General features: G+C 32.1%; 2 protein-coding genes across 4 annotated transcripts in view; both read left to right on the forward strand.

Moving 5' to 3' along the window:
* Positions 1-5,981, forward strand: part of LOC133182721 (uncharacterized) — a 9,283-nt gene extending 3,302 nt beyond the window's left edge. The window contains exons 4-6 of the mRNA XM_061317569.1: positions 462-613; positions 4,447-5,358; positions 5,861-5,981. Coding sequence (XP_061173553.1) covers positions 462-613; positions 4,447-5,358; positions 5,861-5,981 — 1,185 coding nt within the window. The remainder of the gene's footprint in view (positions 1-461; positions 614-4,446; positions 5,359-5,860) is intronic.
* Positions 5,982-15,761: 9,780 nt separating this feature from the next.
* Positions 15,762-49,066, forward strand: LOC133182374 (ankyrin repeat and death domain-containing protein 1A-like). Of its 3 annotated transcripts, none has more exons than XM_061317199.1 (16): positions 15,762-15,846; positions 19,622-19,694; positions 32,265-32,371; positions 33,679-33,777; positions 34,008-34,106; positions 34,536-34,640; positions 39,290-39,388; positions 40,016-40,114; positions 40,761-40,859; positions 43,152-43,250; positions 43,716-43,814; positions 44,513-44,611; positions 44,712-44,807; positions 45,416-45,614; positions 48,615-48,743; positions 48,929-49,066. In XM_061317199.1, exons 1-16 carry the CDS (start codon positions 15,823-15,825, stop codon positions 48,997-48,999), a joined length of 1,596 nt encoding a protein of 531 aa, XP_061173183.1. In that variant the 5' UTR covers positions 15,762-15,822; the 3' UTR covers positions 49,000-49,066. The 3 variants fall into 3 exon arrangements, with proteins under 3 accessions (XP_061173183.1, XP_061173184.1, XP_061173185.1); XM_061317200.1 differs by lacking the exon at positions 15,762-15,846 and adding an exon at positions 30,930-30,975 and having other exon boundaries at positions 19,627-19,693; XM_061317201.1 differs by lacking the exon at positions 15,762-15,846 and adding an exon at positions 30,937-30,975 and having other exon boundaries at positions 19,641-19,694.
* Positions 49,067-72,089: the final 23,023 nt, after the last annotated feature.

Consider the following 72,089-nt stretch of genomic DNA (forward strand, 5'->3'; position numbering starts at 1 on the left):
GCAAAGTAAATCCATATGAATGTTTATCTGTCTTCAGACAACGTTAGTAAATTTCATGTTTTCATTTTTACATAAAATGTGCTTTATCTAGAATGTATTAGTCTGTTACCCTTTTTGTCGTTAAAGAATCCTCGGTTATCTATAAAGATATGTTCTATGTGTGCCTTTATAAATTTAAAAGTGGATTTAATTTATTTGGTTGATCTTGACGCACGGTTTTTTTTTTCACGTCAGCATCCAATAATTGGGAAAAAATACTGGACAATGCAAATGCAATATTTATAAATTATAACAAATTTGTTCAACTTAAAACGTTCAATTTTATCAAAATTTTAAAAAAGTTTGTGACGAAAGTTTAAGAGCCATAGCTTATTTACAACCATATTGTCTCATAATGGTAATTCTATGGCGATGAAATTTTTTTCAGTGTTTTTTAAAAGCATTAACTTCTCGTTTTAAAGGGGGAAGTAGAAATTGTTGTCAATATATACGACATGGAAAGAAAAAACAGAAGTTTGGTGGATATATTTAACTTCACATTTAAATATGGAAAACCAGAATTGAATTACAAGAATGAGACTATATATGGGATTAGACCACAAAACGAGACACTGTGAGTATCATTTATTTATTTACTGATAGTTGATACATGTAATAAGTCAAAATCAACCTCGAAAATTATGCTATTTAAAATTTTCTCAGTAGAAGAGAAACGTGGAAGAGGATCAGTTCTATTTTGAAACACTTGGAATGTACATTAATATTGTATCTAAATTTTACATACCGACATACAGGCGGATGATAAACAAAGTTTCAAAAAATGTTTCACTAGCTAATTAGATAAAAATAATAAGAAAATTGAAAAGGCTCTGTTTACGTTATAATGAGATAACATTAAACCTACTGAATATTTTCTCATTCTATTTAGAACCGGTTTTTAAACAACCTGTTGTAAAAGATTTCTTAAGAAATAGGCTCTTCAATCAATGTAACTTATTATGGACCAAAAATACAATAATTTACGCACCCCATCCACTTTATACAAATAATTTATACAGATAGCTTTGTTTCTTAATGCAGGGATGAAGGTTGCAATCATTGCTGAAAAAAAAAATTGATAAAGCTCGCGTACACGGGTTATGTATTTCTTATGCAATGTCGTCACCGTTATCCACGCATTAACAAGAACAGAGAAAGTATTCATTTTGTAAATATAAGAATTGCTACATGTGTAAATTAAGTGACATCAGGAACTTGTGGAAAATGAAACGGTTATTGTCCCTAATGGCCAAATAACGACAATCTGATAACGGAGTGACTTCCTGCCAGAGAATCTGGTGCTTGTTGAATTTATAGGTCTGTTTATCCGTGCACTAATTTATTGTTCAAGAATTAGGTAGACTGACCACAAATCCCTGATAAGATATTTACATAAACAAACTCCTCGAATGAAATCAAACTACAAAAGCCTCTAACAGAGACAATTTCCGAAACAAAAGGACAGAAAATAAATTAATCAAACAGAGCACAACATACAGAAATTGTGCCATAAAGTAAATTATCTTTTCCACGGATAATGGATTTTGTGTTATATTTGAAAAAAAAATTGTTATGTATATATGAAATCTTATTATTTTTACACTTGAATTCGAAAACTTGTGATTCGTATTCGAAAAACTTGTGGGTCATATTCGAAAAGTTGATTTTCCAATTTGAAAGCTCGTTATTTATAAACACTAGAGTGTTCCAAGGAATGCTTGTGTCGCCTGCTTTATAGCATCATTAAAGATGCAAATAAATCTCAAAGTGGTCAGCTATTTACTTGTTATTAGCACTATACATATGTATTTCATGCATCATTTGCCTGAAGAAAAAAAAATCCACGGATAATAAGACTATGATAGAACTTGAAATATAATATGAACCCCCACCTTCAAAGCTAAAATGAATAATGAAATTGAAACCATCAGAAATTTATTTTTAATCAAAAGAGATATCAGTCTGTCTCGGTCAACCAGACATTTGGCTATCTTCGTAAACTCCGACAAGCACAGAGACTCTCTGCTGGTCGGAGTTTACGGCCGAGCGTCTATTTGTCAGTCTACAACCATCCATTTTGGTATATCGATCCCGATTTATTTTCACAATATTTAAGTTCAAACTCACAGTTTCAAAAGTGCAATGTCATAAAATAATAAACGTGTGATACGAATGCTAATCATCAAAACCCTGCCTTGAAAAATTCAAAACAAGTAAGTTTAATTAACCGTCCAGAATATTTTTGCAAAGTAGGTCAGAGGTCTAGTTCAAAAAATCTGTAACGCTGGCATTTTTCAGAATATTTTATGACAATATGTGCACATGCTAAATAGCATAATCTAACCTCTAAAATGTTAAAAATTTGATTTGATTTTCAAATTTGAAAGTTCGATATAAACAATTGAGTGTTCCAAGGAATGCTTGTGTCGCCTGCTTTATAGAGACAGGATTTTAATAATTAGCATTTATATGTTTATGAGCTCATGTTACTGTACTTTGAAACTGTATGATATTCAGTTACCACACAAACTTATATTCAAATACTTTGAAAATACATCGGGATCGATATATTCCAGAAGGGATCGTTTTGACTGACAATTGCAGTAAAGACAGACTGAAATCTCTTTTGGAGGATTGTTGGAAACACGTTGAGTTCATGATACAGTCCTTTGAAGCTGTATGATATTCAGTCACAACACAAACTTCATTTAAATACTATGAAAATACATCGGGGTCGATATGCCACAATGGATCGTATAGACAACCAATTGCAGTAATCTATTTTGGAGGATTGTTGGAAACGCGTATTATAGTTATTTCTAATAATTTCAATTTTATTATTCATATGAGGGTTAGGGAACCATCTATCCATGGATGCCATTATTTCTTTGCAAATGCATCCCGAAGTATTTTCAAAGTATTTAAATATAAGTTTGTGTGGTAACTGAATATCATACAGTTTCAAAGTAATGCTAAAAGTCAATAAGAAGCTGACCACTCTTAGATTTATTTATATCTTTAATGAAGCAACAAAGCAGGCGACACATGCGTTCCTTGGAACACTCTAGTTATAATTAAAGTACCACACCTATTTAACTCATCGGTGATTTCAAACACAATACTTCGCAATATGGGTTTAAAAGGTTACGGATAAAGTATCCGATTCAAGTTAGGAAATAACTTTTAATTTTTTGTGTGTGCAAAATATAGAATTTTACAGCGCAAAAAAAAGATATTTTAAGCTTGTATCGCGTTACATTTTTAAGCAGGGATCGCGCATTTTTCTTGGAAAGCGCGACTGTTCAAAAGTGAAATTACAGTTCTCATTTTTCTCACAAAACAAGAGCAATCAATGTGGTTTGTGAATTCGTTAACAATTTTGCATTCGATGATGGCAAGAAAATTAAGAAAGCGATATTTTTTACGAAAAAAGAATTTGTAACGCAAATAATTAAAAACATGCATATTCATATAAACATTTAATTTACTCAATTATAAGAAAATTTAAATAAAACAAATAATATCAAAATAATGTGCTTTACTTATCGATTGAAATATTTCTTTAAGATAGTTATCAAATTGCAAGATTTGTAGCGAATAGATGGATTATAAGTTCTGACAACTAAAATGTCCAGAGTTTAAAATGACGTTAAAAAATCCAGCCGATTTTCAAGGGGTTAAATTCATGGGTTTTTTTATCGATTACAAAATTAAGTATATTTTCATAATGTGATTATCCAAAATGAATGTCCGATTGATAAATTTACTCAATTAATATTTTACGCAACATTTAGGAGGTTCAACGTATTTGTCCAGTGCATGTTCTTGACGCGCTATTCATTTTGCTTTAACGTAATGCACAAAAATGCGTTCAAGACCGGTTTGAGTAATTGACAAACTTTATCATACATAAATCAAAAGCACTATTTTGTTCATTTGTTTAATTACAAGCAGTCTGTGATTTTTTGTACTCATGTTTTAAGTGCAAAGAGATAGAGATAGGGCACCAGTCACGCTACTAGCACTATACTTCGAAATAACGCTATTGAAGCGTAACGTTAAACATCACCTACGTAACATTAATATAAATCACAACTTTACAAGTAATATGACTGACAATTTTTCGAATATAAATCACTTTTTTGAATATCAATCACGAGATTTTTTTTTAATAATGCAAAGTTTTACCACAACAGTATACGTTTTCGTGTGTGTTTGCAAGAATAGTATCCAGACGATAAATTTTTAGACATCTGAGTTTTTTCTTTTTTTCCTAGATGTACTTTTTTAGATAGCTATGTAATTAAAGAAAATGATACCCACTAAGGTCATTGAGATTTAACCCCCCCCCCCTCTAAATCGCATAAAATAACTTAAAAAGCAATGTGATTTAAATGCTTTTTTTAGATTACGATTAATACTGCGATACAACTGTGACATTTTCTACTTTGAAAAAGAAGATTGCAGTCGATTCTGTCTTCTTGGCAATTATCCATGTTTAACTAGTCAAACAGGAACTACCAATCGTGTAACAGACTATGTTCTTTCACTTTCTACCGCCAAGCCAAGTAACGGAAGACTATGTCCAACGATTCACCCTGTTTCAGGAATAACACAGCAATCACATACAAACGAATCTGCTGAAAATTGTACAAATAATTTCAACGAGAAATCCACATCGAACACAGTGGACACTACATCTTCAACGGAAGATCCTATTACAATTTCTGATATGAAAACATCAGCAGGAATCAATCTATTTACTACTGCTTCAGAAACTATAGATTTGCTGTCTACAGAAATAAGTACAGATAAAGTGACTGTATCCTCCACAGAAAGTGCATTTATGTCATCACTTGCAAGTCAATGGAAGTCAAGGGAGGAAACAACCACCGAAACTTTGGTTTCCTCCTCATTTAAACCAGAAGCACAAATAAGTGTTACATCAAGTCGAAAGACGACAAAAAGTAACCCTCCAACAAATAGAGTAGCGGTCATAACCACTTCAACAAAACCAACTACCTTGAAACCAGCAACTCAACAGAGTACAGTATCTATTCTAAAAATCATCGAGAAACATCCTCTAACAAAAGTCACAGTGGATACACCAACAACAGATCCACCCTTATCTTCATCAACAAACTCCTTCGAATTCTCTAAATCATCAACCCATCAAGTATCACCGAATATTCCAGATGGTGGTCCAAAAACCATTGATGATGACGTCATGCATTACTGGCCAGCCATTGTTGGGGGCGTTTTAGGGATCCTTGCTGTAATAGCAGTGCTTGGAGTCTTTGTATACGTAAGGAAATTAAGGTTAGTGGTGTAGAATACAAAGTTTGTTTTGAAACCATTACATGATGTTACATTAATGAAAAGAATACATTTGTAACCGTAGATAAACATGAATATCCACTGGCTGTGAGTGGGAAGCTTTTTTATCAATCCTGCAACAAAAACTATTTCCAAGGGTTGCTGTCAAAGATTTGACGAAAAAGGGTACATGCCAGTCACAGACAGTGGATATGAGTTTTATAATACTAATGTATATACATGCATTTTGTCTGTGAAAAAATATTTATTTTACTTCCTAAATTTTATATAGGAAACATTTTATCACAGCTAAATAAAGTTTTAGGTCTTAAATATAAATGGAAAAAACTATATACATGTATAGATGTAGACTTTGAGAATATTAGTCTTCAATTACATATTTTTTTCATTTATTCACTGCATACTGAATGTAATTTACTAAAATATAGTTTTGCAAAACTAAATTAAATTTGATCATCATTCAATGAGATTAATTTATTTCCAGAGCTCAACAAAAAAAGAGAGAAGATATCTATAATGTTAATCCACAAACATGGATACTAGAAACAAATGAAAATGGAACTTCTGGTATGTCCGAAATAGCTCTAGAAACGGAAGAAGTATGACGTCATCGAAACTATGTGCAAATTTTGCCATAAATTCTCCGCCAATAATTTGAAGTGAAAAGAACTTATTTTTGATTGTTGGGAAAAGTACAAGCGTGTAGGAGGGTTTTACACTTCTTAGGGTGTGTATTCAACGTGATACGCAGAGTTCAAGGGAAGAACATTTGTGTTCTATGACATGAATTTGCGTTCGTTAATCCCTTTATTGGGTAGATTAGTCATTTTATAACGGGTATTTCTTTACCATTTTATCATGACATCTTCACTAAATTCATTTCTAGCTAGAAAATACTTGTACTTCCTTATTTCTGAAATCAAATCCACATTTAAGTACAAAAATGAGGATCATATTTGGAAAAAGGATTAAAGGTTATTTTCATTCCTGAAATTTGCGGCCAGGGTATTTTCACCTTAAACAAGGAGGGGAAGTGTTAATTGTTTTTTAATCGCTGTTATTTTATTACACTACATCTAAGATTTATGATTAACATATGTTCCATGACGTTACAGACTTTGAAACCAATCATATTGATTGTTATATTATTTCTGTATTCTTCATACTGTAAACTGTATTACTAATAATTACTAGGTGATTGTTTATTGGTTACTACTTCCGTAATCTGACAACCAATTATATTGATTATAACTCTGATCCAAAATGTAAGACCTTTATGTTGTGATATATTTTTACGATTTTTTTTCTCCTTACAGCATCATAAGGCTTTTTTGTTTTGTTTTTGAATCGGATAAAAAAAAATGTCAAATTCTACCTTGAAGCAAGGAAAAGAAACAAAGATGAAATCATTTAACCAAAGCTTACTAGTAAATGGTACAGAACTGCTATAATTTATTGTTCTGTGTTGGGCTACTTGATTCAAAATCTACATGTTAGAATATTTGGATTTCAAATCAGCAAGTTGAACAGGCGTAAAAAAAAAAGAAGATAAACCTGTCCTCATGACAACTGAAGTACAATGGTTGGGTAAAAGTAAAATGTGTTTGTTCTTCTAAATTGAACCGAAAATCTCCTCACAAGGAAACTTATGACAGGCTGAGAGAAAAAAAAAACAAGAAAAAAGCCCTCCATATTCTGGCCTTTAAGTGTTTCTTCTGAAACTGAACAGTGAATAGTATGTACTACGTATATGTAAAATTACTAAAATATATGATTTTTCTCTCTCGATATTCTCTGCATTACGCTGAGCTATGGGCGTTTTAATTTGCACAATATTTGAATTTATTTAGAAACTGGCAAATTATATACTAACGTGATCCTAATTATTTTAAAAACGAAATCTGAGAGTATCTTGTGTAAGTACATCTATAGCTGAAAAAAAGTTTTCACAACGAAGTAATCGTTTTATTTTTAGGTGGGTTTTTTTTATCTTAATTCAGGATGCCAAAAAAATCACACAGGTGTAGACACAATTATAATAAATCGTTTTTGCATTAGCATACCCGTATTTGTGAGAGTCGTGGCGTGAAATGTTGCAAAAAAAATTACATTTACATTTATAGTCTTTTGCGTCTGAATTAATATATTATCATATTTGTAAATTTATTACAATTTATCACTATGAGGTTCCATTGACATTTGAAATGCAAGCATTGTAGTTTCATATAGAAGTTACCTTTTAGGTCATATGATACTCAAAAATCCGGAGAAAGTGGGGGTATTTATCGGTATTTATCAAAGCTTCTTGTATTTCGTTGTTTTTAGATTCAGATTAACAAGGTAAAATTGTAAAATTAGACTAAATTATATTTTTGATGACAGATTTCATTTTCCATATTCTTGCATTGAGTTTCAGTATAGATATCGGAATAAATATGTGTTTTAGCATTAATCAAGCCTATGCAACGTTTCTTAGTATCATATGTCCTTAAAATTGACTAACGCAACTTAATTTCTATACCAACATTGTGTAAATAGTTTAGTAAAATACGTTTCTATTTTTTCTTTAATTTGTCTCAGAAAGTTTTTAGATTGTTCATTATTTTAATTGTTTAATTTTTTTCAATTAATTAAAATTTTCCTTATAAATTGTGTACACTTTTCTGTCGTATTGTATTTTATTCCAGTATTTGAATTCATCCATTCTTATCTGACTGTTACCATATCTTGCCATAAATTTGTAATCGCCATTTTCACAGTATTTGTGTTTTTTCATATTCACTTATGTTATAATGCACTCTGCATCAAAATATATGATTAAACCCTTAACAATTATGACCAAATTATGACAAAATGGTACCCCTAACAAGTTAAATGATATATAACACTCCCATGTTCTAGACAATAAAAATATTAAAGATTGAATACCTAAAATATGGGGTATATTTTGCGTTATGCTGTTGCAGCTGAAAAATGGCTTTGTTTTCCAGTTTTTGTTTCAGGAGATTTACAATAGAAACTCTTAGTTATAGATGTCAAATCATTGTGAAATTATCCCTCTTTTATATGCAATTTACTGTATGTAAATCAACAAAATATTAGCGAAATAATGTTTAAATATGTGAAAATGCAGATACGTTATGAAATTTAATAAAATTCTACTATTTGAACTTGCAGTTTAAAAAAATATATGTTAGTGCATTACTCTTACTTTAGGTTCATTTTAAAATTAGAGTTAAATGATAAATGAAACAATAAAGAAAAGTTTGAGTGGATTCTTCGAAACTTTAGAAAATGACACATTTTCTTCTTACTGGCATAAAAATGTCCCAAAATTCTGTAGTGTCCGCAACATGTGCTTATTCTGGAATGCATTATGAATTATATTTCTTTTATTTTACATGTAAGAGGCCAGTACAGCTACTAATCTATCTACCAAAAAATATCAGACTTTAGCTCAGTGTTGCTTGGAATTCTGGCAAATATATTGTGTTTTGTAGAGTCCGCAACGCTGTAGAGTCCGCAACAGCTTTTTAAATTCACAGTTTCTTCAAAGAAATGTAACATGATTTCAATTGATCATCACTATAATTGTCCAAATATTCAATACAAATATGTAAGGTTACAAAACTTAGTGGAACTATAACCTCATACTTTGAATAACACCCATAACGACTTGTTTATACATAATATTCAAAATCTTTCAATTGTCAGTCTTATGTTATATATTGAAAGTTAATTTTCATGTGGTATTTAAAACTGAAGAAGTGGAAACTAAAGAATATATCAAGATGTTAATTGTTAATTAATAAGTCTAGTTCTAATTAATACAGTTGTGTTGCGGACACTACAGTAATAACTATATACCACATTCATTTATTATTTTCACTTTTTATTTCATTAAATATTTTTGAAATGTAAAACACTTCTCTGATATTTTGCTCCTTTGATAATACAATAAGTTAACTGGATTAAGATAACAAATGGTGATTTTTGTACAAGATAACACTTCAAACTTACTGGTATATATATGGGTTTTAATTTCCAGGCCGGATAGCCATTTTTGACTAGCCTTTTTTATTTCCCTATAATATAACACCATTTACTGTACATATAGAACTAGTTAGAGATTAAGATTTTCAGTTTACTCCATTAAAACCAAATATGGTGTCATATAGCAATATTTCAATATATTGTAGTGTCCGCAACAATTTCAATACTGAAAAAAAATTATGGATGCCTCAGTAAATTCTTTAATTCATTGAATTTATCTATAAAACTATTTGTTATAACTTCTTTAATTGTATTAAAATAAGTAAAATCATAGACATTTTTTAAAACTGCAAAACAATTATACATCAAGAAATAATTAATGCTCCTTGTTATGTGGTTATTTTCATCTCAATAAACCACATTCTGCATCTTTTTATATGGTACATTTTCAAGAGTTGATCCTGTGGTATATAATTCAGCCTAGACATGAACATTTATCAACAATTATTTTTATAAAAATGACAGAAGATTATTCTTATGGTTACTTGTAGTGTCCGCAACAAAAATGCTATGCATTTTCAAAGCTAGACAAGATACAAACGAAGATATCCAGGGTGTTATGACAAATGTATTTGAAATTTAGAAGTATTCAATTTAATTTTCACATGATAATTATATAGGTCTTATGTGTGATTGTAAAGGTAGATAAACTTAAGGAAGGGAGATAAATTAGGCAAAAAAATTAGCAAGTCATTAATGTGAATAAAATTTTTGTTTTCAAAGAGAACCATAAGATTTTTCTTTTATTTCACTGCAATTAGGTACATAATCGAAACCTGCAAGAAGTTTGGAATAAATAAATGTCTTTAATATTTTATTTTAGACATAACAGGTGTAATGTAGTGTCCGCAACACAAGGTCTCGCCCAAAATTTGACTTCGCATAACTTTTTTCGTAAGAATGCTTATATTAAAAAAATTTGGGACTCATTTGCATAGGTATTGTACTTTCTAGAAAACATGTCAATAATGTGCTGTTTGACTTTTTATTTTTTGGTCCAAGTGCAACACAATTAGCACAAATACTGTGAAAATGGCGAATGTATAATGTTTATTTGTAATAATGTTAAATTGTGTATTCTATTATATATCTTTTTAATGTACACATTTTTTCTGGATATTTATTGTTCGTCCATGCTAATTTCAAGTGTACTTTTCTGATCAAAGTTTATCATGCTGTAAATTTTGCATTAACCCCCCCCCCCCCTTAGTAAATTCAAAATTTACAACATGATACAGCTGTTCTTCTTTCCGAGATAAAAGTCATTTTTAGAAACTCAATTGGCTCCGAGGGCGAAAATGTAAAGTTTAAAACGTTATTGCACATCTACATGATATCATTTATCATATCCAAAAGATGAATTGTGCTACTTCTATCAAAATCAAAATTTTAAAACCTTTTTCCACAACTTCAGGAAAAGACCCATAAAATTTTAAAAGACCTATTGGCAACTGCTTTAAGTGTCAGAGTAGTTTAAAGATTTAGTAGAAAAACATTTTTCGACATCCCCTCCCCTTCCTCGAGCAAGGATAGCCAAATCGACCTTTGGAATTTGATTGATGTGTCCTGTATAGATTTGCTATAAGGTATCTTAATTTTCATTTTTATCCTGCAGCCATAAGGGGTCGAAAACTAAGGAATTTTCCTACAAAAACTTAGTTCCCAGAATTCCCTCACATTTTACGCAGTAGCCATATTATCTTTTGGAATGTGATTGTTGTTGTCCTGAAGAGGTGCAATAAGGTTTCAGATTTATATTTTCATCCTGAAGCCAATTTCGAGCTGAGAAACGATGATTTTCTACAAAAAACATGTTCCCCGATCCCTTTTCACATTTTAAGCAGTAGCTAAGTTATATATTGGAATATGATTTGTGGTGTCATGCTGATGTGCTATAAATGTGAAAGATTAATACTGTTTTGGCTAGATCCTCCTACATTATCTGTTTGCACATACAAAATTGATGATGGCGAACACTTTTAAACAATTTGAAATTGAGACTTCACAGTTTAAACACTATTTATCAAGTCAACGTCAACAAAAAGTTAAATGCATGTCAAATGTACGTTTGTCTGCATAGAATAGCTGGATCGGAGGCTTTGTGTTCCCAAAGTCTGTTCATAACATTTATCTTTTTTCTTGCAATAAACAATATTTATCATGATTCTTTGACATGCGTCAGTATGATTTTTATCAACTGCCCAGAATTCCACAAGTAAGCTATCTGCATACAAGGAATGTTGAGTATTTTTACGACGTGCTCTTCTTACAAAATTTGCTTTAAACATGTTCTTTACAATATCGTTTAAAGTTGTGTAACATACATAACACGCTAGATTTCCACGATGTGTACAATGTATTTGTCAATCGAACGAGTTTGCAGTCATTCATCTTAATATATTCATACATGTACATGTGCAAATTGTGTAGGCCTACCCCTCGCAAAGATAACATTCCAAAACTCTTACGAATCATGTCGGACCAGGTTGTGTAAGTGGGAAAAACTACTGGAAGCTTCAATTGTTTTACCATTATTTAATTGTTGAGAACGATTTGAGTAATTACATGGTTATTTATTGTGTATGAACCGTGGAAATGTTGCAATCGAATTATACCTTCCCGGAGGCAACAAGTTGACGGAATGACAGTAACGTCGTTTCAAGTATTAAGACCAAAGAGCGATATTATTCATTAAAGGCTAGCTGAACCAAGATTTTCTCGAAGGGAGGAAACACTGTTTTTAGTTATAGATGTCTGTCTGTCCGTCACATATTCGTGTCCCCGATATAGTGGTATGTCCGAAAAGTGTATCAGCACAATGACTCAAGGCCATATTCAAAAGACTATGTTCTCGATCAATTTTGGATAGGGGATAGACTTTTGAAAAGCATCAAAAAAAAAGGGGGGGACACGAGAAATGAATTGTTAGTTTATATTTCGCAAATTCTATGGTCGATGAAACGACCTTTGCTGCAAATACAATCTCTCGTTAAGTCGTTTGTTGACTGACGTCTTTCGTACAAATTGTTAGGCCATTATTTTCACACTAAATCGTCTTAGGACCCCTTTGAAAATGGTAAGGAGAGTCGACGTCACAATTTGAAGGAAATTAACTTAGGAATGTGTGATACTTCTGTAAAGAATAGGCCATAAAATTGGGCTTATTCTCCCATTTTCCCATACAGACCATATAATACAGTATTCGTACATCTAATTATATCTACATATTCACATAAATCCAATGTATGTTGGTAATTAATATCCGTCCCTTGTACAAATTCACAGTCGACAAATTATTGAAATTCCATTATCACACTCGTCTGGGATTTGCCCTGAGGAAGAAATGTCATACATAACTAATGTGAGATATTGAGAAAAAGCTGGTAAAAATCGAAGCATGAAAGAAGTTATCGAGTATCTGGTCGCTTGAGCCGTTGTTCCGAGCGAATTGGTAAATAGATTGAATATTGATCTCTACGAATACATTATATGTGAGCATTAAATTGATAAATATCTCGTCAATTGATGTGGACTGCGTTCATTTTAAGTCTGACATGCATTCTAAAACTTTGTAAAGCTTACATATCCTTGATGCACTCGCTTATTCTTTTAGACTTCTAGAAAATCGTCTATTCTTAATGAAGATGGAGGATCAATAATTTGTTTTCTCAGACATTGAAGGTTCTTTGATGTGTCTGCAATATTGTCAAATTATTCCATTCCCAAAACTATCATGAGCTCCACGGACGAACAATGCGATCTACTTACAGAGGTGAGTTTTATCACAAAAATGTTGGATAACACCTGTCGATTACACTTTCTTCATTGTTAACAATGACGTCAATATGGATGGATGGATGTTTATTATATCATCTCCTTCATTAGGGGTTCGTTTAACATGTGTCATTATATTGTTGCTAATTTGTTTTATTGTTGAAGCTGACCAGCGATTCGACACTCTTATAAAGAGTCACAACAAAATCGATTTAGCTGTGGACTTACTCGCCCAACTGATAATAAAGTACTGTGCAATATTTTAAGCTATCAAGTGTTGACATGTGGATTGTCTGTGGGTGAAGTGTACTACGTGCATTTCTTGACAATTTTTTGCATTAATGAATAGTTGCCATTCATTGTACATGTGAAATCAAATAGAAAGAAACACATTTACAACTCTCCCTCATATTATGCTATAATGGTCATCATTGCCCGAATTTGATGCAATGGGCTTAATGTACTGAATTCCAGTAGTTTTTGTAATCAATCCCAACCCCAACTCCAAAGTAAATAGTTTCTTTTTCAATAAAAATACGCAATCCAAGCACAAATTAATCAAACAACAGAATTCTAAATATTTGCGACCCAAACTTTGTTTTATACGACCTTCGATACGTCATTCAGTTCAGAATTCAACTAGCAGCTCTCAGCTATTCAAAGAATAGCTTAGGAATAGATTTAAGGCATCATCTGACAAAATTAACTTTTCATTTATTTTTCTGTACCGGGAAATGAGCGAAACACACCGGCTGAATAGTACATAATACTACAAGGAAAGGTAGACACATAAACAATGTTCACGATGCACTAAATTGCCTCCATTGATTTTAATGCTGAATTTAATCTTGATTAGTAATTTGCATTAAGAAATAAGCGGGGGAAGAAGCCTATCATTAATTTTAAAAGTTCGAATCAATTTTCTCCACGAAGTTTGGCATACTCTTAATACCAAGATTTTTGTCGATGTTGCATCTAGTCATGACATCCATAGTGAAGGCATAAAGTACAGCAGCACTGCAATAATACGTGTGATTGCTAAGAAAGGATGCTTTCTTTATGAAATATTTTTACATTCACATTTCTGCTTGATAATTTATAGGTATTATGCAAACATCTGATTTTTGTCCTTTTTCAGTGAGTTGTTTCTGCCTTTTTTCTGTTTGATTTTATTCAGATAAAAAGAACCACATGTAAGTGTCATGAAAGAACATTCAGTAGAATGCGTGACAATATACATGTAAATATTAAAATCACTACGTACGTTAAATGTTAAAATATGCCCGTAACAAGAATATAGATTATGAAAATACAAATGATTGATTAGAAAAAAAATATTTAAAAAATATAGAGAGATATGGAACTAGCTTTTAAATAAACATAGAATATTGAAGATTGGTTTAACATAGTTATAAATGGAACTCTTAAAACATCTCGGATCATTTTTCATTTTGCTGCAATTTTAATTTTGATATTAGTGAACAACCTAGGAAATAAGGGCTTGTAGGTTTACAGAAAGTTTATATTTCAGCATTTAATTACTCTTTGCAGCAGTTTATATTTCAATGCGTATTTGTAAATAAACAATTGATAGCACAAAGTTTTGAAATGGAGTATCTTTAATTTTGCAATTGAGTCTGTTGATTTTATTTTAGGCTGTTTGATTTTTACTTCAGTAGGTTTTTGCAAATTAATTATTTATTGTTCATGAACGCCGCCCCCTTTTTCTGAGTATAGTATTTTGCTATATTAAACTTTCCTTTAGATGCTGGTTGGTCCTTCCACTTTTTGATGTTGTAAGGTCGAGCACTGGCAAAGATTTGGACCGTAAATTAGCTTTTTGTTTGTTTGTTTGTTTTTTTTTTTTTTCTTCTTGTCAGATAATTTTGGGAAGTTGCCCCCCCCTTTTTTTTTTGAAATCGTTGCTACGGGCCTGTGTCTTATATGTACTTTCAGCGCAAATGGTCTCCATTTTGCACAAGGACTGAGATTTCACAATTTTACAGTCACCGAGGTTTTTGGTCTTAGTCGTAAGTTCTTTTTTATAACGGGTCTTGTCCTAGTACTTATGACCCACTGTAAATTAGAGTTTTTTTAAATTCATTTTTATTATTGCAAATACTTTTCAGTTCCAGAAATCAACAATTATTGGAAACACTTGACGTTAAGTTCCCATTTATTTTACAATAACAAATGACGATCGAACAAGAACCTCGCTTATACCATTTGCTACATTACAGCGTTCAACATCTTTGTTTACTTGGATTGAAATTTCCATCGTTAAGGGGATAAGCTTGAACTTGACGCATATTAATGCACTGTGTCCAGCAATGGTTTTAGGAAATAGGGCCAATGGGATCTGAAATAATACGTACACTATAGTCTTAGGGGTGATCAAGAAGAGTTGTCAACAGCCTTCTGTGGTGTGTAGTAGCCATCGATTTGTTTTTGAAATCCTATCAATAAATCATTCTCTAAACATCACGGAAATAATTATCAGGAATGTTATTTGAGAAGCATTTCATGGATAAGAATTTGGAGGATCCAGTCTTGATGGATGCCAGTATTACAGTTTACAAATAAATCAGGTGACACATTTTTATTCGTGACGTCAGCGGAATGGATATTATGCGCCAGCCCAGGGTAAAGTGCATTATAAATTCATTGTATCTTCAAAAATTGTGTAATTAGGTCATATTGACATATTTTCCTAATCTATCCTTCAGAGATATATTAAGAAATCTCTTGTTATAAAAATTTCTCGATATCTTGCGGCCAGAACGATAGCAAAGATCGAACATAATTCCAAAACAGTATTGAATGAAGAGTGTTGTAGACATGCCATGCAATAAGTATTTGCATAACAACTTAGTTTTGTCTCATAGATACTCTAAATCTTTTATCTAGTAGAAAGCCTTAGACGACCAATGTATCATTTATGCAATTATATCTTTAAACAAATTGACTGGATAATTTATATTCATATTGTCACTGTTTATTTTTCTTATGAAAATTGATTTTTAAAAGGTATCACGCCTCCCTCAATCTGAGGAGCTTCAATCTGCATTCACTGCCTTAAGGTGAAAAAAAAATAAATTCTGTTCTTATGTGGCGTTACTACGACGTATGTATCTGTGTAAAATAGAAAATATTATTAATCGATTATACACACTATGAGTATTGATTAAACTCTACTCGCTGGTCTCTAATGATCTCACTCGTCGAAAGGGGACATGCGTTCTAACGTATATATTTCAATACTCGATGTACACAACAAATCACACATTCTTTATTGAGTTACTGAGTCCAGCGAATTAAATGCTTGAATTCTGTAAGAACCCTTCAATTAATCGATTTAAAATATTACATTCTCCATTTCTGAAATATACACCTGTAAATATATGTTTAATTGCATATGCTTGTAACTTACTGAGACTGTGATGTCCAAATTTCATATCTTGAGGATGTATGGAATACGATAGGGCCAAGTAGTTCACTTCTGCAAACAATCGAGGCTTTGGTCGATGGTGCGATAATGCGATGAATGGCGTTATGGTACGATAGCGAGACGACTATGATAAGTTGGCAATGGTACGATGACGGTGAGGCGATGTTAGCTATTGTATTATCGCATCATCGTCATCGAAGCATCGTGTCATCGTACGTTCCACCGTATCATCGCGCCATGTACCCAAAAGTTGATGTGCGATGGTGCGATAGTGAATTATGTTGCTCTTTCCGGATTTTAAAGGACGAGGTGTTTTCACTAGTTTCTAATTTTATAAATGAATTTTAAGTTTTATTTAAAAGTAGGCTTTATTACATGTCAAGTGAATTCTGTGATTTATTTGTGAATAAAAGTGATATTCTTTCACAGTGTGAAAGGATACTAAAATGATATTCTATCACAGTGTGAAAAAATATCAAAGTAAGTAGAAATGATTTCTGGCCTGTCATAAGAGAGGTATAATAACTAAACCATCTTGACAGAGACTAAAACTGTAAATTTCCTCCCAAATATATTGCTAAAATTAATGTTACAATGTTATGACGTCTCAACCGCTCAACTATGACGTCACAGCCTATAACTCTGTGTTTAGAAAACACAGATGCAAAGAGAAATCAAAGAAAATGTAATAATTAAACCGAAATTCATTGTCATATGAGGTTTATATCTTTCAGTTGATTCGATACGCAAGAGCATGCTCTATGTATGAACAATTTCTAAAACGAGGTAAGTTATTGATAAACAAGTTGATGAAACAAGAATATCAACAGTCTCGTTTAAAGTCATCATTTCGTAAGTTCTATGGTCGATACAATAACCTTGTCAGCAAATACAATCTATCATTAAGTCAAATGCTGACTGGCGTTTTTCATACTAATTGTTAGGCCATTATTTATCCCCTGAATTGTCAATGGATTTTTCCGTTATTTCCCCGATCATGACAAGGAGCACATGGCGGGTGTGACCGATCGGCAGGGGATGCTCACTCATCCTTGGCACCTTATTCTACCTCTGATGTTTTAGAGGTCCGTGTTTGCTATGCTCCTGATTTGTATTGTTTGAATGGACTTTGAGCTTAAATACAGTTCGTTATCTCCATATATTTAATTTGTAGTTTGATATAGAATTTATTTCACTCGTGAGACAGGATTTTTTGATATTTTCACTCGTGGTTTCGAAAATATAAAAAAAAAATCCTGTCCCACTCGTGAAATGAATTCCATATCCAACAACAAAACATTGAATATCCTCTATATATTCTACTGCCGATGCGACCTCATATTGTGGGCTTTTTAATGATGATGGTCTCCATTCAGTTATAAAATCTCATGACTTTCAGTCAGTCTAATTTACCTTGCCCTCATCATTGTTTTCTTTTTCGTGACGCGTCTTCTTCACTTTAAAACCTATTACCCTGCTAAGTGCCCGTTGTGTCTGTAAAATCGATAAAGCTTGCGGTGATTTTTATCTTTTTAGCATTGTGTTTTGTGATACCCTCAATAATGGAGCAGCTGGTTTTTCACAAAATCCTGTGTATTTTAACCCATGGGATTTTAAGTTTGCTCGTCTGAAATGAGGGAAATCATGCGAACTCGTCATTTTTAAGGCACCTTCGTTGCAATGGATGCAATGTTCATTGCTTCGTTTTCTAACACCTATTTTATTCTTTTTATTAGTTTCTTGGGGTATTAATAATTCTTGATCAAGAATAACAAATTGAATAACAGTTTGAACAACTTTATGCTTTTGTGTTGCTTATGGGAGACACATAGGAATGACTTTCTTTGGTATCTATCCTTGATCTAGGAAGGGGTAACACTTTGAAGAAATGGTCAGTGCTTACTCATTACATCAACCAAATTGTGTAATTAGGCCATATTGAAAACTAATCGGTTATCATTACCGAATTTAATTTTCTTTCGTTTCCGAAAGAATATCAGACATTCAAATTTAGATGTCAGTTGAGGTTCACAGGTGAGGCAGAAGAAGTTTGCTACTGTTTCCATAAATACAGTGACTATATGTCGGAGAGTTTTCAGCATTATATTCCACTTTATACTACAAGTACTTATTCTCTGAAGCAACTGATTAATGAATTTTCATGCTGAAGATTATCAATGCTTTATTACAGTTTTAAATTGACTGTAAAATATCTATCTTTTAAAAAAGTGCAGATTACTGTATAAATTAAATTCATTAAAACTGCCCTGCTCAAAATCTTATTTCATCTCCCCGTAACGGGAGGCAACAAAGAAGGATTAAAGAGAGAGAAAAAAAATAAAATTATAAACTTTTGAAATGCTATACATTGTTTCGGAAATTAACATAAAGTTTTTAGTAAATGTGTATAAATATTTCGATATTCATAAGAATTTTCGGTAATGCAAAAATGCGATATAGAGTCTAATGGACGCAATGTTTCTTGTATAACTGTGTATATAAATATACTTGGTATTGGTATACAATTGCTTAACGACAATTCATGAATAATAAGAGAAATGATGTGCAACTTAGTTGTTTATTTTGTAAAACATAGCAATGAAACAGAGATAAATGCTCTATGATTCACCAGAATTTCATGATCCGCCACTGACAAGTGCTCAAGGTATGGTTATAGGGTATTTGATTAAAAGGCTCTTTTGTTCATTAAGGTAGTTATTTTATACGATATACATCTTTGTCTCCTATTCAGATCTTGTAAACAGCTATAGCACATTGACGTGTACCTCAGTCAGTGCACAACAGCGGTTAGAAGTAACAAAATAGAACACTATAATTTCTTGTTCATGGCTGAGCAAGTCTGATGAAACGAAGGGCAATGATACCAGTTAGGTACAATTTCATATAAAGGTAGACGTTTTTCGATGTGTCATGGCGGTTATAATGTAAAAATTTATGTTGCTTTCGTAGGTAGACGAGGAACTGCGCCAGACATTGAAGGAAAATGATTGCGCAATGTCCACTATTTTGGAACCTTCCTCCAGTAAGTATGCGTCTAATTACGATCTATATGCTATCATTTATTTCCCTACTGTAGATGTGCATCATGTTATAACTGAATGTTGTGCAGTACTGGTAGTCAAAATGGAAGAAACATAATTGCTAGACTGAAATGTCATGTTGTAAATTTTGAATTTACCAGGTGGCAGTAAATACAAAATTTACAACATGACAACTGTGTCATGTCGTAAATTTTGTATTTACTGCCACCCAGTAAATTCAAAATTTACCACATGACAGAAAATATAGATTTGTATCAAACATGTTAAAGATACACCTGAAAACGGTGCTGTATTAACATCATGTACAGAATTTCATTGAAGATAGAAACTTCTGCATTCGTCTAATTAATAAGTATCTTTGAGAGCCAGGGGTTCGAATAAGCATTCGATAAGTTTCTCACGAGTATTGTATTTTTTCTGGTATCCTTTTTTCACTAATATTTCACACTATCCCCATCAGGGCCCGAAGTGACTCGAAGATTAAACACACTCAACTCGATGGATGAATATTTTAATAACAACTGCTGAAGATTCTTCCGCCACACACACACTCACACACAATACGCGTGTTCAGATTGATATTAAGTAGTTAAACTTAAGGAATTTTCTTTTTAGATTTATGTGATTTACTGGTGTGTAAATCACACAGACTTTTCACGTAGGCATATTTCATGAAGCGCGCTAGGGCATCATGAAAAATATGCCTATGTGCAAGTCTGTGTGGTTTATACACCAACAGCTCACACAAAACTTAATTTAAAAAAAATATATAATGACATATTACAAGTTTAAAAGCAGCAAAAATAGACTAAGGTTTGAACTTATCGCTGCCCTGTATCGTTTTATTTTCAAGAACGTCTATGTAGCTGCATTGTGACGTCATTTTAGCACGAGTTTCTCCATGTATATATACACAAAAATGCCACTCAAATGAATTTCATAGTTGGATTAGTTAAAAGACAAGCAAATGTAAATATAATACATAATATATACATTTATGGTACCTCTCTGTAATATAAACATTCAGAGAGCAAATAACTTCACCTCTGTAGTTTTCCAAAAGTCATACAGGTGGTCTAATCACAAGGCGCAATAATATCTCCATGTATTAAATGATAGTACTTTCATCAGTGCATTTCAATATGCGTCCTGTAGGCTACATGTATATAACAATGTTTTTGAGTTATTAAATCAAATATGATTTTAAAATATGCATGTCATGCAGGTTTATGGAGTCATTTAATTACCTTTTAAACATGTAAACAACTGCGTTTTGTAAACTTGATATTTTATGTCAGCTGCATAGAACAGTGTGTTTCCTTTTTTTTCCCTATAGGCGTATCTAAGTTCTCTTCAAACTAAACTTTGAAAGATATTCGGTATTTTTTATGCCGTCATTTTGTAAACATATGACCAAGCCTATCGACGAGACCATGGCGTCACAAGGTAAACAGTTGCCACGGTTTCTCATGAGGATTACGCCTAACTGAAATCATGTATTTAAATATTTTTCAGTTAGATTCAATAATTTTAAATATTTATAATCTTCATTGTTAAAGTTAACTGGTGTCCCCATACCTTTTCTGACCATGGCAAAGGCCCAACGCGAATTAAGGAAAACCCATGATGTATACATAGATGAAACGGTATGTAGGGAGCTACAGAAAACAGCAGGTGTTTCTGGTCGTACATAAAGAACAAACGCTAGGACGCTCAAGAAGTCTCTCCCCTTTGAAAGTCCAATTGACTCCTCTACAATGACACAGAATCAAAGGCAGAGATACTGAATCAGCAATTCCACTTAGTGTATACGAGGAAGGACAAAACAAAAATTCCAGACAAAAGCCCAGTCCATTCCTTGATATGCCTCCGATTCTGTCAGTACCACTGGAGTCCAGAAGCTCTGAGGAATATTAACCTCCATAAGGCTACGGGTCCAGATGGTATACATGGCAAGTGTTTTACAAGCGTATGTAGACCTCAAAGCACCAACTCTAACCAAGATATTTCAGTTTTCTTAGATACCAGACGACTGGCAGTCAGCCTGAATCGTCCCATTTTTTCAAGAATGGTGACAAACATCAGGCCTCGAATTACCTTCCAGCTTTCATAACATCAATCTTTTGAAATATGTTAGAATATATCATCCATAGCTAGATAGCGGATCATTTCAACCGCCTTACAATACTCAATGACAGTCAACATGGCTTCAGATTGGAACGCTCCTGCGTGACCCAGCAGGCCATCACCATAGACACCATAGCTCGCACCTGGAGCGTGTGAAGACAGGCACGAGGGTTGATCGAAAAGTAATGTCACAACAACAAAAAATTGCATACCAGTTCCCCTATCTATTTTAATTTTTATGCAGTACTTTTTTAAATATATTAAATATATTATTAAAATAATCACAACGTCGGGCCTGTCTATCGCCGCACGACAAGAATGTTACCGACGTCCATTTGACGTTATTTTTCGGCACTTATTTTGTTATAAATTGTTTTGTTTTGAGTTGTTGTATTGAAATTATTTGAACATTGTCCAAACGTTATTTTTAAAATTCATTCTTTTAGCGTAGATCTCAGTTGCAGTTGAACTTAAAATGAGTGCCGAAGAGAAACTTCATAACGACGCCGAGAACATCTTTGCCGTGCGGCGATTGACGAGACCCGACGTTGCGTTTATTTTAATATTTTAAAAAGTACTACATATATCTGAATTTGTTGATACCATTCGATTGTTAAAAATTTTAAAGCAGTGTGTGATATTACTTTTGGATCAACCCACGTAGATATAGTTCTACTTGACATCTCTAAAAAATTTGACAAGGTCCCCCTCAGAGACTCTGTGAGTCTCACAGAGATCGAGTCTGTGAGGTTTTTATCCTGACCACCACATGGAGTAAAACGCTCAATACCATTAGTGCAGTCGCCCTCGTGGCGCAGTGGTTAGAGCGTCTGCTCTAGAGTCGCGGAGTATGGAAGTGATCCTTGCGTCGCGGGCTCGAATCCACTGCGGGACGTGGAGACCGGTCCTTCGGAAGAGAACGTATAAATCGAGGTCCTGTTGGCAGGAAAAAGATCCCTCACTGCTCAATGGCCCTGAGTGCCGAGTATAGGTCAAAATTTGCAACCCTTCACCGGCAAGTGGTGGCGTCTCCATATGAGTGAAAAATTCCCCTTGGAACTCTGAATTTCATCTAATCTTATAAAATTCCTTTTTTACTCTCGTACATGTGTATTTATTGCCTGTTAATCATGCTGGAATAATTCACAGAATGTTAGTAAATGTAAAACTATCATTAACGTAAAAAAAGGAATTTGATAAGATTAGATGAAATGCAGAGTTCCAAAGGGAAATATTTACAATATCGTAAGATATGAAAAAAATATTACATTGATTCTAGCGCCGAATACCTTCTCATAAAAGCTTGATATTACATTTTCATAACATATACGTTATTTCTTGCGTTTGAAACTGTATAATAACCAGGGAACATGTTGGCAAGTTATACAAATCATGGATTCTGTAAGTAAATTAGGGAATTGCTCACGATTTCAATATTTTTAATATACTTGTTTTGCAATTTTTGTATTTGTTTGGCATTTTTTTATGTAAGAAAAAAAAGGAAGCAAGGAATTATTCGTGAAGCTTGATGATATGATTTATATACTTGGAATTAAGAGGGGTTATGATTATTTTCCTATCGAATATTTTGGAACCATTTTCAGTTTAACTAAATTGCTGTATCATCAGTGTGACGTCACTGGCACATTGTCGATGCATTGCATAGTAAGATTTTTATTGGGGACATATTTAGAGGGTCTCATTACATTGATAACAAAAATGGGGATCATCAGAGTAATTATGGACTATTTTCCCCACGTATCTGCATGAAACATTTATGACCTGTAATTTTTTAAATGCCCCCTTTATCATTTGAATTGATAGTCAACACCCAAGGTTATGAGCTAGTTGTCATATAAATAGAATTTTATTAATTATCAAGTTTCCGCCTAATTACCCATAATTGGCTTGGATTTGTAATGTAATATAATCCGATTTTATTATTTTGTGTTAAATATGGGTCAGCGTATCATCCGCATTTAAAGTACAGACTATATACACGAATATGGAACAGTAACGGACTCATTTTTGTTGGTCATATCTCCACACCAATTTTGTTACATCATAAAGATCTTGTTCGGGTACAATCACACATACGAAGGTTGATTTAAAGGTTATGTCACAACTGCTATAAAATCTTCAATAATCGAATGTTATCAACAAAATTTTACATTCTAATACCTCTATTTATTTTGAATTTTGTCATAAAATTTCATTCAGTTATATGAATACTTTTTAAAATATTAAGATAAAGACAATGTGGGGGTTTTTTTTCGCCGCACGGCAAAAATGTTACCGACGTCGTTTTGACGTTATTTTTCGGAACTCATTTACAGTTCAACCGCTTTTCTTTTTGACGTCTCACGTGCTCCTTCTTGATAATCTTTACTGCCATTTTGCTATAAAGCGTCTTGTTTTGAGTTGTAGTATTAAAGTTATTTGAACTTGTCAAAATGTTATTTCTAAATTCATTCCTTTTGCCAAGGTCTTATGTATCATCAGATTCAGTAGTGATCGAGCGACGATAAATGTTGACTGATCGTCCACTTATTTTCTTCTTCTCAGTTAAAATTTGAAACTTGATATAATCTTACCTAACGACATCCGAAACATTTGCTACTAATAAGGAAAATACATGTATTATTATAGAAATACAAAAGTTGCATAACGTACCAATGTAAATGGAAGTCCAATGATGGGCATATGTTAGGAAGAAGATAGTGCGGGGAGGATGAGTCTTTCACGTTACTTCCTTTTAAATCCGACGCTAATTAAGCTAGATCTACATGTATGCACAGCGAAATGAATTTGCAATGTAGAAATTAAAATATTTTTTATGAAATAGCTTAAAACTAGACGCTCTAGCACAAGTTCGGAGTGTACATATAATAAAACGCACATATAAGAGATTCAATAGATTTATTGATGAAATGAAAATGATTGCTAGAGAGAAACGTCACAAGAACTTTGGTAACATTCTTGCCGTGCGGAGATAGAGGAGTCCTAACACTGTTTTAATATTTAAAAAAAAGTATGGCATATAACTGAATGAAATTTTAATACAAAAGTTAAAATAGATAGAGATATAAGTATATTAAAAATTGCTGATAACTTTCCATTATTAAAGATTTTATAACAGTTGTTACTTTTGGATCAACCTTCGAATATCCTGTATCTTTCTTAATAACCGTATATAGCTGCATTAATGTTGCTGTAATGATGTGAATGAAGACAAGTTTCTAGCACCAGGGGATGTAGTTATTTGATCGCCATATTATTTTGAATAGAACTCTGAGCAAAGGTATAGATGCTGTATTTACTGGTATTGGTACAGACACTAATATTTTCAACAATGGTATAAATCATTTTTAATCATGTATTAAGTATGTTCAACTTGATCTCAAAGGTCTTGAATTTTAAATTCATGAAAGAACGCTAATTTCCATTATCATTATGCAAAGCGCCTGTTCGTTCAGGAGAAAAACGATAGCAATAAGTAATCTAAAGGACCGAGGAAACCTACAAAGTTACATGTCGAAGTTGTACTTTTTTTTATATATATAAAAACTGAATATGTAATAATACTACTCGAGCTACATACCTTGTAACAGTTGACAAAGTATATTTTGGCCAGATCGCTTTCAAAGTATCTATATTTCAAGATATTTTATCCCTTCATTGACCGATTTTTAAATTTGCTTAAATTGAGTTTGAAGCAAAATCTTTTAAAAGTATATTATTTTTGAATGGTAGTATCCGAGAGTGATATAGCAGAGTGCAGTATCATTTACAGAATGAAGAATATGCATTTGAGTATCGATTGATTTAAAAATCTTAATACCACAATTTAAAAAATGAGCATTTGATCTTCATTGTATTGTAGTTTTTAAGACTATAAATTGAGTATATTAGAAAACCTTTTTTCCTGAATTCATGAGATCTACGGTCATTTCTTATTTGGATGCATTGAAATCATTTAATTTCTGGAAAATAGTGGACCCTAGATTCACTTGAAATCCTCTAACCATTTCACACTTTAAGTGCGATCCAAATTCACTGTAAATAGACTGTAATTTGCAAATATCAACTCGAATGTTCGGTAGCTATAAATTCACTTTGATCACGACGATATCTATTATGTTGCATTTAAACCAGTATCTGACATTTGTATATTGGAATTCTTTATTTTTAGGACACCTGAGTCACTCAGGCAACCTATAGCTGTCCGTTTTCGTCGTGCGTTAACATTTGAACATTTTCAGCTTCTTGTCTGAAACCGCTGAACCAATTTCAACCAATTTTAACATACGTATAGGATCTTTGGGTGAAGGGGAACAAAAATTGTGAATTTCATGGTCCCTGTCCCCCTGGCGCCTGAGGGGTGGGGCTAAAACCATCAAAATTAAAAAGCTTCTTCTTTACTCCTGGACATCAGACAGCAAACTTTTGGCATTATTATAATAAGCATTGAGCCCTCTACTAAAATTGTGAATTTCATGGCCACAAAGTCAGGGGTTCTGGTGTTAGGGCGGGACTCAGTTGATTATGTAGTGAAAATGCATTAATTCTTTTAAAATATTCTCTTCTCCTGGGTATTATATAAACAAACTAAGTGCATGGTTATAATGAGCAAGGACGCTTCTTCCAAAATTGTGAATTTCATGGCCCTTTGGTCAGGGGCTCTGGTGTTAGGGCGGGGCTGTATTGATTATACAGTGAAAATTCATTTATTCAATTCTTTTCTGCTCCTGGGTATTATGTAAACAAACTAAGTGCATGGTTATGATGAACAAGGGTGCCTCTTCCAAAATTGTGACTGTCATGGCCCCTGGGTCAGATGTTCTGGTGTAAGGATGGGGCTCTATTGATAGTATAGTAAAAATGCATCAATTCTTTTCAATAATCTTGTCAGCTCCTTTGTATTAGCAGATAAATAAAGTGCATAGATATGATGAGCAAGGGTGCTTCTTACAAAATTTTTCAAACTTGTTGTCCCAGGGACATGGCTTCTGGTATTGGGGGAGGGGGGGGGGTCTACCGATAACATAGTAAAATGTGTTAATTTTTTTATTTTTTAAAAATCTTCAACCAAATGCATAGTTATGATGAGCGAGAATGTCTCTTCCAAATTTGTAAATTTCATGACCCTTGGTCATAGGTTCTACCGTTAGGGTAGGGCTGTATTGAATCCACACTGAAAATGAATTATTTCTTCTTTGAAAAACTTCCCTACTCTTCGGCATCTCGGAGGCAAACAGAGTAAATGTTTTAAAAAGCAAGGGTATTTTTACCAGATTTTTGAAATTTTGGACCTTAGGGAAAGTATTCTGATGCTGGCAAGGGCTCTATTAATTTGTATTCTACTGAAAGAATTTTTTCCCCTTTGCCTTTCACCTTTGATAATTAATCACCGTAAATAATGCATATGAAAGATTGATAGAAAAAGAGATTTTGGGTGAATTAAAAAAAAATGACCACCAAACTGAAATTTTTTGGAAAAATTCAACTACTTATAACGTATTTTTCACTTATATCATCACATTGCACATGCATTCTGTTTAAAATCCCGAAGTTACAATAGAATATACAATTGAATTAAAAAGTTTCAGAATTTTTATTAGTAAAATTTCTTTTGAAAAAAAGAGAAAATATCATTACACCTTAAAAGACTTTCTAAAATACATAATCACAAGAAATTATAGTTTTTTATGCTTCAAAATGGTAATAGGGTATAAATGATTAAATCTAGACCTTGATTGAGTATCTTCTCTTGTATATATATGTGACAAAAAATTGGCTTTTTGATTGTTTATTTATTTTTTCTGGTTTGAAAAGTTTTAATATGAAAAAAATTTGAAGCAATAAAATTCCCAAAAATTCACTTTTTTGTCCGTTCAAGTCAATTCTTTTAATCTAAGCCAAAAAAGAATTTTTATATACAAGTTCTCTTACAAAAAATAATAGATTTTTGAAGTGACCCTATGTTACATTATTGTGTTGCACTCCTGACATCTGATATGTATTTTATTTAACATTGTTTTAAAAATTATAACACACAATAACCCATTCTTACTTTTAAATCAATTTGTCGTTTTGATATTTTTTCATCGTTTGCGGCAGGTTTTTCATATTTTGAAGACCTTAAAACATGATTATTTACAAAGTGTAGAATACATAAATTGTGTTTAAAAATATACGTGAAATGATGAAAACTATTCCCTGAATTGACTGTAAAATTTCAGTAATTTGTTGATAGACATAGTGTTTTGAACATCAAATACTATCAAACATTTTTTATCAACTTATTTTTTAGTAAAGATAGTTAAAAAGCATTGGTAATTATGAAACAATTTTGTTGCACTCCTGACTGCAGTAAAATTTAAAATTAAAACCACAGAACACAAAAATTCATAGAGTGTTGGCAACATCAAGTGGTGATGAAATTGTGCAATATTTATAGTCCAATACTTCATAATTAAAACAGATGAATGTATTTAAAATTCACATTTTATCTGGAATTATTCCCTATTTATGCCAAAAACAAAACTAGTTTAAATGTATATTTAGAAGATAAAATATATTTTATAGCATATTTTCCTTTAGAGGACAAGCACAGTAACCCACCAGAAAAATTCTACTCATCATTTTTCTTATTTTTATTCTTATTAGATGATTTATAATTCTTACATATATGTTGCACTCCTGACCAAAAGCATTGGGGCCTTTAAAGTAGAATTGTGAAATGAAAACTGCATAAGAACTTGTTCTGTTGTTTCAGTGAAGTTGGGGAGGAATTACTTGAATTTTATGACAATTTTTTAGGGTGTTTATTTTAACATTCATTAAAAAAATCACAAAAAGTATAAAAACACATCTGAATTGATAAAATTGAGAAAGGAAGGATATTAATAATAAAACTGTCCATAATTTAGTATTAAATTATACAAAAAGATCATTATTAATTAATGAATACTTCTAAGCATGAATAGAAGTGTTTTCGTCACACAACTTGAATCTTTAAAAAAATGTGTTGCACTCCTGACCATAGAAAAATAGATCTGAAGCACAGACAGATCCTGTAATTGATAAATCTGTTTGGTAAAAATGTTCTTTGTTTCTTTATTTTCCAAAATAAAAATCAGAAAATCATATAATGATAATAGTTTTTTCATGCTTGGGAGCAAAACATCAAATGTTGCACTCCTGACATTATTGGGTATGCACATATACTTGACTCTCATTAATGCTGCTTGTGATTTATATAACATTTTTAAGTTTTAAAATGTATATCAGTTATTTTTTCACACTTTGAAAATCCTTTTTTGTCTTAATTTTCTTTCAGAATTTTACAATTGATATTTTTTTTGGTAACACTACATTTTTTCTGTTGCACTCCTGACATGGTATAACATTTTTTTAAACATCAGCCATAACCACAACTTGATTAAACAAAAGTTACTATATTCCACATTTAAAGCTCAATACTTTGAATATTATCAGGAAATTCATTATTTTCAACATAAAGCATTATTACTTATTTCACAGATCTCCAAAAAATATTGAAATTTCAAAATGTCACAAAAAGGTGTTGCACTCTTGACATTTTTAGCATCATTTTTGGGCATAGCTTTTTTGTTAATTGAGATATCAACGAGATATTTGGCAGGTATTTAGACACTATCTAAAGACATATGCTGAGACATAGAAATCTATTTTCATTGCCTGTATTTTTAGTGTGGGTTGATAAATATGCGTTTGGTCATTTTTTTTTAATTCACCCTTATGCAAGAATTTTTGTTGTATCATACAAAAAAGCATTTCAGAGTTTTTCAGATCAGGTAGATATGTAAATAATAGATAAATAAAGATAAGATAAAAATAACTTATCTTAATAAATGCTTTTCAAAGACCAAGAGAGACCAATGTGAGAGGTTATTATATGGGTTTAAAATAGTACAGAAGTACTATTATTACGTTAAGGATATACGCAACCTAGTTTGAACTTTATTGTCTTTTTCCCTGGAGTTGAAGAGTTCCAATACTTAAAAATAATAGGAACTGTGTGCTACATTTTAATGTCTATATATGCTGTTGTACACTTCTTCTTAAACAAGTTTGGATAAACAAAACATCTAAAATATTTGTTTAGTAATTTTTGAATATTTTTATTTGAATTATACAAGAATTTTCATCAATTGACATCTTTTCAAAACCCCTGAAAATGCATACTGATTTTTTTTGTCTACGAACATCTGATGGCACTATAATCTTAAATTAAGAATATCTTGAAAAAATTATCAGCAGGTAAGGTACGTTGCGTATGTCCTAAATAGTCGGTATGGTTATAGTGATAAATGGGGGCAAGTAGAGCTTTTTTTATGAGTTGTTACCGAGTACTAGACTTAGTCTTATATTATTGTTGATCCTCATCATCCTTTTTTTCTGGCTTTGGGGAAACAAAGCTTCATCTATCAGTATATTTTATACTTCAATGGATCCTCTAAGTTATTGTATTATACTCAGGTGATCGTTAAGGCCCTTGGACCTCTTGTTAAAAGTTGAAACTCGACATTTGCAACACTGACACTTCGTTTCTTGTTTTGATGCAATCTCAAACGATTATTTGAGGCCCGAATGCTCTACATTTGAAGGCATTATAGTATGACATATTTACATGTCTAAAACCGGAGACTATGACATCCATCAAGAGAATAATCAATACCTTTCATATATCGGGTCAGATTCCTCCACAAACCAGTAGTGTCGTCTGCTCCAGACACCTTCTGCAACATTTCCCTCAAAATCGACAAAGTAACAAAATTCCAGCACCTGATCCATAATTAATGACCTCTACGAACCTTTCTAAAAAATAATGCTACTCTCTACTTCCAGATTCTGAAGCTGATATTGGTATTTTGGATCAAAAAATCTCCCCACTGTGACCTTAGCTTAATTTGGGTACTTTATGCTTATTGATTAGTATTAAATGTATATTGTTACATGTGCGTAGTAAACAAAAGCATGTATGATATGGATTGTGTTTTGCATCACGTTATAAGTTCTGGATGAATTATTCGATTGGTTTGACGATTTCAGATGATATAACAGGATGATCATCAAAGATGGAGGTTATAAGTAAGTAATGAATAGTATCTAATGAAGGCGATTGGTTGGAGATGTATTTATTAACCATTTGCACTGCTTTGACTAAAGATATACGTGTTTTTCAGTACAGCTAAATAAGATACCTCAATGAATATAGCTTCTCTACGCTCAAAAATGAATTGAGGAAAACCTATATTGTCTAAAAAGCTATTAAAATCACGGATTGCCTTCATATTTAACTTGAATGCAAGTGTCTTATTCATTTTGCTGTTAATTATTATTTAGGCATACAGTGGGTATTTTTTAGACTGTTGTGTAACTAATTGCTTTGGGTTTCAAAGATAGATACTTCTAACAAAAATTGGTCACAGAATAATTTGCCCTTACAGCACTTGATGATTTCCACATTGCAATTATTTCCTAAATTCAGTGCAATTTGAATTTTAAAACTTCTCTCTCGGATGTCATTTAAAAATATCTTCATCTATATGCCCTTTTGTAACATTAAATAATACCAAGCATGATCGCCAGAAAATTGTGTTTGTTTAGCATGTCATTCTCTTCCTATTCAGACTTTCATATTGTACAGACGATATTTTCTGTGCACTTAATTTTTACTTAAGAATATCTTGTTCTCAAGTTTCAATATTCCCCGCCAAAATTCTTTCAACATTTCAAGAAGGCGATGTGATCTAGAAGAAAAAAGTACAATGATGATATTTTTCCACTCTAAAATAAGCAGTATTTGCATCATTTAAAAATTTTCTTAGCTGTTCTTAGAAAAGATGTCTTACCATATTCCTAGAACTTGCAGCGTAGAATGCCATTTGATAGGAACTTTTATATCTTTTATGATCCGTTGGTATGCTTCTCTCCTTGAAAGATTGTAACCTTTTCCTCGAAACCTCACCTTTTAAGGGAAGTATTTAATTCTTTATTACAAATCTAGGTTAGGTTATATCATCGATACCTGTGAAATAAGGGCAGAAATCTATCAGAATTGAGAGAAAAGAGATTTTTTAAATAGATTTTTCAAGGTGTTGCAATGATTGAAACAGAAACAAATTTGATATGGAGATGTTGGAAAGTTATGAACATAATGCACCAACCTGCTTATTAGAATGCATACTAATATGTAAATCAAACTTAACCAGAATCATATAAATTATAATTATAAACTCGTTTAATGTTTGCCTTATGAATTATCATTTTATGTCAATTATTATCTGACTCTACGATGACTTACAATTGTAGTAGAATTAATCATAAAAATTGTTATTAAGTTGTATAATGAAAAAAGTATATGACTTTTTTTGCAGTGACAAAAGGTGAAATCAATTTCCACAAAGCTGCCAGAGAAAATGATCTCGAATCTGTCCGAAAATTATTGTCCGAACATCGTATTAACGTCAACTGTAAAAACAATGTAAGTGATAAAGTTGTTTTGAAATATCATACGTAGAGAATTGAAAATCGTTTTATTTTTAGTCACCTTCGAAAGAGAAGACAGGAAAACAGAATATAGTGTAAAGCTTTAAAACGTAAATAATGGAATGAATAGGAAATGGAGAGTTGGGGAAAGAATTTAAGAAGTTGTAAAGATGAAATGAATAAACAAAACAAACAAATAATGGGATGAATAAGAAATAAACGGGGAAGGGGGGGGGGGGGGGCTCTACACCACCGAAAGTTTCCATTGTAGGGTCACAGAAGATAGATATTGTCTGCTGAGACACAATAGTGACTCAACGTTTTTGAATTGCAAATACACAAGAAAAAAGTATGTATAAAAGAATCTGAAATACAGAGCATTTAAATGTAAGCCTATTTTTAATTAAGTGCATATATAGTAAGCTACATGGCAGGTATAGTACTATAATAAGAGATTAAATGTTTACGTGGAGTATCTCAAAAAAATATATTTAAAAATCATCTTGCTTAACATTTTTGGCTACATATTTGTCTATACAAGCTTCTATTGTATATTTAAATTTTATTTGTCAACTAAGGGACCGTTGGGCAGGAATTGTGTTTAAATAGTGTTTCACACTAAAATTACGTTTGTCAAAATTTCTAAACGATAACCATACCACTAAAATCCAAGGTTAAATGTTCATGACCTCATGACATCTCGTGTGACCCTTGTACTTTTCTCTATGTCATTATTTGGATTTCATTACGTCAGGAGTGAATGATGTTCATTTAATTGAGTAGTGGCTATGCTATGTATACGGATGATAACCGACCTGGAAGCACATGTCTGTCCTTATTTTGCGAATTTTAAGGTTCCTCCCAATATGGTTATCATATCATATACCCACAAAGCCATAATTCTTTAATTAAAATGGAATATTAAGGGGGAACATCTTTCACAAATATCAAGATAAAATCTAGAGTATTGTTTGACGCTGCATCTACGAGTAGTACATATTTGTGGACCCTGGGAATGAGGGTTTCACCAAAAAATCTATTCGGAATATTTTTTCTTCTATTTTTTTTTTTCTCTTCAAAAACAGTATGGTTACAATTTGACAAATTAGTATGCAAGCATTCGTTTGCAGTATACATGAACATTCAACGTCGTTTAAATTCTTATCCGTTAAAGCCTGCATTGATACACAATATACATGAAGGGTTTAAGAGTATTTCAGAGGATGTAACATAACTGATTTTGATTAGATTATTACGAACATTTCAGTGTTAACCAAATAACATCTTTTTCCCTATTTATAGTTGGATCGAACAGCTTTACACTGGGCAGCTGCTAACGGCAACATAGAAGTCATAGAGAAACTCATGGAAGACGGTGCCGACCTGGAATCGAAGGACAAGGTTTATCTTTACATTAATGATACACATTAATATAACCTGGTCATTTCCTTATTTTAGTTTAGTTTTCTGATGTACCAAATTGGAAATAAATACCGCAAAATTAGCATTTTTACAATATGGTTATCTCATTTGATTATGGAGATGTTTGGCCTTCTAGAAAAAGACGCACAAATGTTCCTTTATTCACAAGTATTAAGAAAGGTCAACCATACAATATATATATTTTGTAGTATGGAATGCGTCCAGTTCTTTGGGCGGCCTGGCTTGGACATTTAGATGCTATTAAGGTGCTAATTACCGGAGGAGCTACTCCACTCTGCACAAATAAGGTAATTATTCTTGCACAATGATTATACGATCTTTATATTTATTAATAAGACTACAAAAATAATAATGAAAACTGAATTCTTCTTTGTGTTTGTTTCTTCATACAAGCAAGTACCCTTAGAGTATAGCAATTAATTTTTTATAATGATCAGAATTTTTTAAGCAAATATTAATCAAATGCTGCATTCTATTTTTTTAACCATGCACTGCTGAAAGTCGAAATATAATATTTTATTTCTCAAGGGAAAAATTGGATAACTTTAAAAGCAACATTTTAATCCAAACAAACTTAATAAGTTTAAAATAAGCGGTTTTTCAGCTCTTGTTGGATAGAATATTTCTTCTTTCTTAATTATAATGATTTACTATGATTTATAAAGATTGTGTATATAAATGTTTTCTTAGCTATTGAATACAATTTGTATTTCCAGCAAGGAATGGGTATTCTTCACTGTGCTGCACAAAACAATCATGTGGATGTGATGAACTTTATATTTGAATCACTGGAAAACATCAATGTCAATGAAGAAGAAATGGTACATTTTGTTTTATTCACGAGAGAAAATGGTAGATGCTGATACTATAAATTCATAATCTACCATTCTATCCTTTTATTCATCTACATATTCATTGTAAACATTGACCAAAAGAGAGTATCCCAGATATCTTTAATTAAATTAAATAGATGTGTTGATGAATGTAAGAAAATTTAAATCTGAAGAAAATTCTCAATAGTTTTGATATACACATTGAAATATCATGCCTGACTGGCGCATGCTGGTAAATATTTCATGAATATTTATCATTGAGTGACTAAGGCATGCTGGTAAATACTTCATGAATATTTATTATCGTTTGACTAAGGTAACCATTCCGACAAATAACGTGACTTGTTGATCGCCCACATTTTGTACATGTCGCATGAAAGCTGTTTTAAATTCTATGCATATCGAAATTATTTTTTATTCATTCACAGACAATATATACTCTTACGTAGATAATGAATGACTCTAGCTTTTCCATCACCAACTTTCTTTATTAATGTAGTAATATTCCGCTTTTGCCTGCATGTCGTGTTCATTTCTCTCAACTTATTCGATACTCAAGAGCAAGCTCGCAGTATGATCAATTTTTAAACCGAGACAGGATACTGACAAATAAGTTAATGTTACACGAGATTTCAACTACCTCAGTTAAAATTCAGCAATTTGGTAAATTCTAGGATCATTATAATGACCTGTCAGTAGGTCGTATTTTGAATGGCATATTTTATGCCAATTGTTAGGCCTTTTTAAATACCTAATTCGTCTATGGAATATTCTGTCTACCTGTTCAATTCATAGGGCTTACGGGCGGGTGTGTCCGATCAACAGGGGATGCTTACTACTAGGGATGTAGGGTTTTTCTTTAGTTCGACCACTGTTCATTGTCTTCACCATTTTTACAATGCGTTAATCTAGAATTTTCGAGATTGCCGAACAGTATTTTACTGATATTTACTTAACGTTACTGTTTCCCAAAAGATATGGGTTTGTAATTTTTGTAATCATCAGTATCACTTAAAATTTGGCTAAAAAGAATAAATGCCTCTAAAAAGTAAATTGTGCACCTTAACAGTTATAGCATTTTTCATGTTCTGATACAAAATACTTCTGAGTTCTCTTCTAATACCTGCTAATTAAATAAAAAAAAAATAAATGAATAAACAATTGGTATGAAATGCCTATACACTCTGTAGCTTATAAGTGGGGCATTCTATATTTATAAACAAAACTATAGTGTTGCCTTACTAACCTGCCTACCCCTCAATTTAATGTACGGAACCTAAGGTCTTTAATCAGTGGTGAACACGATCTAATAGGGACACTGTTGTAGAAGGAAAAAAATGTCGCAAACACTCTGCCCTGTGGCAAAGTACTGAATAATTAATCGAAACGACGACAAGGGATTATCGTATATACCATGCCAGTGAAAAATCATAGAACAAGAATAGAATTGTCAAGCATTATCGACTTCTTAATCACAGAAAAGTGGGTCCATGATGCTGCAGTGTTGATTATTTTTATCTAAAATGTTCTCACATGTATTATCATGGATTAAACTGTCATATATAGCCATTGCTCTACGGAGGTAGACAATTATTATTGTTCATTAGCTTTAAATTCGCCAATTACCTTCTAGTCAACCCTGACTTTACAAGGCCGTGAATTTCTCTTCAGAGATCCATTTTCAGTGTACTTTTACTGGTTTAAATGAAACCTTGACCTCGTCTTTCTAAATGAAAATTATAGTTTTTATATAAATCCCCCTGACGTAGAAAAATAAGACGATTCTTTTATTGTTTAGCGGTTGAAAAAGCTATTTTTTCTTAACATTGTTCAAATGATAGTAAACTAGATATCCTTACGTGGTAGTTTTGATTTCTGTTAATATTTGTTAGAAAACATTTAGCTGAAGCTTTCATTAAAGCTAAAATTTTAATTTTAATTTTAATATACATGTATTCCGTTATTTTGGATATATTTGACTTTTTAAATCGAGGTGAAAATATGGTTGACGAGTGAGAGGAAATGTATCGGGAAAAAATTAAACGATTCATTTATTGTTAGATGAAAAATAAATGTATATTTTATGGATTACGAATTATTCATGCTATATTTCGTAATATATACATTTGTGGTATCTCTCTATTATATAAACATATAGAGAGAAAATATCTTCATACCTCTATGAAGTTTTTCGAAGGTCATAGGTCATTACGTGCCTAATCACACAGCGCAGTAATATCTACATAAAAAGACTTACTCTGCTTAGCAATATAGCATGTTTTTCATGCATAAAAATGTACAAAATACCCCACAGGTGCTCGAGGACAGGACCCCCCCCCCCCCCCATATAGACCCCGGGCCTGTTCGACTTTTTTCTCATGAATTATGTATGGATGACTCATTTGTGATATAATCTCTATATAATCAATTCGGAAAATTGACTTAAACAAACATTTTATAAAAATTACTACCCTACCCTATATATATAAATTAACAAGGTTGCCAACTTCGTCTGCAAACCGAGAGGCACTGCCGAGGAATTTTTGTTGAATTGCCTCATAAATCTACACATAGCCCTAAAATCAAAAACTCATGTCATAGGTTAAAAGTTTAGACACTTCAACAGTCGTTTCGGCCAATTTTCCACAAGGATGTTAGCGTTTTTAAACTGATCAAAGCTTATTCAACGGAAGTGATGAGGATACGACTTTCTACCCAAATACACAGTTCTGCAGAAAGTCTGAAACACTGTTTTGAAAAATTTGGTTGAGATACACTCTAAAAATATATTTCAAATGTATTGGAAGCATAGAGTTCTAAACCACTAATGTAAATGAAATGTTTCTAATTATTATTCAACTACCTGATTTGCAGGTTTCGTTTTGACAGTTATGCCCCTTTTAAAAATGCAATTTATTTAAATACCTTCTTTTCTCTAGATATTTCGCATAAAATCTAGAAAATGTTAGAAAAAAATATTTATTTGATTAAAAATTCGTACAAAAAAACAAGAATGTGTCCAGTGTTTATACCTTGCACTCATATTTGGTTATATGGAAGAAATGGGTAATAGTCCTCTCCTCATTACTTCCGTTGAATAAGCTTTTACGAAGTTGGCAACCTTGTTGATATATATATATAGAGAGAGTGGGGTAGATTTTATAAAATGTTTGTTTGGGGGGTCTATATCGGGGGAGGGGGGGGGGTCCTGTCCTCAAGCACCTGTGAAATACCCAAGTAAAATAATAATCATTTTATTTACAATGTAAACGAGTAATTAATACAGTTCTTGATCGATTTTACATAGAGAATAGAAAACTACGTGTTATAAATTTCATGTCTGAGCTGCATAGTCTCAACGTTTACCCTTATTTTTCTTGTAGACCTCTGAATGCTTTTTTTTTTCATTAAACTTTACTCACAATAAATTTGAAAATCTGTTGGAAAATATCAATGTAATGCAATCACGCCACAAACAGCTGACAAACACTGCACTTCGGAAGTTCGGTAGGCACACTCCATCATCGAGATCGTTGTCTTAACAATGTAAGCTGTCGCCTGTGTCTCCGTATCAACATCATAATAAATATGCATTATTGAAATCGTAGATTTTATGTTTCTGATCAAATTTTAAACTTGATTCCAAATTAACTGGTCCGGACAAGTGTCTCCATCCATCCCTTTCCGACCGAAATTCCTCCAACTTTTTATTATCAAACATCGGACGTGTTTCTTGTGGGGTTTTTTTAACATCGAACATGGGTTCTCACGAATACAAAAATTCTCAGACACCAATATGCTCACTATAATTGATCACAAGTAGCCTTTTACAGAATATTCCCTTCAAAACAGAATCCTTTGCCAGATGAATTTGAAGCGTAACCGCTTTTCAAGCCAATTTACACCTTGCGTAATTTGTCAAAATCTACGACGAACAGTTAGTGCAATATTTATATTCGATTATATTCGATTGTCCGTCTCAAATGTATATATAAGTAATAAATAACAAGTATAAAAGCTTCACTGGGAAATGAAGTGGGTCGGTACGTGATCAGGATTTGATCACGTGACCGACCCACTTCATTTCCCAGAGAAGTTTTTAAACTTGTTATTTATTTCTTAAATGTTTTAAGGCTTCAGCAAAAATGGCATCGATGCAATAGCATTTCGATAGTAAAGATAGTTTGTACTTGTACCAGTGTTAAAAAAGTAGAATCATTTTGGTTATCGTTACTAATTCGTTATGAATATTAATAACAGATCTAAAATCGGAAATACCCGATCCGTTTAATTAAGTGACGAAAACATGATGTCACTTACAAAGTCATGTTAACTGAGGATGCAAACGAAAATTTGTGACAGGAAATTGCGTCCATGTTCGTAATTTTTCGCTATGCCTAAGCCACCATGTTGGTATGCACCGCAAATGATTATTGGGAGTTTAGAATTTATTACACGTGGCCTGATAAAAATTTCTTTTAACAATATGCAGATTTCAACCTACATTTACTTATTTTTAATTAAAATCTGTTTTTTAAAGACTGGATGGGCTCCCCTTCATCTGGCAGCGAAATCTTTTAAGAATATGCAGATTTCAACCTAAATTTACTTATTTAATTAAAGTCTGTTTTTTAAAGACTGGGCGGACTCCCCTTCATCTGGCAGCAGAAGCAGGTCATATAGAAGCGGTGATGCGACTGATCGACATGCGCTGTGATGCAAACAGAAGGGATAAGGTTGTTTTTCATTGTTTAAAAATTTGATCTTAAGAGTTAATAAAAATCCATTTTATAATGTTTTACTAATTACGTTTTACATCTGCTTTTCAAATGATTCCAACGTTTTCGGGGAAATATATTTATATATTTACATTTGCAAATGTTTTCTTTTATATAACACTATTAAAAGCAACGCGTATCTATATCCGTATAAACACAGATTCCTCGCGTCATAAACGTTCGACGTAATTTCTCAGTGACGTCATAAAGGATCGACGCGCAATCAATAGATCAAACTCGTGCCGTTGAGTTTGAAAAAATAAAACATTTCACGCGTTAAAGTTATAATCAGGCTAATATATAATATGAAGAAGTCACAAATGTAAATATAAGTAATAAGGTATCATTTTAAAACATCTATCGGGATATAAATACGGGTTGGTACGAGATCAAATTTACCATAAAGCCCTTCGGGCTTTATGGAATTTGATCTCGTGACCAACCCGTATTTATATCCCGATAGATGTTTAAAAATGATACCTTATTTCTTAAGTAATATCCACCAAAGATCTTTTTTATTTCTATGCCCACTGCTGTATTTGCAATGGATGCTTTCAAATTATTTGTTTACAACGTTTATTACAGGAGGGTAAAACATCATTGCATTTAGCCGCAGAAGCTGGAAAGAGTGACGTCATCAAAAAATTACTTACCCTTGGGGTGGAAGTCAGTGATAGAGATGTGGTATAGATGTTTATCCTCAATTTCAGCAAACCAAAATATTAATTTTACTACTGCAATATTATATAAACCAAAAATTAAGACCTAACAGTAAATCTTTTATGTACTTGTATGAGAACTACAATATATCTTTTATTAATTTTACTTTTCACAAAAGAAATGGATCGGACAAGAAGCCTTAACTATGTTTGGTTTTTTTTTTCTATAACTGGACATGAGAGTTTCAAAGAATCCTTACACTATTGATTCTTATAAATTTTTTATATAGTTTTGTACTTAATACATTCTGAAATGAAAGGCCATGACCATTTTCAGAACAGAATCACTCAAATGTAGCTGTTTTATTCTTCTTTTTTAATGAAAATGTTCCAGAATTTGATAAAAGCTTAGAATCATAAAATGACTGCCAAACATCAGCTAGAAATGGGGAATTTTTGGATTTTTAGATCATATTTAGTCTAGGTACTAATTTTATTGAGGACAAGTTTAGAGGAAAGGGATAAATAAATTGTGATGTTTTTGCTTACCTATGATCTTATTCCAATTGGGGAAATAACTATATATATCATAGCAAAATGAATCAACAAGAGAGAATAACGACAGATTCTTGGTATACTGAATTTTTCATTTACTTACCTCTCATTTTTAGGAAGGTAGAACAGCCATGCATATCGCAGCAGAAGAAGGCCATTTAAACGTCATAGAGGTCCTCTTTGATTTTGATGCAAAAGCTGATGCAGAAACAATAGTATGTTTTTTTATTTATCCTGTTTAGCATTAAAAGTTTGACTTAACTAATACAAATGAAAAAACATTTTCTGCAATAAAATAGTGGTAGTAGCTGCTACGTCTACGTACATGCGTAATTTTTCAAATGAGCTTAAACATATACTACTGGTGTGTTATACTTTGCCAATGAACATTCTTCCATATTGAGTTTGTCTTTAAAATAACAGAGGACGTGTATACATGCACTCAATGCACGTGGTCAAAGACTTAATAAATTCAGAGGAATATCACAAATCTCGATCACACAACATTGATTTTACGGTTTCATAGTTTCAAAATTAATGTTTCACTAATTGTTGTTGTACTGTGTTTTTCATTCGTTTTTTATGGAAGCTGTCTCGCTGTTTTAAGGGCTTTGGTAAGGTATGAATGCCATTATTATCTTTCCGTAGTGTCCTGTGTATTCTCCGAAACTGAGTCTGTCATATCCACTGCCCTCTGATTTTGGTAGCTTTCTTCAGTTGTTGATTGATTAGTAAAGTTCTTGTATTGCAGTGCCACTTTAACAACCACTTGTGTTAATCCAAGGCACTTGGAACCCTTTTAAACAAAATTTTTTAAAACAAATAAAAATTTAAGTACGTAAAGACAAGGGATAGGAACTTAATCATTTTTATATGATAAAAATCCTATGGTGTGTGGTTTTTGAAATTTTCGTGACTCACAGCGGACACAATCGTTTGTATGAATAAAGGATATTAATGTAATGGGAAAATAATTATCATCGGATTCAGAATTTATTTCAGACACTTCTTCTGGCGAAAACTGATATTAAACTGTGAAATTTATGGCTAAAAGGGATATAGCACAGCATTCATACCAAACATTAATGTGATGCTCTGTTTTTACTAATTGAAGACTTTAGATAGAAGTGAAGTGCGGAGTGGGGAATGGGATTTAATACAAAATAGAGGGAAAATGTATGATTGGCTGATGTTGGGCGTGGAGAATGGGATCATTTACCGAGGGATATTGTAAAAGTAAAAGGAACAAATTTATTGCAATGTCCTTTTTGACAGATTTTATTTTATCAAATAAATTTTGCAATATGACTTCCACAAGCATGCTACTGTTGAAAATAATGGGTTTCTCTTGGAAAATTTCAACGAGATTTGAGAAATCACATCAAATTTCAAAAATTTTTCTCAATGATGGTACGTAATAATAATTTTCAATCTTGAGAGAGCTGATTAAGTTTCAATCTTTAATTTCACCATTCGGTTATACAATTCTGCAAGAAAGATAACAAATATTACATGTTTCTATATCAAAAATATATCTGTACAGTAGGATGTTATGTTTGCTTTTCTCCCCAGAAAATATCTTGAAGTATATATATATTTATTACATTTTCAACAGTGAAATACTGTAATTCATTTATTGAATGAAACTGATACTCTGACACAGTGTGAAAGGATATCAAAAGGGTATTCTCAGTGTGAGAATATCAGAAATGCGACAAAACTCGAGATTTTCCATCCCATCACGAATAGCGTTTAAAAAAAACTCCGGCCTGTTATAAGATAGTAAATGAACCATCCTGACAGAGAGTAAAACTGCTAAAGTTTCTCCATATATGTTTTTAAAAGTCCATGTTTATAACGTTTTTCAATCTTGCAATCGCTTAGCTATGACGTCTTAACCGCTCAACTATGGCGTCACAGCCTATGACACCCTGTTACGAAGACAGAATCAAAGGGAAAATCAAAGAAAATGTAATAAACAGAAAATTCAATGTTTTGTAGATGAATGTGGAATTTATTTCACTCATGAGACAAGATTTTTGGACTTCGCGCTCGTGAAAATATCAAAAAATTCTATCCCACTTGTGAAATAAAGTCCATTCATCTACAAAACATTGAATATCCTAGAGAGAGAGAGAGAGAGAGAGAGAGAGAGAGAGGCTATTTTAAAGACTATTTTAAAACGCACTCTATCCAACAAAGAATTGATTCTTTTCTTGAATACTACAAGATTTGTTTTTAAAAGACTTCAGTCTTATTCAGACTTATGCATGATCTTAATTTGAATAAAACCAAGTTAATATGTGTGTGGCTTTAATCCTCAATATGTATCTTAAAACTTGAGAGTCGGCTCACGAATTTTCAAGTTGCAGAAAACGAAATGTGCAATAAATTATTTCAATTATTTTAAAATGATCACTTTTTCAGTTCATTTTACCATAATTCTGCGTATTTAATTTCCAACCCATGCTACCTTGTTAATTACAATAACAATTTTATTTTGACAGAAAGAGATGAGCCCTCTTCATTTTGCTGCCTTGAGGGGACACACGGAAATCGTGAGCTCACTGATAGACCACGGTGCCCAGTTAGACGTGGTTAACTTTGTATGTTATCTTAAACAACTTCCTTTTCTAATTCAAAAAAGTTCGATTTTATTTGATACTGTCTTTCTAGTATCTACTCGTTTGATTCTTTTCTTAAAGGGTACATGTAAAGATTTATCCATAACCTACATGCCTTTAGTTTCAAATATTTACGCAGGCTTAGTATTTTTTTTTTTTTTTTTTTTTTTTTTTTTTTTTTTTGTAATTCCACCCTATTAATTACCTTAATGGTTATTTAGACTTGTTAACGTATATTACCTATATTTTTACCACAAAACACGATCATTTGTTTTACATAACAAAAGTACAAAATCTACCCTGGTTGAATTATTAAAGACAATTTATGCTACTCACGTTTGAATATCCGGAAAGGGAAAGTCATTTTTGTGGGAATTTATGACATTAATAAATTGTCCATCTGTTAACATGAATCCAAAGTGCTGTAAATTATCCTATTCCTTTCAGCAAGGAAATACACCCCTACATCTAGCCGCCCAGAATAATCAACCAGACGTAACGAAAATTCTTATCAAGAATATGTGCCAAGTCAACATTCAAAACTACGTGAGTACAGAATCGTAATACTACTCGCTTGATCTGTTTAATCAAAACCATTGGCTATTGAATATATATACATGAATAATAATAAAACATCAAAATCAAATGGAATAAATTTTACATATTAGAAGCAATAATAGGGAAAAAATCTTTAAAAACGCAACACTTCATGGTATCAATCATGCTTTTACCTACCAAAAGTTCCCGGAGCTCACAATAATATTATAGTTTAATTGTACATCAACGTGTATTCATACATGTAAACTTATAGCTAAAAGGATTAAATAAACGAAGCTAAAAGGATCGATTTTAGCATAGTTAATTGGATCGATTCAGTAGCGCTAAAAGGATCTATTTACCCGTAGTTGTATGAAACCTGCACTTTTGCTCGTCCCTGTGTGCACATTAAATCATGTTTTCAAATGTAAAACAGAGTAAGATATATTTATGAAAAAGCAACTGTTGTGAGATCCATTTTTATTATAAGCAACATTGTAATTAAAAAAAATAAACTTCTATTAAATTGTTTATATATATATATATATATATATATATATATATATATATATATATATATATATATATATATATATATATATATATAATTTTCATGATGTCTTGATAACTTAATTCAAACTGTTTGATGTGTAAAGCTGAACATCACCTAACACCCATTTATAAACGTTTCTCCTGAAATTACACAGAGACAAATGACAGCTCTTCATATAGCCGTCGAGTCTGGTTTTCAAGATATTGTGGAAATTTTACTCGATGCCAACGCTAGTCTCGACTTGAGAGAAAAGGTAATGTGCTTTTCATTAACTACTTTTAATTCGTTGATTAGTTCATTTATTAGATGACAAACACAGAATTATAATAATAGGCTAGCTGTCAAATTTACAGTTGGGAAAGACGCCGCTACAACTTGCTGCCAGGGGGAGCTTTGTTGCAATTGTTGATATGATTATCAAAGCTGAGAGGTACTATGAAGTTTCAAGGGTAAGCCATTACTTTAGAAATCTAAACGAATTCATTTATATGTATTATAAACAGTCTATGTTTGCATCTTTATATATGCGGATTTCGTTCTTTCAAAATAAATCTTAAACCGTCCTCTATGAAGGCAGGGTTATCTTACGGATTGACATTGGGTCACAGGTTATATCATTATAGGCTGAGTCTAATAACAAGAAAATATTTACTTTTTTTTCTAGTGTCAGTTGCGTGAAAGATTTATCCTAAAACGCTTTAACCTTTCCTAGTTTTTTGGAATATTGACCAGATCAAAGCTTTTAAATCAAACCAATTTAATTGTTATAAAATATTTTTGGTTCTACACAGACTTTAGGTCAACAAGTATTGTTTTTTTTAACACACTTCAAAAATATTGCTTCTAATGCCACATTCAACCTTTATTTTCAACATTAGAAGTTTGTTAAAAGTTGAACAAATTTATTTTTTGTAAACCTTAATCTTACCTGGACGCAAGTACTTTGAAGATGCATTTACAAATGTGTAATAATTAGAGACGACTTGAGATTCATCAAGTGTGACAATTCCCATGAAGGTCCATACCTTTATGTAACAACTGTTTTGTTTTAATCAAGGACTACCTAGACAAGGAATTAGATGACCTTGACCCACATTTATATCTACGACAGCCTCGCCATCCTTCCGCAGGTCAAATGAAAGATATTCTTTGGAAGCTCGCCACTAAACAGCTGAAGTCTGGGGACTGGAAAAAGCTTGCTCTATACTGGAAATTCACAGCAGAACACATCAGGTCCATAGAACATCAGTATACGGGTATATATGCGTTTTAAATGTATGTTTAAAATATTTTCAATTCAATATTTTGTCTTCATTAAAGAAAAATAATAATTATCTGGAAATAACAAAATAAATATTGTAATGAGTAGAATCCATAATGTACTATGGTATTTATGTATACATTCATAACTTGAATTTAAAAAGAAATGAAAATGTTTGCTTTGGTCGTGGATGACTTCTAAACACTTCACATTAAATTTACTCTGCTGATTGAGAGGAATCTTAAAGTTCTATGAGTCTAAGAAACAGATGTACTAAATTATATTCATATGTTAAATTATATGCTTTTGTATTCATCTCTTATTTGAATCAAGAAAGTTTAAATTAATTCCACGAGAGTGCATTGCTTTTGAAATATTTTTCTCACATTTCATTTCTATATAATCAGTAACCTGAGAACTTAATATTAGGACAAAAAATAGTATTGTGCAGTAATCAATTCCACATTATTTACTGTAAGCAGGATTCTAAATGTGTGGTAAAACTGTTGTCACAATTCTATACTTTTCCTACCACAGTTGCAGAAGACGAAACTCTAATTCATTTGATTTATATCAAATTTGCAGCATTTCGTTCAACATACGCAAAATTAACCGAGAAAGAGTAGGGAATATTGGATTGACATCCATAAATTAGTGTGCTAAAATTTAAAATGAAAAGAGAGCGTGAAGGATTTCTCACAACACTACCTTTAAGTTACCACTAATGATAAAATTCCATAAATGATATTTAGTTTAGTGGATTAGTTTACACCCATCAATGATATAATTGACCAAATGTGTCATTTTTATTGTAAGTGGACGAATTTGTACATATTTGTTTTTTAGAAAAAAATAATTCATTCTTAAAAAATGATATATAAAATGATAGTGGTAACTATTAATGGGTACTTAATACCCTCTTGAACAAAGTCGATTTTGTGTAAATAAATGATACATGTGCATGAAAAATGGTAGCCATTTTTAGCTCACCTGAGCAGCAGGCTCAAATGAGTTTTTCTTATCAAAACTTTTCCGTTGTCTATCGTCCTCCTTGTTGGCGTCGTCCTTGTTAACTTTTTACAATTTCATCTTCTTCTGCAGAACCACTTGGCCAATTTCAACCAAACTTGGCACAGAGTATCCTAGGGAAGGGAATTCAGTTTGTTCAACTGAATACCCACTCCTTTTCCAAGGGGAGATATTTAAGTAAAAGTAAATACTACGTGGGGTCATTTAAAAATATTCTCCTCAAGAACCATGCACTGAGTCAAAAAAGATGAAACTTGTATGAAAGCTTTCTGATATGGTATTTATTCAAGTTTGTTCAAATCATGACCCTCGGGGGTAAGGTGGAGCCACTATGGGCGATCCAAGTTTTACATGGATGTTCCTTCGTCTCAATAATATTAAAGGCATTATATCAGTCATTCTTAAATGGAAGCATATACACGTAGTATATACATGTATACAGTTTGTTCAAATGATGACCCCCGGGTAGGGCAGCAATGGGTAAGGCAAAATTTTACATAAGAAAACGTACAGAAACATAGGACAACTCTTTTTCTCAAGAACAACAAAACCATGTTTATTCTTATTCACATGGATTCATCCACATGTAGTGTATATTCAAGTTTGTTCAAATTATGACTCCTTGGGGTAGTTTGGGATGACAATAGGGATCAAAGTTTTACTGAAGAATTCATAGAAAAAGTCTTTAAAAATCCTCTTCTCAAAAAAGGAAAGCCATGAATTGTCATATTGTTATAGAAAACATCCTCAGGTAGTCTAGATTCAAGTTTGTTCGAATCATAACCCTCTGGGGAAGAATGGGGCTTCCATGGGTGATCTACGTTTTACATAGGAATATGTAGGAAAAGGAATCTGCTGATGAAAAACAAGAATGGCTATAGTTACTCATATGAGCATTGTGGCCCATGCATCTCTTGTCAAACTTTGCACAATTAACTTAAAAAGACGATGGAAAGAATTGAAAAGAAGGATAAAAAACACTACAAAAACATTACGCATTTCAATGGCATTAAAATGGAGTAGTGGTTTTTCTTCCTTGTAGAATGAAAAGTTTTGATAAGAAGGAGATAAATCAAAGTACTTAGAAGTACAGAGAGCCGGGATCATTTTGAGAGCATTTTACATTAGTAATAAAAGCTATAAAAAGTTCAGAAACTGGAAATATGCATATCACAAATAGGATGTAAAGCTGAAAAAGTTTTTTTTTTGGAAAAGAAACTGAAAAAAAATGTCAAAAAAGTAACAAAAAAAAATTCATAGTGAACAAACATTGTAAACAAAATGTCAAATGTATATAGTATTGTGGCCTTATACCTTGGTTCAAATTAAACAGCGTCCCGACATTTCCACAAGTATACAACATTTGCAATCACATATCGGAAAGGTCCGATGGCGATGACATGTCGCAGAAACGGACCTGATGAAACCTCTCTTATCATTTTAAACAATTATCAGGCAAATGAAGAGCTTGGAAGAGAATAAATTACATTAATGATTATTGTTTAGAAAAATTCCTGGTTTACTTCGTATAATTTACTGTTTTTGTTTCTCAACATCTGTTTAGAGTAAATACTATATTCTTACACATAAATGTTATTTTGCTCTATGTTCAATGAACCTAGCTAAAAATAAAGGTATAGAAATATACGTCATTTTCACTAAAAAAAACAACAAAACAAACAAAACAAACAAACAAACAATCTGAATTTTTGGTTGGGAAAATGGCCACTCTTAACTCAATTAAAAAGTTAGAACTGTTTGGGTTCATTTCAATGTACATTTTTGGATCAATCGTTTTCAAGAAAATTATTCCCAATTCTTATCAGCTTGGATCTGAATTATGAATGAAACGTTATATTTGTGACGATAAATCGTTAGACATATTGATTCCTTTTCACGTGAAACAATTATTTTGGTTTGAAAATGTTCTCCAAAGCATGTAATTGAAGGACACTCTATTATTAAGGAACACACAGCTACAAGGAACATGGGTTTCGTTTGTTAATGATATGGCTGCACGGAGTGAGAAAAGACGAAAACATCATGAGGCTTTTATTTGAAGCTCTATCTGCAATTGACAGGAGGAGCTTAGCAGGTGACTGTCTGATTTATTTTATTTTTTTTAATTCAAAACTAGACTATTTCTTTGTGATGAAAAGATATAATTATTTAATCGTTTAATTGCAAAATAGAAACTAGGTATTGTTTAAATTGAGTTTAGTTTTAATTGTAAAATGTAATAGTATTTCTTTCTTACATATATATATATATTTTTTTCAGAGCAAATTAGGCGGAGAGCAGATTTGAGGAGAGAAAAATTTTGTATGAATGTACTTTGTTCTATTGTATGACTTAGGTTTGCCAATACATGAAAAACCTGGTCAATCAATTCAATTGTAAACTACATTGGTGCTATGAAATAACACAATTTCTTTTGTTTTTATTTCCTTTAAAAGGACATTGTTTTGTAATTCTTGAGTGATTTTAAAGGATGTGTTCATCATGCAATACAATTTTTTACTGGAATAAAAAGTTTTACATAGTTAGTGGTATCTAAATTCTTTTTGTATATACTAGGTAATGCTACAGTCTGATTATATATATATATATATATATATATATATATATATATATATATATATATATATATATATATATATATGGTATCTCTCTAAGTTCAAGTTCATTTATTCACTCAAAACCATGTAAATATATGGTACATGAGGACAATGAAAAATATTTACAGCATATAAATTCAGGTCAGAGGTACAAGTATATGATATACATATTCAGAAAATGAAAGTGAAAGAGGACAAAAAAAGAAGAAAAAAAAGATATATACATATAATAGATATAATAATGGTATAAATGAGGAAAAAAATCATGGAGGACAGACTAAATCATTTATTTTTAATATTTAAGTACAGAGTTTTTCTTCGTCTTAGCATCTTGTTTTGTCATCAATTGAGAAAATTTAAGTATATTTGGTCAAGTAAAGTAGTATTCACTAATATACTTTTTCCTAATGTTTGACAATGCAGTGCATTCAAGTATAAAATGGAATTCATCAGCAACGTGTTTGGTTTTACAAAGTGTACATAATCTTTCATTTAATGGTATAATACCTGCCCATCTTCCCAGCTCAACTGGTAGAGGGTGATTAGAAGTACGGAATTTTACAAATTTTTTTCTAAACATTATTGGAAAAATAATTAAATACTTTTCACATTCAAAATTTATTTTAAAAAGTTTATACACAACACCCTTGGATGAACTATTAATGTCAGCATGCCATTTTTGTACAAATTGATCCTGTAATCGTTGCAACCCAATCTTGATTAAGACTATTACAAAACTGTCCATTCCAAATATAAGTTAGTCCGCAAGAATCGAAAATACGATGCACACAATCAATCCATGGATTCTTACCAATTTCAGATTGTGAATTAGAGATTAAATATTTATATAAAATACATGAAGTTTTGTTTCCGGGGCTGTTAATTAATTTACACCAGTAAGAAACTATCCTGGAATAAACCAGGACAGATAATGGAAAGCGTCCTGTTTCACCATAAACCAAAAAATTCGGAGTACTACTTTTCAAGTAAAGTATATGTTTCAAAAATTTTAAATGAACACGTTCAATAAAGTCTAGGTTTTCAAAACCCACGATTTCACAACCATAGAGTAACACTGGTACAACCATTTTATCGAACAATTCAAATTGACATGTTACAGGGAGGTTGAATTTTCTATTTTTTCTGATTACACCATACATTGCTTTTTTGGGCTTTGTCACACAGATGTTTCTTGGCTTTTAAAAAGGAACCAGATCTTGAAAAAATAAAACCAAGATATTTAATCTTTTAAAAAGGAACCAGATCATGAAAAAATAATACCAAGATATTTAAACTCTTTAACATTTTCTAGACTCTTGTTATTGTAGTAAAATTCTCTTTTGAATAAAGGACCTTTTGAAAAAATTAATATTTTTGTCTTGTCAATATTAACTTGCAATTTCCACTCCCTACAATAGCATTCAAATTCATTCAAAGCATTCTGTAGATCATCAGGAGTTTCTGCTAAAATGACAGTATCATCAGCATATAAAAGTATAAGTTTCAAGTAGGCCTAAATACATAATTCATTTTCTATTGAAGAAGTAAGGCTTTGTATGGTATCTCTCTGTTATATAAACATGCAGCTGAGAGCCCAAAAAATCATACCTATGAGAAGTTTTCCAAAGGTCATAAGTCATTACGTGACCCAATTAAATGGCGCAATAATATGTAAAAAGGTATACAGTTATTTAATCCAGAAATCCAGTCCTTTGGCGATTTTACATAGAGAATAAACAGCTGCATGTTGTGAAGTTATTTTCAGCTGCATAGTCTCAATGTAAGCAGTCGTCAGTGTCTCTGTGTCAAATCCTAATGAATATGCCTGACTTGAATAGTAGATATATTTTTGATTTGATTTCAAGATTAACTGGCCCGGCCTGTGATGACGCCATTTTCCGACCGAAATTCCTCCAACTTATCAAACATCAGCCGTGTTTCTTGTGCCTTTTCAACATCGAATATCAGTTTCAAGGAAACAACAAATCTCTGACAACAATTTCTCACTATTATTGATCACAAGTAGCCTTTCTCAGAATATTTGCTTCAAAACAAAAACCTCTGCGAGGTGAATTCAAAGCGTAATCGCTTATCAAGCCGTTTTGACAAGATCCACCCCTACTAATGTTATTGTGATTTAAATTCAAGACACGTGGTGTAGGTTGACCCATTCAAAGGTTATACGGTAGAACCGGTTTTATAAATAAATTTGGTAGTAAACAGGAAATTGCTGTAGCCTGTTTCTTTTAAAAACATGCATTATGAAAAATGTGTTTCCAGACCTTTCTGAAAGATTTTCATGATATTAAACAGAAAAGAGTGGGTAGGTTAAAAATCACACTCTACTTAATCTTCGCTTTTCTGATAATTTACGGCGAAAATTGGAGCTTAGTAGTGACAATTTTTCCAAAATTGCCCGATATGCTGGTAAAACAATGTGCAATATGTCTTCTACAATGACAAACCTTTGTTTTCCTTATATGGCTATTGTTATTAATGCGCACAGAGGATCTTACCACGAACAGTTGATCAATCGTTGAATGAATAACAATGTTTACTGTACAACTACATGTTTATATTTTACTTCGAACACGTGGTTCAGGTCTATCAGTGGACTGCAAAAAAAAAACATTTTGAAACTATAAAAGATCTCACGAGTGTTTATAATTTTTTGTTTAGTTGTTTTTAACTAGAAAATGTATATAATAAAGCGTAGGCTGTGCCACGTTAAGGACGCTAGCGCTTCAAGGGTAAGGAAAACGAGCGACACCCCTTAGGCATTTAAATGGACAACATTTTTTTTTAAATTACAATACCCTTGATCACATGTGTTTTTGGCCAGGTAACCCACCTGACAATTGTCTTCACCGATAGTACAGCAAAGGGATACAGACGCAGCCTAACAGATGGCTTTTTGTATTGCTTGTCATCTACAAAATGCATGGGGATTTGATTTTTTTTTTCAAGCGTAAAATACCTGTAGTATCCTTAGTAACCCACAATGCAATTCAATTCATTTAGTTAAACTGTCAGTTACTTCATTTGCTAATCTGACGCCAAAATTATAGTCCCAGTTCCCATGCAAGTATGTTTGTCCAAAAACGAATAACTGCAATTAAAAAATAATGTCATAAAGAATACTTATTGAAGTCTGAATGAATTCAAGAGAAATTGAAGTACATTTCTACAATTATTTGGTGAAAACTAAAACGCAACATAACTTTTCTGTTTACCCTGTCTCCACGTGCTAGTCACTTCCTAGCAACATTTCCGTGAATAATTTAAGTTATTTCGCTGTAGTCTCGCTAAATCTCGTCAGAGCTACTGCCAGAGCTACTTTGAACTCCTCTGGTTTTATAATTTGCAGAACATCGAAAAATAAAAGGTCCAGAACACATTAGTAGGGGTGAGATCTACGAGGGACAGTCACTGCAAATTTGTATACGATTGTCCGTCTCCAACATATATATGTATATAAAAAATAAATAACATGTTTAAAAAAAATCAAATCTACAGAGAGGGCATTTGAGTTTCGTAGGATTTGATCACGTGACCGACCCACTTCATTTCCCAGTGAAGTTTTTAAACTTATGTATTTCTTAAATATACTATAGAAATGCATCTACGTTCAAAGAACAGTGAGATAATACATCGTTAATTAATACAAGTTCGAATGCTTGACAATGTACTCTTAACAATATATATTAATGGCGATATGAATTATTTATTCTGATATTTGAGTGATTTAGTTGGTTCGTCGACACCAGACATTATATATTATTTAACTGGAGCCAGCAAGAATTGTGCTAACTACAGAAATTATACACATTTAAAAAGGTTCTACAGTAGATATGAAATGATGATTTATACAAGCAAATCCATCGTTTAACTAATTTAAACTGCCTATAGTTCGTTATATGTAGGGTAAATTTTCTTTGTTTTCAAATTATAAGACAGTAACATTTGTACTCTTCTAAACGAATTATTGATAACATTTCCGATACTTACGTTTTCAATATATTAACCTGAATTGTATGTGTAATTTATAAAACCTTGCCGGGTTACAACTTAGTTATTTTATTAAAAATTATTCAAAAACAATATAATTGTCAAGCTTCTATGTTCAATTATTCAGTGTATGTATTTTTTTAGTCCTTAATCATTAAGTTAATGGTAAAATTAATACGAAGAGCTAAAACACGGATATAGAAGTTAAATCTGTAAGAAAACTTAAGGTAAATAAACATGCAGGAAAAAGAAAACATTTTTGAAATACTGAAAGCAAGTAAACTTCTGTTTTTTATATTATATTTTGTAACTTTTTTTATTTTATTTATTTATTTTGCCTTTTTATCGAGAATATTTGCGTCTATTAAATATGATTTTCTCTCTCTCTCTCTTTTTCTCATGAAATCTAAATCGCTATCATTTGCAGCACTACCAACAATTACTTATAACTTTGACCAAAACAAAAACCATTTTATTGTTAATATTCATATCTGTTTAAATTAAATAAAGTTGGTAGAAGTACATAAAATACCTCAATTTTTCTGTATCATTCCCAGCTATCCGATTGGCTAAAACTAGATCACATTATCAAGTATAAAACATCATTCAGACTTGCTGTTTTTATTTAAAGTTTCTAAAAAAAAGTTTGATGCACAATATTAAACATGCTTCGGATGCTGGATCTGACCTACATTTTCCGGATGAGTGACCAGGTTAAAGTTTACTGAGCGGATTCATTCTAAAGTAATAATAAGTCCTATGTTGAATAAACTTGATTGGATGATTAAATCTTGGGATGCACATTACAGCCTTGCTTCAGATGGTGGATTTGACACACATTTTCCGGATGAGCGACCAGGTTAAATTTCTTATTGTTTTTGAGCAGGTTCATTCTAAACCAACTATGAGTCCTATGCCGACCAACCCTGCATTGGAGATACATTTATTGATGCACACTACCGGATTTGCTTCAGGTGCTAGATTTTACATTTTTGGATGAGTGATCAGGTTAAAATTTTGGAGCAGTCTCATTCCCGTGTAACGTCAAGCCCTATCTGGACCAAGATTGCACGGATTTTACATTTAGGGATGCACACTTGCTCTGGATGCTGCATTTGACCTACAATTTTTGGATAAATGACCAGGTTAAAGGTTTTGCAATAGGTTCATTCCAGTGTAAATTCAAGCCCTACCCTGACCAAATTTTGAAGGATGATGCATCTAGGGATGCACACTACCAGACCTACTTTGGAGCTGGATTTGACCTGTATTTCTGAATTAGTGCCGAAGTTAAAGGTTTTGGAGCATGTTCATTCCAGTTTAATTTAAAGTCCTTCATAGAGCAAATTTGCATTGATGATACATCTAAGAGATTCACGCTACCAGACTTGGATTTGAAGCACGCTTCCGGATGATTATCAGGTTAAAGCTTTTTGAGCAGGTCCATTTCCAAGTGACTATAAGGCCTAAACGAAACATGTATGGATGTTGCATAAAGAAATGCACTGATAGGCTTGCTTTGGATGCTAGATCTGACCTGCATTTTCTGGATGAGTGACCAGTTATAGTTTTTCCATTCCCAAGTAACTACAAGTCCTTCCTGGACCAACATTGCATAAATGTTGCATCTAAGGATGCGCACTACTAGATTATTAGTTTAGTCTGGGACTTTGCCTGAATTAAGATAATATTCGTTGAGGTGAGCTCTGTAATATTTTATTACCTATATTTAAAATTGGAAATAATCTCCTATAAAATAAAAATAGTAATGACATCACAATAGTTAATATAGACTGGATATTTCTAAAAACAGATTCTTCAGCCTCTATTTGTAATTATGTCGTCATAATGAGTATGAAGAATGAGTATGAAGTAGCGAAGTAAATTAAAAAAATGTAGTCTTTTTATGCGGTATAATTCCAGAAAAATCTAGCCAAAACAAAGCATATCGACCTCATACTTTGTGCTTGGTCGAAATGCTTTTTCTAAGGTCTATATGTAGGGATTGGCCTTATCAAAAACCTATATTTGTGTAGTATTATCGATCCACTTGTTATATAGATGAAAGAGTCAAGAAACAGTTGACTTGGAACACTTTTTTTCAATTTTTGGTGTTAAAAGAAAGAATCTTTCAGGGCACCAATATGGTTTTCATAAGAAAAAAATGCAAAAATATTCAGCGGATGTAAAAATATATACTTTAAAAATATGCAGACTACTTCATACATGTATATTGTAAAATTGAAGCATGTGCTATGGTGAAAATGCTAAGAACGAGGTTACAAAAGAGTTCCGGAGACTTAACATACTTGTACATAGAAAAACTGTGTTCAGGTAAAATTCTTTTAGTATATTTTTTTCCAGGAGCAAAACAAATTTCAATAGCAATTTCATTTACCATTGGCTGTTGATTCAAGTTTACTGAATAAAGGCTCTCATTCTAAGGTAGCACAACAAATTGGTATTCCCTGAAGACAAGTCTAAAAATACTGCATTATATAATGTACATAATGATAAATTTCCTTTGTGTGAGGCAATTCTTGGAGCTTTTTTCATATTAATTAGTTCGTCAGTAACTCTCAGTCTTCAGTGAGTGATGTGACCAATGGGCCTTTTGTTGAACCACTCCCAGTGAGTGGTTCAGATCAGAATTTTTAATTCACCTGTCAAGTAAATATAATTGCCTTCAACCCGAAATTTACGTTGACTTGCTGAGATAACTATGATCATGTCTTGACAAAAAAATCATGCTGATCAAAATTACTTTTAAGACCTTGAATATAGGGCTTTCTTGTATAACAGCTACTCCATTTAAGTACATGTATACTTAGCCAGATAAAGGACGTATTTCTCAATTAAAGTCGCCTTGACATTTTCCAGAATCCTTATAATATTTTTTTTTAAATTGTGACATTTAATTCTTGTACAACTTTTAAAATATTAATCATATAATGTTAAGCTTTCATGATTAAGACATTTATCAGCTGTGTAAGACAACAAGGAAATTTCCATCGACTTTTTCAAAACAAATAAAAAATAAGCAAAAACTTGAATTAGAAACCCATTATTTATTTTCAAACATTTAATTTTCCCAGTAAACGTCAATTTAATTCTACATTGTGTTATGAATATTTCATTACATGAGAGAGCTTCGGGGGAAATGTAGCATCGGTTGAAACTACCTTATTGTTCCGATAAAGAGATCAAATTGATGTTTCCGGTGTTCTTTTCATATTGCGAGTCAATTTGAATTGATATTGTATTTTAATCTTATAAAAAATATAATGATTGAAGTTTGAAAGTGCATGTAAATAAATGCCGCATATTCTTAAAAACACATGTTTCATGATCCAAAAGAATAAGCTACTTCAATTAGATTTCTTTCCATTTTGTAAATTTGGTGTAACTTGCAAAAAAGGGTGGCATTTAATGCAGACATTTTATAACACAATATTTCAATTAATGAATTATGGACATAGGATACTATACAAGGTTTTTGAAATTTGTAAATCAGTTTGTACATTGATTTATTTCATGTATTTATGATTGATTTAAATTGATGTGCGATCACATTATAAGAAATCCAATGTATTCATAGAAAAAAATATACTCCTGATCAGGGTACTTTAGATATTTTTTGGTATTAATTCTAATGAAATGTGAAAATAACGGACAGTGATCATGCTTAAAAGTCCAACTAAATAATAAAAATTGTGACCAAAGTAAATCAGACCTCTGAAAATATTAGAAAATGGATCAGCTGAATTCCCTTTCGACCGGTCACACCCTTCTTACAGTCCTTGCTATGATTGGGTAAATGCATAAATCTAGATCCGTAGAAAAATCAGAATGAAAATTATGACCTAACGATTTATATGAAAGACGTCATTTAACTTTTTATCTATTGATATAGAATAGAATGTCCGAAATATGGACTTAAAACGAAATTGCTGATATCCTTTTATCAACTTTTTTTCAGGAGCCTACCTCGTTATAGAAATTATTTGTAAGTAGAACACACTCTTTTGTATCGAATCAGCTGAGAGACAAACCCCATATACAGGTGATAATAGTATATTACTACTTTAAGGAAAATGACGATAGAAAAGTTGAATTTAAACCTTTATCTCAAAGTCTAGTTGTTAGTTTGCCATCAAAGTCTTTCTCTAGGGAAACATCTAAATACGAAACAGATGTGCCAGACTCTGTGATGTCTTTTATTTTGAGTTCATTGAGATATATCTATTCAACGTATGAATGAAAATGAATATTGTTAATTGATAAAACGTCATCGATAAATCAAAATGTCGAACTGAAGGCCACAACAAAAGACTTCTTTATTTCATAAGTTTTTGCATAAATTCTGTTTCATAAAAATACAAAGACAGGTTTGCTAATAATGGGAAACAATAAGTACCCATGGGAATTCTAACAGATTATCGGAAGATATGGTCTCCAAGGACTACAAATATTCTCTCAATGAATAACTCGAGCATCTTTTTAATATGAAATTCAGAATACTTGTGTGTAGAATAGAATGATTTTTGATAAAGAACTTTGCAGAAAAATTGCAGAGCTATCTGTCTCATCAATTTTGATTACAAAATATCATCAAAGGCATGTTGAAAATAGATAAACCATTAAAACCTCAGTTAGCAGACTCTGAACAAACTGGATACCGGTATTTATTTTAAAATATTCTAAGCTTACTTCTCGTTATCGATTTTGAAAAGGCATTTTGTATAATGGTGCTTTATAGATAAAGCTTCACTTGAGCTATATAGATAGATAGATAGATAGATAGATAGATAGATAGATATATATATATATATATATATATATATATATATATATATATATATATATGTGTGTGTGTGTGTGTGTGTGTGTGTGTGTGTGTGTGTGTGTGAGGGTGTGTGTGAGGGTGTGTGTGTGTGTGTGTGAGGGTGTGTGTGTGTGTGTGTGTGTGTGTGAGGGTGTGTGAGGGTGTGAGGGTGTGTGTGAGGGAGGATGTGTGAGGGTGTGCGTTTGTAAACACCTTCAACTCAGCTCAGGTACTTATTGACACATCAATCAACTCACTACAGTTTTTCAAGTCACTACAGTAATCACTGTAGTGAGTTGCAGTTTTACGAAAAATGGGTAGTTCTCGATTATTTATGCCCAAAAAATCGAGGAAAAAAGTTGGTGTCATTTGACGGTTTACACCCGTATTTTCACACACCGACTTATGATCAAAAAATGGCCCTTACACACTTTACTCGGTTTTGATTCTAGCGCATGCGCAATGCAGACTAATACTATGGCCGACTTCCGATGTGTAATGCTCTCGATTTTTCTACAAAGCAACAAATGATATAATCAGGTAAGTTAATTTTCTGTTGATTTTACCGTGAATTAAAGCGTTAATTACAAAACATCACATCGTTTCCATATACAAAGATATTAATCAATCACTCGATAAACATAGGGAATTTAGATTTCGTTGTTTATATGCCCTTGAAAAATTTATGTTCAAATCCCTTAGTTATAATCCACAAAATAATCCTTTAAGGTTAAAGAATTATTTAAATATATTTCCATCTGGCTTTAAATCTACTACATGGCCCAATCCATTTGTTAAGCATAATTTGCAGCCGTCATCGAGTCTTAGTTCGAATTTTCTCAAATTATTCATAATGTTGACATGTTTTTATTTCATGCACTCATATCAATTAATTATGTTCAATTTATATCAAAAATTATACTTCATGTAATATATCAAACGTATCTGGTTCTTTGTTCTAGTTATGAACTGAATTGGAATTATCTCTATCCTTTATAGTCACACATATTGCCATCAACACATCTTCAGTTTAGAATTTAAATAAATTATTTTATGAAGTTAGAGATAATTTATCTTATTTAGCCTTGTCCAAGACATGCACTTCTTTTGTAATTTATTCTTAATTTAAAAAAAATGCTTCAAATATGTGATTACAAAAATATTTTACGGTACGTTTTCACCATATAAGAATCACATTTTTCCATTTTAAATGTTTCTCGACTGAATTTACAGAATTTCAAATGAACAAATTCATTTAAATATTTTCTAATACAATGTCCCTGATGTATGTCGCAATGAAACACCTGCACATGTACTATATAAAAAGAATTTAGAAAGATTAGATATCTTTATATTGGAGGTACGTGTATGATAGACCGTTTTGATTGGAAGGGGAAATGCATTTTTAAAATACTATGGCTAATGTAGACAATTAAGATCACAGTTTTTCTCCTTCACCCAAAAATAAAGTATGCTCAGTTCTTCTTGTATGTATCCTTAAAGCTGCTAAACTAATCAAAATATAAAAATCTGCAAGTTTTTGTACATGCATTCAGATTGGAAACTTTAATCATTAGTTCCTTACCTGTCCGTGTAAGAGAAATAATTACAGTCTCTAGACTTGTTGTGGTGTGATTACGGTAATTGTAAAATGTGGTTTCCTAGGCTTTACCTTGTTTATTCATTAGAGTTAGTGATTCATTTTCACTATTTTTCCTCGGAAGGAGATGTCTAGGCATGTAAGTTACTTTAAAAAAAAAAAAAATTAAGTGTGTCATGATATATAGTTCGACTCAGTTTTCATACTCTTTTCAGTGGATTTGATTTCATTCAGATTTCATTAAGCATTTTTAAGTTTTTATAAGTACCTGTGCACTTAATGGATTAAGATGGGCGTGGAAAGGCAATCAATATACCCGGTAATACATTTAACTTTACTCCTTTGCATACAAGAACGGTGAAAATTTGGACCAATATAGTATTGGTATTGTCCCCTCGTTTTATTTGTTTCTAGCTTATAAATAAATTGGCTGCTACTTGCTCTATGGGGTGGACGGGGAGGGACTACTGCTCTCCCTCTTCCTAATGCTCTCTCTCTCTCTCTCTCTCTCTCTCTCTCTCTCTCTCTCTCTCTCAATTTATCCCCTCTTTCCGCTGTAGACAATTTTAAGATGTTATCAATGATCCAGGGATTCTTCCGGGAGAGGGGATGGGAGATTCCAGCCCCCCCCCCCAAAAAAAAAAAAAAATCCAACTGAGAAATTTACCCAAAACTTAAAAAATAAATCGATAAATTTTAAAAACCGCAAACTTGTTCAACCCCCCCCCCCCCCCCCCGAGAAAAACTTTAAAAAAAAGGAGTGGACTGGACTGGATCGGTACATGAATTGCTAAGCATTGTCCATCGTATATATAAAGAACTGCATATATTTTACACTTAATCTAATCAGGGACTTACATATCTATTTGAACATTGTTAATAACCCCCCCCACACACACACACACCCTCTCCATTTACCATGTCGATTTCTAGTAAAAAAAAATTGTCTGATTTACCTATTCTACTCAGATTTACTCAAGTTATAAACATTTATTTTTTTTCTGTATAAAATTTCATTCCGAGTCATCACCGGAACGAATTACTTCTTAATCGTAACTGTTGTGGCGTGATACTTGATGGTGAACCTAATAACATAGAAATACTTATTGGATTATACCTCTGAGGTCGTCATGTGATTTATATTAGTGTGTAAATGCCCCTCGTGGTAAGTGTAGAGTAAGAAACGTTATATATTATAGGTGTAAGTGACAAGTTCAAAATATTTACATGATAAACAAATCAGAGGTCATTCGAGTCACGTATAAAATTATTAAGTCATACATGTGATATCAGTCAAGTGCAGATATTTCACAAAAGTTTGGTTGTGCATATATTTTAAACCTTTCACTGTGATGTTAAATGTGAGCATGATACAGCTGTGATACCAACATGTAATTTAAGAAGATAGGCTAAGTGAGACTCTTGTAAATTCACATATACACACAAAAGATGTAAAGGTTGCTCCACACCTCTTCAAATGAAGGCTTGCCACACTACAACGTGTACAATGCTTAAAAAAAAACTTGCAGCGACGTACAGAAAGTTTAACATACTCGCTGGCATATGCTGAAGGCTTGTGCCATGCACCATAATCATGATAATTGCACTGAAGCAAAAAATTGTGCATTAAACAGGTCCGGCACAATCTCTTGATTTAGCTATATAGCTTGATTTAGCTATATAGCTTTATTAAGCTATTCAGAATAGCTTAATTTAGCTATTTTATCACACTTTTTTCTTAACTGTTTTATTTTCTCAGCATGCACAAAAAGTCGCACCTTGGTGCAGTGATAATATTCAACCTTGAACTCTTCTGGAAATAAAGCATGTAAAAATCACTCATCAAATTGCGTCTCCTTAATAGACTTTGTACTCAAAGTTCTAAAAGTTTTGGGGCTATATAAAGCAATTGATACAGTTACATGTACTTCTTCATTGAAATTATAAAAGAGGCCAATTATGGTCAACAAGATAATGGATTGGTAATAATTCAGTACAATGAGAAGCAATCATACTTATCCATGCCTCAACGCACACAAGGTCGTGTACAGTTACTCAAACAATGGAAATTCATCTTTTGCTTAAAAGAACTCAAATGCTGCAATGTTAGAACTATCTTTGATTTCAGTTGTTGTTTTGATAGCCCACAGTACATATATGAATAGTCTAATACTTGCGACTTTTTGTCTTTTTCTTACAAAATTTTTTTCCTGAAAAACTGCACATAAATAGCTTTATCAAGCTATTTTGAATAGCTTAATAAAGCTATATAGCTTTTTCAAGCTATATAGCTAAATCAAGAGATTGTGCTGGACCTGTTAAATCAACTGTATTAGCACCAAAGTGTGCATTCAATTTTCCTTTCGCTCTGTTCGTTGGAAAGATTTGGACATTTTATCTTTTAAAGGAAAGGAATTGTATAGTTTGATATGTGCATACCCTAGATTTTGGAAATGTTAATGCCCTACTTTTACTGTTTTAATTACTTTTATTTTCAGATGTTTATTTTTTGCGAATGTGTGCATTTGGCCGGAAAACAATCTGACATTCCACCTTGAGATTTTATTTGAGAGTTGTTCCATCCTTAAATGTAAAGCACTAGGATTCGAAACAGTGTGAGAAATGATTAACATTATCGCCTATGGGAAATGTATTGTGTGCTTGTGTATGTGGTGGACTGTATACCCCATATATATGGTAAGCATGGTATGAGAAATTCTACTTGTTTTGTACTTTCAGTTTGAGTTGAAGTTTGTGATTTAATAATATTATCATTTCCAATTGTTGAAATTTATGAAATACACAACTTTTATTTTGCTTAATATGCATATTTTAAAACCAATCGAGCCGCAATATAATAGTGTCCTTCCAAAATTTTGAGGTGAAATAGACATGGTGTAGACACAGTTAAGGCAAGGAACCGATATAGGATTTAGAAAAGCTGTACGGGTTCCGCATACCCAAGACATGGACACAGAATCTGAGGTTGAAAGCGAGGTGTTTTTGTACACAGAAACCAATGTGTAGGCAAGGAATCCTTGTCCCAGGAAGACGGTTTCTAACTTATAAAATTTGAAAGAGGCAGGTTTTGGTTCAAACTATATATTTTTAATCTCACGGCTTTTTACATAGCATGATCATAACTTCCTTTGTGCAAATCAGATTAGAAGGATTCATGATCCTGAGCTGATATAGCTTGTGTCTTTCTTACATTATAAAAGATACATAACTTATATACATGTGGAATTATACTTATGTCAAACTTGAATGATTTTGTCACTTTTGAACTAGAAGTCTAAATAAGTAAGTCTAATATATAGAAACCATTTGAAATCTTTATCCTTGGATGTTTCAATGCAAGCTGACAGACATTGAAATAGTCTTTGTTGATCAATGATTTCACTTAACAATCTCATTTCATTTTATGTCATTACAGTGATAAAGAAAGTTATGATTTTATTAAATTCAAATTGAACAAGCTTATAGGCTGAAAAAAAAAAAAAAAACGAAACATGTATTTCCCATTTCCAAGCTAACCTAATTTTACCCACCGACTCTACTACTAAATTTTTATTCCAAATCGAGATTTTGAATAATATACTTTTGTTCACAGTAAAGTTTTCTCATAATGCAGTTCATAAGATGCATGTCTCATACACTGTAAAAACATGTCTATCCAAGAGTTTTAAAGAGTACTCCTGCTTTATATATATATATATAAATGAATGGGGCACTCTCATACATGTATCAATTCCAAACTTTAAAAATTCTAAAACTAATCAAATTAATAATGTAAAGCATTGTAAAGTTTGTATTCAGTCTCCATTAGGCATCTACAGCAATATCAGGGGATTCTCCAAGATCCTGACCCAGATCTAGATGAATTAATGCACATGCAGATCCCCATGAGTCCGTATTTGGTTATCTTTTGACATGGGTTTCCCAAATCAGGGTCTCCAGATGTGGAAAATGACACAGGTTTCTTAGGTACAGGTTTTTCAGAATCCGTGAGTTCATGTAGGGAAACTAGCACAACTTTCTGTGAAGGGTTTTGTAAAACTGTGTGATCTATTTAAATATTTCAGTCATTATCCCATGCCTGTTCCTGCCTTGACCACTTTTTGTCATATGGCTTTCTAATTACATATTTTACATATATAGGAGCAGAAATGCTACTCTGTTACAAGTTTATGGAAGCTAAATATGTGCCTGTGTTTAAACCACCCAGACTGTTTCATATGGGAGTACCCCCCCCCCCCCCCTTATGAACACACAGCTAATGCTCATACCTCCTGTTGTTTACAATTACATGTATGTAGCGTGTAAATTCAATTAATGTGTCAATTTATATTATTTATTAATTCAAAGCTAAGTTGAATATATTTTTAGATAAGGATTCAATATTGTACACAAAAATTCACAAACAGGGTCGGAATCGGTATTCAGTCAAGTTCAAGGTCAAAGTGAAAGTAGTGTACTCAATGTACGCAGAGTCTTGCAGTATGTAATGTAAGTGACATGCATGTGCCATTTTATACAGGGGTATAAATGAAAACTATTTTCATGGAACAGGATTACATGAATGAGGACATGTACATTCTTTGGAAGCATTCAACTTACTCAAGTGTGTGTGAACATGCAGGCTAACATTTTTCATATTTTATTGATAGCATGATCATGATGATACATGTATTAATTTTGTCTAATGTATTATTTGTCACCATGGTCAGTAAAACATGCTTTTTACTTGTATTAATTATTTAACAAAACAATATTGGGACTTAAATCAGTGCAAGATGAAGCAAATTCATAATTTATGATTATTTTCAAATTATGGGCATAAACAGCTGATAAAGGGAACATGGAAGGTTTGTTTGTGTGTAATGTCTGTCTGTGAATGTTTTAGGTGCATGTTTTGTGATACTGAAATATATAACATCGATTTTTTTAGGTTCATGATAATACAGGAAAACTTCAAGGTTCCTGCAGATGGTGTTGAAAACTATTGGCCAGTAAACACAAATTAAACCCATTTAATTACATCTTAAATCTTCACCAGTAGAAAAAAGATGGCAGTACTTTTAATGCGTAAGTAGAATTGTTTTAAAAAGCTTCTTTTTTTGTTTTGGGTGGAATGAATGATTAAACAAATACATAAGAGTAGAAATCTCTTTAATACAGGGTGTTTCAACAAACATGTCCTGACTTTGCATGTCTAGTGCTTCTTTTACTACTTCACTCATGATTTTATGAGTCTGTCAAAAAAGGAAAGATCAGTGTTTTGTAACGATTTATCTAAAAATAAACATTACAATGTACTTTTTATAGTTTTTTGAAAGAAACACTGCATTTACATGAAGTGTTTTATTCCAAAGATTTTTTAAAATCTCATGATCATGCAGGAAGTATGATTATATTCCTAATCTCGTTCTTTACACCCAAAACGTTTGACATATAAGCAGAAACCAAGCGTTAACCAAGCGGAGACTAGCTGAGAATTTGTGGCGAAAATGTAAATTAGCTCCGCCTGGAAATTGACATTCTGCCTGCATGGAAATTGAAATTCCACCTAGAATTGAAATATTACAGGATTCCTTCCGAATATAGATTCCGTCTCAACTGTCCAAAGTATTTCTTTTTATAATTTCCAGCTATTTTCCCCCTGAACTAAATTCAGCCTAGAATTTGATGACTGGAATCTGTTAAATTTAGGCGGAATCTCTGAGACGGAATATCAGAAAGTTCAGTCTCCCCCTGTATTACGCCTGGAATTTGTGCATTCAAAGCGGAATACCCTTGGTGTCCAGTCAAATTCTGGGCGGAATCCACCTCAATTGTTTGTACAGGACTAAATCATGATCACTAAAATGTTTAATTTCACATCAGTCAGTTGTAAAATTTGAGCACCAACTTGACTCTGAATTACCTTACTACCTGTCAAGAAGCTAGAAAGCTAAAAATACATGCCGGTTTTTTTTAGTAAAGGTTTTGAGAATCATAATTTATTCATTTTGTTTTCCAGAATTTTTCATTGGTCTGTTCGAACTTATTACCCACAGATTTTATTAGTCCAAATGAAAATGTATTAGTCTGATGAGACTAACAGACTAACATTAGTGTCAAAAACCCTGACATTAGAAAATCTCAGACATATATATAGTCAGACCATGCTTACACTGTATAAAACATGATGCTGGAAAGTTGAATTGAAAATTTAAGTCTCCTTTATCAGTCTCTACCAAAAACTTTTAACTAAATCAGTAGAATTAATTTATAATTCATAGTCTTTCCCAAGTGTTTAGACTTTATATTTTGCAATAATTACTTAAGTGTTCATTATCAATATTCCTTATCTTAATTCCTGAAACTGACCAATCACAGTAGCCTAGACGGTAGTTGTTGCCGGTACTCGCATCATAATCAGTAGGTCCCTGTTCAATTCTTGTTCCTAGCACCTTGTCAATCCAAGATGTTTAAAATAGGTAATGAGATTGTTCGATCACTAAGCCGTGACTATAGAAGTGAAAGATGCATGTCTTTCAAATGAAATTTTAAAAGTCAAGGTATCATTTCAGGAAACGCACAATAAAAAAAACCCGTACAGTGTTAAGCTACTAGTATACACTGTAGTGAAACCAAATATTGAAATTTTATGCTATATAGTGTCATATTTTATTTTTTTTCAACCACAAGTTAAATCCCCTCAAATCATGAAAATTTAACCCAATGAAAATAACCAATTTTACATTAATTGAGAAACTTACATGTATTTGAAAGCTTCCTGAAATGCCAGTAGTGTAGATTCAAGTTTGTTCAATTCATGGCCCCCAGGGGTAGGGTAGGGCCACAGAAGAATATCAAAGTTTACATGGAATGACAGAACCATGATTTAAATAATAGTCATATTTATTATACATGTATATCCATGTCCTTACCAAATTTCTGTTGCAGTTTTCTCAGCAACTACTCATTGCAAGTGCTTGATATATTAGCACACTCTTTGTTTAGGCATGCCATATGGTAGGAATTATTTTTGTAGGAATCCGATGTGAACTTCCTGTTTATCCCTCCAATTCTGTCCATACTATATTTCCATCACAGTTTTCTCAACAACTATTCAAGGATGATGCTTGAAAGTTTAGCACACCTTTAAATTGTTTAGGCATGCCATATGGTGGGATTCATTTTTGTATGAATTTGATGTCAACTTCCTGTTTATCCCTGTGCTTGTCCGTACCAAATTCAAATCAGTGCGGGAATTATAATTACTAGTGAGCATTGGCTCACAGACTTCTTGTTTTCTATTTGATGGGAATGTCTTTTACTTTAATTAGCTAAAATCCTTATTTAGTTCTTCACAGATATTCTGAGAATGTTCTTTTTTTTATAAGATGTGTAACCATTACTGTTTCTTGAGTCAAGATTTTTTTATTTATTTTATTGATATTTATTTCTACTAGAAGCAGCTACTAAGGAAGATTAAATGAAGGAAGATCAGGAAATGGAGAAAAAGCTGAAGAACACGAGGACAAGATGAAGAAAGAACAAGGTTATTACATATGTATCTCACAGTATTTTTACAAACCCCTTCCAAATCCTGATTTATATAGTTTTTTTGTAAAACTTAAGAATGAATTCTTAATATATAGTTCTTGACCCTTAAATATAAATAAAGAAGGTAACATTTTTTACAGGGCACAGTGACTTGCAGTGGGTGTACATGTAACATTATTACAACAACTATATCATGGGTCCATAATTTTGAGTAAGTCATTCATCAAGTACTTTATATGTACTGGAAACCATTTCTGAGGGGGATGAAGTGATGGAAGATAATGAGCCGGAGGGTGGAATGGAAGAGAAAGGGAAAGAGATAAAGAAAAAGGCAGAATGAAAAAGGACTAGGTAATTATTATCACAGTACCCCCCCCCCTTCCCCATCAATGTATTTCTTCAAGTCAACAAAATTACCGGGTACTTATCTTATTCCTTCATAAATATTTTTAGAAAAAAATTAAAACATCAACTTTGACTGGATGTAGTGACTTGCATGTGTGTAATTAGCTATGGTCAATACAATGACCTGGTCAGCAAAAACAATCTATCATTAAGTCGAATGCGGACTGATGTTTTTAATACTAATTGTTAGGCCATTATTTACACATTGAATTGTCTGTTTACACATTGAATTGTCTACAGACTTTTCCGTTTTCCAGATCATGACAAGGAGCACACAGCGAATGTGACTGATCGGCAGAGGGTGTTTACTCCTATATTGCACCTGATCCCACCTCTGATGTTTTTAGAGGTCCGTGTTTGCTCTGCTCCTGATTTGTATTTTTTCTATGGACTCTTGAGCTTGATTACTGTTCATTATCTCCATAATTACGTGATTGTATGATTAAGCGGTATTTGAGAACTCTTTACTGGAACCCAGGAACATCTTTATTTTTTTTTTACTTTGTGTCATCTAGTTTAAGATGATGAGATTGGACTGTATATAGGTAATTCATCATGAAAAATGTTACATGTTACATGACTATGCCTTGACTTTACCTTAGGCTGAAAATGTCAATCAAGACGCATTTCTAGTCTTCTTGGCAAGTATTTGTAAATCTGTTCCGTTAAGTTTTTTTTTCTTTTGTGTGAATTAAGCTGCACACTTGGAAACTTTGAATCATAACCTTGTTAGTTGATGCCTCTTATAGGGGAAACATGTTATTTCTTGACAAGGCTTTAATAGCAGCAAGAAATATAAGTGAATTTGAGGTCATGGAAATATTTTAGGTAATGAGGAAAGTATGTATTCCACATTCTAGTACCAAAACGTTTCTGTCAAAGTCAAGCAGGTACTTGAAAATGAATAAGGTACTAACCACTCTTTCCTCTGATAAATCACTAAAAAAGTTCAGTATGCCCAGATTTTTCATGAATCTGGTAAAATATGAAAATTGACAAACTGAATTTTTGTCAGTTTAGTAGTTTATTGAATTGGATTTTTTTTTTTACAGAACTTGCAATAGAAGAAAAAGTTTAGGGAAATTAAGAGGAAGAAATTGAAGGTGAAAAGAAGAGCTCTGGGAGGAAAAAAGTGAGCATAGTGAAGTTATTTCTATGATTTTACATTTTAGTGTTATCAGATGCAGTCTGAATCATAAACCTTATCTACTGATAAAGAAGATGGGCAAACAAGGCAAGTAAATGCCCATTGTGTGACAAAAAAGATGTAAAGAGTTAAATCTTAATCATGTCAAACTTTTCTTTGATATTTCATTTAACATTAATGTATACTTTATGTAAAATCTTTGCAATTTGCTACAATCTTATAAAGATTAATATTATTGATTTATGAAATAGCAGATACACACCAAAAGAGGGCAAAAATGATCATTTTTTCCTCCTATATCAATAATATCATACTTTTTGAATATGAGTATAGGTCTTCACTCCATATTTTGGTAAGATTATACTCGAAGCATATTTAAAACTTTTCCTATTTCGGTTGACAAAAACATGGTGAAATGACCTACTCTTCTAAAAAAAAGTGCACTTTTATGTCACAACAACATTCATATCTTTCAGAGAAATATTTGAAATCCATTTAGTCAAGAGTCACATTTTTAAACGTGATTTACATATGTAAATGTCCATTTTTGTCATGAGCTACATGTATGTAGTGTAGTGGTTAGCATGTTAGTCTCTAAGAAAAAAACTGAGGATTTAATTTCATTGCTTGGGTTTGGACCCCAAGAATACCACTTTTTTTTTTTATTATAGAATGATTTTTGCTTAAAGAATTTTCCACAGAAAAGTTTTGTTTGTAGTATAATGTTATACCTTTCAAAAAGAAGAACTTTACTCTCAATACTAAATTCAGTAGTTGAATATGACTTTTATACATTTGAAGCTATAGGCTTTTTGCATGCCTTGTTCACCCATCTCCTTATGCACATTATGAAACATATAAAATTAATTACATGTACATATTACTGTTACTTGGTAGACTTTTAGTGTAATTAAAATTTGGTCTTTCATTTTACTCCTTTTATTAATATATGTTACTAATGAGAGACAGATAAATATACAGGAAAAGCTAAATGAATCTAATTTGTGTAGCTTGTTGAATGTTTTCATTTATAATATTCTTATAAGTGACTTGCTTGGATGCATGTTTTTATTTTGAAAAATCCTTATTTGTCTAGATGCATGTATTCTGTGAGTACTTATATAGTCCTAACTGTAAAGATTCCAACTTTTTGATATGTAAATTATAGAAGAAGATGAGATTAAAGTTTGGCTCTTTAAACTGGAAAGCTTGAAAGGAAATCAATGGCAAGGGCAAAAGAAAAGGATAAGACCATTCCAAGGTTTTTCTATGTTTAGCGTCTGTGTGTGCCTTGGTTTTTGACACCCCATATCAGAAAAAAACATACAGAACTAGTGCTAATTGTAACGGTAACCATTACAGATGTTCCCCAAACGGCTCCCCAATCCCTTATGATGCCCCATTCCCTGCAAGCTTCATTGAATTAGACAATACTTTTGTAATATAGATGGACACTTTATTTTTAAGGGTATTTTTTTGGAAAACTACTCCGATATAGCCATATGGGTATTAGCCAATCAAATTTCAGCACATGTGCTTGCACGTGCTTTCTACATTTAACACATAAATTTTCTTATAGTGTCTCACAATATATACATTTGTGTTAAATATCAAAGAATTTCATTGAAAAATAAAAGAGATATATCCATTTAAATATTACCCAATCAGAATTCAGCACACGCATAGGCATGATGTTGCATTCAATTTTGAAAGTATCATACTGTAGGAGCCCAATGTGCCTTTCTATATTTTAAATTTCATCCTCTTTTGTTGAAAACCAAGGGAGTTATAGTCATTTAAAGTGTCAGCCAATCGGATTGCAGCACATCTGCATACGCGTGTTTTTATCTCAATCGGATGAGTAGTTTCCAAGAACACTCGCGGACAAAAAAGTACCGGAGAAGAAATTTCAAAAAAAGAAAGTAAAAACAATATGTTCCCAAACTTCGTTTAAGGAACATAATAAGGAGTCCTGAAATCAGTTATTCTGGTCAAAATCTTTGAATTCTGTCAATTTCTATAAATATTTGTCTACAAGATGTCATATTAGGAATATTTTAAGCATTTAATACCTTGGTTTTGCTGAAGAATAGATCTTTCTAAGAGAAAAATAGATTTATAAAATCAAATCTTTTGAATGACGTCATTTTTATGACTATAAAGTCTTTGTTTTATTTTTTTGGTTTGTGTGTTTTTTGCGAATAGGTAGGTAGGTTTTTGAAAGATGGGTGGACGCTAAACAGAGAAAAAACTTGGAATGGCCTAACCCAAAATTTCAGAAAGTGTATGTTAAGTTGTGAATATACTGTAAACATATTACTTTTCACTGTGTATTCTTTTTAGCGCCATTGGCGGAAAGCAATGTCTGCTAATTCAAGTACAACGCTAAATGTACTGCACAAATACACATAAACATTAACAAATGTGCTAAATCAAATCCCTGCTAACTTGCTCAAAAATCAACTTCTGCCAAATATCGTACACGCTAAATATTATACATTTACAGTAATTCAACAGGCTAACAAGTTCTAAAGGATATAATCATTTAATACAAATCAAATACACAAAATGTTAACTAGCTATTTTAGGAATTTTAAATTTAAAATTTATTCTTGTCCTTTTGCTTTTAAAGAAGTGTTGTTGTGTCTTAATTAAGATTGGAAACTTGATCATTGATATATTTTTATTTCATTTTAATGTAAAATCTTTAATGGTTTTATTATATATGTATTTCAGTTCCATTTGTTAAGAATGTGTGGACAAAAGAAAAATAGCCATAGAGTGCCAATGTGGAGTGGAATAAGTCAGTATGACTTGATCATGGTCAATTGAAGTGTTTAAATGCCCCTCCAGAAAGCAGAACAATCTTTGAATTTGCAAGAAAGAGTATAAAATTTGCTGTTAAAATATCATAACAGCTAGACAAAGATTAAATAACAACTACACTTACATCTAAAGAATTTTTTTGTTCTAATAGTGATTCATGTGCAAGTACATGTAACAAGTGCTATAATGACTTAATATAAGTGTGTTTTAGGAGCATGTTGACTCTATTGTAAATGTATTGACTCATTATATGACCTCATTTATATATATCATTATATGAATGGTAGTGTAGTGACTCGACATGTGTGTTAGCTGTGTAGGTTATGATGTACGTGTGGTAATTTTGTGTACGTATGTAGTATGGTGACTCATGTTGGGAATGTATAATTTTATGTGTTACTGGTATAGCTCGTCGTGTGATTTAAAATGGTTATTTGTAATGTATATATTAGAAGTGT

The sequence above is a fragment of the Saccostrea echinata genome, unplaced genomic scaffold, assembly GCF_033153115.1.
Source record: "Saccostrea echinata isolate AGI-Se365-2 ecotype Australia unplaced genomic scaffold, CSIRO_AGI_Sech_v1 ptg000009l, whole genome shotgun sequence".
NCBI lineage: Eukaryota > Metazoa > Mollusca > Bivalvia > Ostreida > Ostreidae > Saccostrea > Saccostrea echinata.

Coding starts and splice junctions, on each gene's coding strand:
- LOC133182374 (XM_061317199.1), top strand. CDS start 15,823: ATGGATATTATGCGCCAGCCCAGG. Junction 32,372..33,678: donor ACGTCAACTGTAAAAACAAT/GTAAGTGATAAA, acceptor CCCTATTTATAG/TTGGATCGAACAGCTTTACA. Junction 34,641..39,289: donor ATGTCAATGAAGAAGAAATG/GTACATTTTGTT, acceptor TGTTTTTTAAAG/ACTGGGCGGACTCCCCTTCA.